The 71,299-nt window shown below is 46.5% G+C and overlaps 3 protein-coding genes across 7 annotated transcripts in view; 2 read left to right on the forward strand and 1 right to left on the reverse strand.

Moving 5' to 3' along the window:
* Nucleotides 1–5,149, forward strand: part of efna2b (ephrin-A2b) — a 114,960-nt gene extending 109,811 nt beyond the window's left edge. The window contains exons 3-4 of the mRNA XM_030050311.1: nt 957–1,022; nt 4,498–5,149. Coding sequence (XP_029906171.1) covers nt 957–1,022; nt 4,498–4,628 — 197 coding nt within the window. The 3' untranslated portion in view covers nt 4,629–5,149. The remainder of the gene's footprint in view (nt 1–956; nt 1,023–4,497) is intronic.
* An 18,381-nt stretch (nt 5,150–23,530) lies between these two features.
* Nucleotides 23,531–56,493, reverse strand: ptbp1b (polypyrimidine tract binding protein 1b). Of its 4 annotated transcripts, none has more exons than XM_030050288.1 (15): nt 56,386–56,465; nt 47,546–47,579; nt 39,530–39,590; nt 38,425–38,597; nt 37,578–37,724; nt 34,015–34,149; nt 33,131–33,241; nt 32,515–32,692; nt 31,943–32,020; nt 31,196–31,320; nt 29,277–29,310; nt 27,835–27,927; nt 26,285–26,501; nt 26,126–26,203; nt 23,531–25,988 (listed from the first exon to the last, which is right to left on the reverse strand). In XM_030050288.1, exons 1-15 carry the CDS (start codon nt 56,391–56,393, stop codon nt 25,856–25,858), a joined length of 1,605 nt encoding a protein of 534 aa, XP_029906148.1. In that variant the 5' UTR covers nt 56,394–56,465; the 3' UTR covers nt 23,531–25,855. The 4 variants fall into 4 exon arrangements, with proteins under 4 accessions (XP_029906148.1, XP_029906145.1, XP_029906146.1 ...); XM_030050285.1 differs by having other exon boundaries at nt 31,196–31,338; nt 56,386–56,463; XM_030050286.1 differs by having other exon boundaries at nt 31,196–31,338; nt 47,546–47,576; nt 56,386–56,408.
* Nucleotides 56,494–60,832: 4,339 nt separating this feature from the next.
* On the forward strand, nt 60,833–70,186 carry elavl1b (ELAV like RNA binding protein 1b). 2 transcript variants are annotated; one of them, XM_030049516.1, is made up of 8 exons: nt 60,833–60,954; nt 62,410–62,479; nt 63,879–63,977; nt 64,226–64,397; nt 65,161–65,264; nt 67,226–67,379; nt 68,843–69,068; nt 69,384–70,186. In XM_030049516.1, the coding sequence occupies exons 2-8, from the start codon at nt 62,444–62,446 to the stop codon at nt 69,700–69,702; spliced, it is 1,110 nt and encodes a 369-aa protein (XP_029905376.1). In that variant the 5' UTR covers nt 60,833–60,954; nt 62,410–62,443; the 3' UTR covers nt 69,703–70,186. The 2 variants fall into 2 exon arrangements, with proteins under 2 accessions (XP_029905376.1, XP_029905377.1); XM_030049517.1 differs by having other exon boundaries at nt 63,879–63,953.
* Nucleotides 70,187–71,299: the final 1,113 nt, after the last annotated feature.

Consider the following 71,299-nt stretch of genomic DNA (forward strand, 5'->3'; position numbering starts at 1 on the left):
AGCCCAGGGCTGGGGGAACTGACCGGCCCCCTGCTAATGGTCAACAACCCACAAAAACTGACCCTGCATAAAGCAGACAAGAGAACTTTTTACACGAACTGTGTGAAAAGCATCCACAAGGTCGGACTGAGCAACAGGCCCTCCACTGTGTGGACACAGAGACTGGGACAAAATGGACTGAAACCACAGTGGAGGGTTCTTTACAAGCAACCCCTGGAAAAACGGACTGGTGACCTCCAGTGGAGAATTTTACATGGTGCTGTTGCCACAAACGCTTTTATCTCTGTTCTTAATCCTGCTGTTTTTAGTAAATGTCCTTTTTGCGATCTCCGTGAGACTGTTTTCCACATGTTCACAGAATGCAACAGACTCACAGAGATCTTTTCGGTTTTAACATTGGTTTTTAATCTTTTTAATGTACCTTTTACTGAGAAGGTTTTTATCATGGGAGCTGGCTACAACAAAACAAACAAAAACAAATGGCAGCTCCTAAATTTTATTTCAGGTGAAGCAAAAATGGCGATTTACTTGAGCAGAAGAAACAGGATTGAAAACAGAGAAGGGCAGAATGCAAAAAAGATGTGGCAAGCAAAACTAAGAGCCAGACTCGGACTGGAGTTCAGGTTTTATAAACAGATGGGGGATTTGGAGGGTTTTAAAAAAGTATGGTGTTTTAAAGATATTATTTGCTCTGTTGAAGAAGAAGACTTGCTCCTTGCACATTTTTTATGAAGTACTTTTATTTTTATCTGAGTGATTTTGCACAGAAGCACTTTATTTATATATGAAGACAGCCTTGAAATGAAAAAGATGTAAATAAAGTCTTTTGTAAAAATCAAAAAAAATCTCTCTCTCTCTCTCTCTCTCTTTCTCTCTCTCTCTCTCTCTCTCTCTCTCTCTCTCTCTCTCTCTCTCTCTCTCTCTCTCTCTCTCTCTCTCTCTCTCTCTCTCTGCAGCATCTCCACATCCTAACCTGGCTGGGAAACCCTGTCTGAAGCTCAAGGTCTACGTCAAGCCCACCAGTGAGTCTCACACACACACACACACACACACACACACACACACACACTCACACACACACAGCATGACCTCTGACCTCTTGGTAACTCGGTGCAGCTGAATAAACCCCGAGGCAGCTGGACGTCCCAGCTGAGACTGATAGCTTAGCTTAGCTGCTGCAGCGTGACCTCTGACCTCTGACCTCTGACCTCTGGGTTTGAAATCAACAGTCAGATTCATGTTTGCTCTCGCTCGCTCCGCCTCCTTTCCCCCAACTCTTTGATTTCAAATATCAGCAATCCTCCTCCAGAATGGCTGACAGGTACGGAGCTCAGGTGTCCAAAACTCTGCCCCCCCCCCCCCACCTCCATGCTGAGGACTATAACTGCAGGTCAGTGTTGTGTCCAGCGGGGGCAGCACTGAGCTAAACAGCCTGCAGGTCAGTGTTGTGTCCAGCGGGGGCAGCACTGAGCTAAACAGCCTGCAGGTCAGTGTTGTGTCCAGCGGGGGCAGCACTGAGCTAAACAGCCTGCAGGTCAGTGTTGTGTCCAGCGGGGGCAGCACTGAGCTAAACAGCCTGCAGGTCAGTGTTGTGTCCAGCGGGGGCAGCACTGAGCTAAACAGCCTGCAGGTCAGTGTTGTGTCCAGCGGGGGCAGCACTGAGCTAAACAGCCTGCAGGTCAGTGTTGTGTCCAGCGGGGGCAGCACTGAGCTCAACAGAGCAGAATCTGTGTGGGTCAGTGGGGCTCAATGCTCTAAACTGATCAGTCCATTTGATCCAGATATTGATCAGTAACTGGACTGTTCCTGTCCATATTTCTGCTGCAGACAGGATTATAAACTGAGATTATAATCCATGGCTGTAAAATGCTATGAGTGTGAGCAGATTAGCACTGGCATTGAGGCTCTGTGCTGCTGACTGGCTGCAGAACCACAGGAGAACCAATCATCTGCTTCCTAAATGTTCCACATTTCCTTCCTCTGAGCTCAGAGAAATGTGGAGCTTCTGAAGCAGCGGAGGAGCAGATTATCATCTACAGAGCCGACACTCTGCTCAGCCTCTGCAGCGCCCCCTGTAGGCGGACACACAGTGCTCTGTGCGTGTGTGTGTGTGCTCTGTGTGTGTGTGTGTGTGTGTGTGTGTGTGTGTGTGTGCATGCGTGCGTGCGTGCGTGTGCGTGTCCTTGTGCAGACCCTCTGAGGTGAGTCTGGCTCGCTGCTGTTTGTCCGGAGCCTCAGAGAGCGGGAGGCGTCAGAGAGCGGGAGGCGTCAGAGAGGGAGGCGTCAGAGAGGGAGGCGACAGAGAGCGGGAGGCGTCAGAGAGCGGGAGGCGTCAGAGAGGGAGGCGTCAGAGAGGGAGGCGACAGAGAGCGGGAGGCGTCAGAGGGAGGCGTCGGAGAGCGGGAGGCGTCAGGCTGAGCTGCAGCGCCGTGTCAACATCTGCCCTGCTCTCGTTTCCCTCGTATCCCAGCAGGCCTTGCTGCTCCGTGGCTGTCCGTCTGTAATGTGCCAGAACCGAACAAACACGTTCAGTGTGAGCGTTTCCCACGGCGGCCCGAGTCCCTCCGCACGGCGCCGCCGGCAGGAAGGCTGCACTCTCAACAGGCCCGCCGCAGAGGGGGCGGGGCTTAAAGGACGACATCCTCCTTATATTCAGTGTTGATGCTGACAGTCACATGATTAGAGATGTTTTTAAACCAGAGTCAGGCTCATTCACTCCAACAGGAACGCTGCACCCGTTTACTCTGAATGGGGGCAAACCAACAGGGCGTGCCCCAGAGTGACCCGGCAGGGCGTGCCCCGGAGTGACAAGTGACCCGGCGGGGCGTGCTCCAGAGTGACCCGGCAGGGCGTGCCCCGGAGTAACAAGTGACCCGGCAGGGCGTGCCCTGGAGTGACAAGTGACCCGGCAGGGCGTGCCCCGGAGTAACAAGTGACCCGGCGGGGCGTGCCCCAGAGTGACCCGGCGGGGCGTGCCCCAGAGTGACAAGTGACCCGGCGGGGTGTGCCCCAGAGTGACCCAGGGGGTGTGCCCCGGAGTGACCCGGCAGGGCGTGCCCTGGAGTGACAAGTGACCCGGCAGGGCGTGCCCCGGAGTAACAAGTGACCCGGCGGGGCGTGCCCCAGAGTAACCCGGCGGGGCGTGCCCCAGAGTGACAAGTGACCCGGCGGGGTGTGCCCCAGAGTGACCCAGGGGGTGTGCCCCGGAGTGACCCGGCAGGGAGTGCCCCAGAGTGACCCGGGGGGTGTGCCCCGGAGTGACCCGGCAGGGCGTGCCCCAGAGTGACAAGTGACCCGGCAGGGCGTGCCCCAGAGTGACCCGGCGGGGCGTGCCCCAGAGTGACAAGTGACCCGGCGGGGGGGCGTGCCGCAGAGTGACCCGGTAAAAAACGGAGCAGCTGTTGAGCAAGAAGTTGATCCAGCTTTGCTGGAACGTAACCGAGCAGGCAGACAGAGGATAGCCAGGCTGTGCAGACACACACACACACACACACACACACACACACACACACACACACACACACACACACACACACACACACACACACACACACAACACTGCAGCAAAGGGCCCTGTTCACTCCCATAGTCCATATTCACACACGGCCATTTTCCTGTGACATCACATCATAACCATAACTACACTGTACTGACACTGTGGAGCTGCACCTGAACGCAGCGCCGCTGATCAGCTGCTTCACCTCCTTCACCTCCTTCACCTCCTCACACCTGAGCAGCTTCTCTGCAGCTCCAACAGAGACATGGAGGGAAGGAGCAAGACATTCACAAAAAAAAAAAAAAAAAAAAAAAAGAAAAGAAAAGAAAATAGTGAAAAGTTACCAAAAAAAGAAAATAACGAAAAAAAGTTGAAAATCAGCCAAAAATTATTAGAAATATTTATTTAAAATTGATTTCACATCATATGACCTTAAAAAAGAAAAAGAATTTTGTTTAGAGAATGAAATAAAGGCCTGTCTCTCTCTCTGTCTCTCTGCCTGTCTCTCTGCCTGTCTCTCTCCCTGTCTCTCTCTCTGCCTGTCTGTCTCCCTGCCTGTCTCTCTGCCTGTCTCTCTGTCTGTCTCTCTCCCTGTCTCTCTGCCTGTCTGTCTCCCTGTCTGTCTCCCTGCCTGTCTCTCTGCCTGTCTCTCTGTCTGTCTCTCTCCCTGTCTCTCTGTCTGTCTCTCTCTCTGTCTCTCTCTCTGCCTGTCTGTCTGCCTGTCTCTCTCCCTGTCTCTCTGCCTGTCTCTCTCCCTGTCTCTCTCTCTGTCTCTCTCTCTGCCTGTCTGTCTGCCTGTCTCTCTCCCTGTCTCTCTGCCTGTCTCTCTCCCTGTCTCTCTCTCTCCCTGTCTCTCTGCCTGTCTCTCTCTCTGCTGTCTCTCTCCCTGTCTCTCTGCCTGTCTCTCTCTCTGTCTCTCTCTCTGCCTGTCTCTCTGTCTCTCTCTCTGCCTGTCTCTCTGCCTGTCTCTCTGCCTGCCTGTCTGCCTGTCTGTCTCTCAGATGACTCGGTGTATGAGTCTCCTGAACCCTTCCTGACAGACGACAGCACCGGAGGCTGCAGCTGTCTCCTGCCCTGCTGCGTCTCCCTGCTGTCGGCCATGCTGCTCGCCCTCCTGCTCGCCTCCTCATAGCACCTCCTCCTCCTCCTCCTCCTCCTCCTCCTCCTGGCCGTCTGTCCTTTTCCTCCTCTTCTTTTTCCTCCTTGTCCCTGTCCTCCTCCCGCTGTCCCATCAGGCTGAACTGAGGTCCGTCCGTCCCTCCTGTCCTGACCTTTGACCTCTGTCCACGCCCGTCGCCCGACCCGACGCCGCCTCCTCTCCACGCCTCCTGGCTGGGACTCTCCTCGCCGGCCGCAGGAAACTCCACAAACCAAACGGAGCAGGAGGCGACTTCCTGTGGCGGCGTCGCATCGGCGGCGCACGACTTCCTGCTGTCAGCCGAGACGAAGACGCCAGCAGCCGCCGGCGACGCCCACCCAGCGGCACCACTGCTCGCTCTCTCTCTCTCTCTCTCTCTCTCTCTCTCTCTCTCTGTCTGTCTCTCGCCCAGTTCCCCACACCTCCACCACTTTAGCGGTAGCACTCTAGATCCACAGACGAGGGCCTTTCATTTCTGTAAATTGCCAAAGACTCTTGTTAAATTTTTCTATGGTGTTGTGGGGGTGGACGCTGGGCGTGGGGGGCGTGGGGGGGGGGGGGGGGGGGGGGGGGGGGGGGGGGGGTGTCTGACATCAGCTCGGGGTCTCTGAAGCTCCGCCCACCTGTGTCGCGGGGAGGGACCAGCTGACAGGGACAAACTGATGTGGATGTTTTTTAAAGAGTTGAATCTTTTTGTCATACCGAAAAGAAAGAAAAGAAAAAAAAAAAAAAAAAACCAACGAATGTTGTGCGCAAAACAAAACGAACCAATCAAAAATGGCCTTTTTTTCCACTGGTGCTGAATTTCTTAGTGACTGTGAGCTGCTGTGGTTTCCGGGGAAACGGGGACGTGGTGCGGTCGACAGGATGAAATGTGTCATCTCGCTTTCTTTTCCTTCTCTCTCTCTCTCTCTCTCTCTCTCCTCTCATCCCTCCGTCTCTGCTGTGGGGGGCGTGTCCGTGGGTCTGGACCAGCAGAGCAGGGCATGCTGGGAAATGAAGTATATGCACTGTGATGGAGGAGCGGGCCTGGGACTGGATGCGTAGCACTTGGACTCCCGAGGGAGCAGGACTGCAGTCGACTTCGACTCTTTGAGCGAAAATTCAAGTTTTTCTCTTTTCCTTTCTGCCATGTTTCTGTTTTTTACGTTTCAAAAAAGCGCAGAAGAATATTCATATGTGATATGAATTGATGATGGGAGCGGCGGCGGTCTGGACGAGTCAGATGTTGTTGTTGTTGTTGCTGTTGTTGTTGTTTTCTCCTGCTTGTATCACGATGCATTCTGGTCCTTGTAGTCCTGTATGTTTTGTTTGGGTTGATGACGGCGTGGGGGGGTTCAGCTCATCTCCTTCAGTTGATTTCCATGTGGACAGAATCGCTGTTGGCTTCGTGAGAAATGTTTGTTTGGCAGAAAGAAAGCTGCTGGGTGAAAAACAGGAAAAAATACAAATGGATGTTTTTGTGGTGCGTCTGCAGGAAGCCGCCGTGTCATCAGCCCCGCCGCCCGCTCGCGGAGCGTCCCGCTCGCGGAGCGTCCCGCTCAGCGAGCTGTGGCCCAACATGCCCAACACGACCTGGTTTTCTAGACTAAAAAATGTCTGCTTATATTCTTTGAAAATCAAAAAAAAAATCTGTTTTTTGTATATTTTCTTATTGGATGCTTATAAAACCTGTTAAATAAAGAATGCATTTTCTGCGATTGGCCACAGAGCCGGGGTGATGTCACCGTGTCAGAGGTCAGAGGTCAGCAGGCCTCGTCAGGACTCCTCCCTGCGCTGCATGAGCGGGAAAACCGCGAGACGACTTCAAATACGAGACGTTTGATTTCAGACGAAGAAAATGTAAGAAATGTATGAATCAGTGTTTGATAATTTCACCACAAATAAAAACTTCCACGAAAAATGACTGAGTGACTCTGACTGACTCCACCCACTGCCCCCACCCACTGCCCCCACTGCCCCCACCCACTGCCCCCACTGCCCCCACCCACTCCACCCACTGCCCCCACCCACTGCCCCACCCACTGCACCCACTGCACCCACCCACTCCACCCACTGCCCCCACCCACTGCCCCCACCCACTGCACCCACTGCCCCCACCCACTGCCCCCACTGCACCCACTGCCCCCACCCACTGCCCCCACCCACTCCACCCACTGCCCCCACTGCACCCACTGCCCCCACCCACTGCCCCCACCCACTGCCCCCACTGCCCCCACCCACTGCACCCACCCACTGCCCCCACCCACTGCCCCCACTGCCCCCACTGCACCCACTGCCCCCACCCACTGCAGCAGCTGCTCCCAGGTCACCTGCCTCCTGCAGCTGGTCCTCTGCAGCTGCACCTGTGAGCTGCAGAGCAGCAGGTGTGACGGTGCGTTCACGTGCTGGTGGGGACGTCCGACATGTGGCACCTCCGAGGAGCTGACAGACAGACAGTCTGAGAATGATTTGTTTAATAAAAAAAATACTGGTAATGATTTGAATGAACACACACACACACACACACACACACACACACACAGACAGACATACGCACATACATACACACACACTTGGGATTATCTCATCCCACTGGCAGATTATTTTGTCTCACTGGAAGAAAAAGCAGATTTGAACGCTGAAGGACTGTGTGGCTGTTGAAGGTTTTCTCTGTCAGCTGAAGAAGGAGACCTGGTTTTTAATGTCATCATGTGAGTCTGACGAGCATCCATGTGAACGTTTCTAGTAGCATTATTTTTCGCAGCAGCACATGAATGCACCACACATTCCTGTTTTCCTGCCAAAGGAGAGAAAAGGAGAGAAAAGGAGAAGCCTCAGAGAATAAATGTTATTAAGTTATAAAGATGAAATCAGAGGAAGACACACATGAATATGAGCTAACCGCTCTGATCAAACTCTGCCAAATGGGAAAAACACACAATCCCTCCAGATATTTTTGGAATACACAGCATCGAACTCCTTCCTACATTTATTGCTTTGAACTAAACACACACACACACACACACCATGTTCAATTAATTAAAACAAAGACTGAGATTCTTTTGAAATATACTTTTATTTTGTCATTTATCTTCAGTAAATAATTAAGGGGCTTCATCTTGGCATTAAGGACTTTGTTATATAGAAGGAAACTCTATATAAAATGTTTGATTTCCCTGTCAGCTCCTGTTTCCGGGGCCTTGAGGCGGTGCAGGCTGCTGCAGGGACGACGGGATAAAACACTCAAATGTTGTTTTCTCACTTTCTCTCTGATTTTCTCTCCACCAATCCTCGGTCATCGCTCGCTCTCTGCTGAGGTGAAGACAGAAGGTCTGAACGTCCCCGTCCAGCGCCGGCATTGGTTTTGGTACTCTGGTGCTCATAGCTGTCAAGAAAAGGTGTTAGTGGGTACGTTTACATGCACACCATGTTCTGGTTCGGGTCAATATTCCGGCTAAGGTAACTGCGCCGCGGCAACTGGAATATTCCGTTTACATGTTACTTGGCATGTTCCTGTGTTTCGGTGTATTCCACTCTCTGACGTAATGCAACACTCAGCCACTGGAGGCAGCAGCACGCGTTTAGGCGTCTGGTCTGCCGGAAAAACAGACGAAGAAGTCTTCTTCTTTTTCTTCTGTCACTAGTTTTATGTTTTCTCCCATCGATATCCTCCATGATATTTAAGTCTTTCATTAGCTGAAGGTGCCCCAATATTCCGGTTGGAACAGGAATATTCCAGGGGGCTTATTCTGAATTCTCTCCAACCGGAATATGACCTTAATCTGGTTCGGTGCGTGTTTACATGACATGTGCGCAACTGGAATATTGCAAATATTCAGGTTAAAACAGGAATAAGGTGTGCATGTAAACGTGCTCATTGTTTATATGAAGTTTTCAAATGTTTAGGTGCCGATCTTGAACACTGACAGACTCAAAAAGGTGAGATTATCGTGTTAAAATAATCACTCATACTTACTCTTACACTTCATGGTTTCTTTCAAAAACATGAGGGAAAGGGTGTAAATTAGCCAAAAAAAAAAAAAAAAAAAAAAACTTGAACATTTAAGGAAAAACATTTAACAGAAATGTAAGAGAAAATTTGCAAAAAATAAATAAATAAATTACCTGAAAATTTGCGAACAATCCATGAATAAATAAATGCATGAATTAAAAAAAAAACTGTATTTGTGAAGAATAAAACCAGCAGAGATGCAGATCAGACCCTCAGTCATTTCTATACGTTCTCAAATCAATGAGCTGTAGTGACAGTAAAGCTCATCGTGCTTGGGAACGTTCTCCTGGGAACCTGCGCTGTGAAGAACCCGCTCAGAGAGGTTCTACCCAGCCGTGCTCACTTTGCCCTTCTCTGTTCTCTGCTGGATGTTGCATCAGAAGAGGAAAGACAGAAGCGAGAAGGCGACAGTGTAACGCGTTGGAACAGAACCTGCATGATGTTCCAAACCCGCAGCTTCCCGGGGGTTTTCCATGTTGGTTCTGTTCATCACCTCCTCCTGATCTGTGCCGTAAAGCAATGCAGCAGGTTTCCTGAACAACGGAAAATGTTTACTGTAATTCTGCTTGTCAATAAAACAATAAACAGAAAAATAGAAATAGAATGCCTTTATTGTCACTATACACATGTACAATGAGATTAAGAGCAGCTCCTTTCAGTGCAACCATGTAATAAAGAACAAAATAAAAAGATAGATTTCAATATAAATAAATGTAAGTAACATAAGACAAAATAAGTAAAATAAGTTATATATACAGTATGAAGGCTATTCATGATTTATCACGTTCTAAAGGCAACACAGACTCAAATGTAAAGCTCCATCCCAGAGATCCTGAATGTTTGTCCCGTTCACATTTTCCCTGGAGGAGGAGGAGGAGGAGGAGGAGGAGGAGGAGGAGGAGGAGGAGGAGGAGGAGGAGGAGGGAGCGTTTCAGTGTGAAAAAGTCCTGAAAAGCCAACAGTGCTGCTGCTTTTAGGAAAACTCATGTGGAGGACTTTATTGGGCTGATGGAAAACTGGAGTGAAGAAAGTGTGAAGGCTCTGAAAGTTCATGTTCATATCGTCGTGGAATGAATGGAGGAAAGGGAGGAGGAGTGATGTGGCAGCTCTGAAAGCCCACTGCTCGCTCTGGGAGGAGAGCAGAGGAACGTGAAGGAGAACCTGCAGAGGAGCTGAGACGGAGCTTTAAAATATTCTGCAGAACACACTGGGTTCTTTTTTCTGATTTGTCAGCATTTTATTGAAACAGGTTCTCCGCACCAAACTACAGCTGAAGCTCCTTCCTCTCCTTTCTCGCCTTGTTCCCCCGGCGGCTGAAGGTGGTCCAGACAGACGCCGCTGGGAACAGGACGGTGCAGGTTCTGCCAAACAAAGTTGTTTTTGTCTGATGTCACGACCCGTCTGGATCTCCTGCTGGGATCTGCAGCTCCACAGGAACCTGGAGCGTGATGCTGCTCTGTCCAAGTCAAATAAACCCGAGAGACGACTATCGACCCTCAGCCAGAACAGCAGCTCTGAGGTCTGCTTCCACTGCTGCTGACAGACATCCACCACACACACACACACACACACACACACACACACAGACACACACACACACACACACACACACACGCACACACACACATGCACACACACACACAGACACACACAAACACACACTCCGCCGGTTTCAAACCATGTAGCCGTCTCTGCCCTCACGCTTCCACGCCTCCTTCACGTCGTCTTGGATGTTCAGCAGTAAATCCACTAGAGGGCAGCGCTGAGTCCAAAGTTTCTGACAACAACAAACATGTCAACGCTTCAGGAGGTTGTGATGATGGAGCTGCTGCAAAGAGGCAGAAGAGGAGGCGATGCTGTAGACGGCGGTCTGTGAGGTCATTAAACGCATCACCGCAGGAGGACGGCGGTCTGTGAGGTCATTAAACGCATCACCGCAGGAGGACGGCGGTCTGTGAGGTCATTAAACACATCACCGCAGGAGGACGGCGGTCTGTGAGGTCATTAAACGCATCACCACAGGAGGACGGCGGTCTGTGAGGTCATTAAACGCATCACCGCAGGAGGACGGCGGTCTGTGAGGTCATTAAACACATCACCGCAGGAGGACAGCGGTCTGTGAGGTCATTAAACACATCACCAAATAAACAAATAGATCAGGACAGAAGTCTCCGTCTGTATCCAGATTTAACACTGATGACAGATGAGCCTTTAAAATGACATTAGATCCAGGCAGGTACGCTGGTCTCTTGTGATTGGTCAGGGAAAATCAAATCCCCTCTCTCATGAAAATCAGCGGTAAATTTGCAAGAAAAAAACTCTGTATGTAATTTTAACCTGCTGGTCTGAGTCCAGAACCCCAACCTCCTCCTCAGCATCTGGACTCTGAAGAGACGTTGCTGTGACTTGGGCCGATTCAGAAGAAAACAATCTGCTGATTCTGGGCTCAGATCAGCAGGATCTCCTTGTTCCTGTAGAATCTGCTGAGGGGATCAGCTGCAGGCCTGAGACACGGCCAGCAGGGGGCAGCACAGGTGGAGCCGCGCACAGAGAGGAGAAGAGAAACTAGTTTTTTTCTAAATTTGTGAGTTTTTTCTTGTAAATTTGCGACTGTAATCCCCAGGCTCCATCGTTTCCCCTGCAGAGCTCCTGTCAGCAGAAAGCCTCCATGTGCTCCGCCGCCGCGTGGTGCCTTCAGGTCCTCTAACTGAGAGCAGATGTGCTGGAAACCTGATCCGACGTCTGGACCAGGAGACACACACACACCGAGCACACACACACACACACACACACACACCTCGTCTGTCCTGTTGTTTTTCCTCCCAGAGGCTGGTGAAGATGCAGCCTCGACGTTAAGCTGCTGAGTCTGTTTAGCATTATTTTTCATTCTTATGTTTCTTTCAGTTCGTATCTGTGAGGACGGGGGGGCGGCGCAGGAGGAGGGTCTTTGAAGGGTCTCTGTGTGTGTGTGTGTGTGTGTGTGTGTGTGCCCTGCCCGCTGCCTGGATTTTGTTTTGCTGAGCTCGGGACTCTTCTGGGCGTTGGCCTTTGGGCGATGGATGTCCAGCTCCCAGCCAATCACAGTGCAGCGAGGTGTCAGATCTGTATCGCCACGTCCAATAGGAAGCTACGAAAATCTACAAGCTACAAAAAAGAACCGTCTACACAAACAGCTCTTTAAAGGTTCTTTGTGGAACCAAAAATGGCTCTATGTGGCGTCACTCCAAAGAACCATTTTTGGTTCCAGTCAGCGCCTTTATTTTTCTGAGTGTATTATTCTTTTGGATTAATTCAAGAGTCTTACTTTTAAATTAATTTTTTAAAAGAAAATTGCCCAAAAAGAATCTGATCCGAAAAAGGAAAAACAAACAGAACTGAGGTGACTTTTGTTCAGAGGGTGAAGTGAAACCCACGTCGACCCGCTGCAGCGTGACGTTTTGTCCCGGGACAGAAAACCATCCAGGGAGAGTATTAAAGGCAGAGTTCACCCATTTAGAAAAATATGATATTATAAGGACAGTAAGATTAAGAGTAAACTTTATGACACTGTGTGTGTGTGTGTGTGTGTGTGTGTGTGTGTGTGTGTGTGTGTGCTGAGCATCATGGAGGCTGGAGCGTGACGATCTGAGGCGGCTGGTTTTCTCTTCTTCCTGATGGGAGGAGTTCATATTCAGGAGAAATAACAAAGAAACAGACGTGATGTTTCAAGTCGTCCTGCGGCCCCCCCGCCCAACCCGCTGACCCCCCGCAGGCCCCCGAGCCACCCGCTGACCCCCCGCAGGCCCCCGAGCCACCAGCTGATTTACACTGAAACACAACCTGGGGGGGTCGTCAGGGTTCCCTGTGGCTTTTAAAGAACCACACTGTCTTTTTTTTTATTCTGATTCTCCTGGTTTTCTTTAAACCAATCAGAGCCAGAGTTGTTGTGGTTCCATACAGAACCAGCAGAACCAGCAGAACCAGCAGAACCAGCAGCTGGATCGATGCGGTCTGAGAGCTGGAAACTGACTGGATGAAACTGAACAGGTAGAGCCGGCGTGGGCCTTCGGTTCACAGCAAAAAAAATAGTATTTCCAGGTGGTTCACGTTGGCATGGCAACAGCTGTCAGAGGTCAGAGCTGCAGGGGTCAGAGGTCAGAGTTAGGGTGTCAGAGCTGCAGGGGTCAGAGTGTGGCGGTGGCAGAGCGTTGAGGTGCTGTGAGGCTGCAGGCCGCCGGCCTCCTGCAGGCTGATGGGCTCGGCCTCCTGCTGGGCTCATCACGTTCCCCGCCAGGCCGGGCCACACACACACACACACACACACACACACACACACACACACACACACACACACACACACACACACACAGGTTTTAAAAAGCAGTGTGAAAACGTTTGTTTTCATCCTCAGAGGACTTTTATTTTGAAGAGCAGGTCAGGTATCTTTTCTTCCACACTTGGTGAACTGTTGGTTCTGTTTCCCCTCGTAACAAAAACTCACTTTATTTGTTTGTGTTTTTAATTTGTTGGAGCAATTTTCTTGTATTTTTTGACAAAAATTTGGGGTCATTTTTGGCTTCACTTCCTGCCGATCCAGTCCAACTTTATTGTGAAAGCCTGAAGGCTCTGAGCTGCTGACTCCCTGCAGGGTGTGTCTGTGGTTCTGAACCTGTGGCTCTGATCCATATCGTTTCTCAGCTCCTCTCTCTGGACTTTCTCTGGCAGCGCGGCTCCTTTAGCCAATCAGAAGAGAGAATCAGCCCCTCTGCACTGATTGGCTGACTGTTTTCTGAGTGACATGTGGTCGGGCCAATCACAAGCAAGTAACTGAAACCTACGCTGCTCAGCGGTAAACGAGAATTATCATCTTAAATAGATCTATATGATGTATGTATCCCGCTGAGCGTGATGTCATAGACCCGTGTACAGCCGACGGCATCGAAACGCTGCACGCAGGACTCACCTGAGCCAGGCAGCACCTGTCCTCACCTGTCCTCACCTGTCCTCACCTGTCCTCACCTGAGCCAGGCAGCACCTGTCCTCACCTGTCCTCACCTGTCCTCACCTGTCCTCACCTGAGCCAGGGACCACCTGTCCTCACCTGTCCTCACCTGTCCTCACCTGTCCTCACCTGAGCCAGGGAGCACCTGTCCTCACCTGTCCTCACCTGTCCTCACCTGTCCTCACCTGTCCTCACCTGAGCCAGGCAGCACCTGTCCTCACCTGTCCTCACCTGTCCTCACCTGTCCTCACCTGAGCCAGGCAGCACCTGTCCTCACCTGTCCTCACCTGTCCTCACCTGAGCCAGGGACCACCTGTCCTCACCTGAGCCAGGCAGCACCTGTCCTCACCTGTCCTCACCTGTCCTCACCTGTCCTCACCTGTCCTCACCTGAGCCAGGGACCACCTGTCCTCACCTGAGCCAGGCAGCACCTGTCCTCACCTGTCCTCACCTGTCCTCACCTGTCCTCACCTGGAGCTGAGCTCCTGCCGGCTGGCCACAGGAAGCAGACTGTTGGACTAACATTCTGAGAAAAAGCTCAGAATTTCTGAGACTAAAGTGTCAAATTCATGAAGAAAAAACACAAATTTATGAGAAAATAACTTGAAAACTGTGAGATTATAAAGTCACACATTTATGAGAAAAAAACTCACACTGCACACACACACTTCTGAGTGTGTGTGTGTGCGTGCGTGCGTGCGTGCGTGCGTGCGTGCGTGCGTGTGTGCGTGTGTGTGAAGTGGAGGGGGACTTGATAGGTAACAAGCTATTTCACCTGAAGCAGCTCCACATAATGCCTTAATGGATTCATTCATTACTGGCCATTAGAACGACACAATGAACACACACACACACACACACACACACACACACACACACACACACACACACACAGGCCAGCATTGATCCTAGAAAGTGAAGGCAGTGGACTGTGGCATTATGGGAGAGCAGAGGGTCTGTAACTGCTGCCTGATCAATAAACTCTATTGAACATGAACAGCTGATCAGAGGCCCTTCATGTCAGCAGCTGATCCATCAAACTGATCAGAGAACTGAACCAACAACATTCAGGAAAAACTCTGCCACAGGCCCCGCCCACCACACGACCCGCCCACCACAGGCCCCGCCCACCACAGGCCCCGCCCACCATGTTTGAATCCATCATAAAAACATTTTTATAACTTTTTGAAATATTTCTTTGAAAATGTTCAGGTGATCTTTGCTCATTTCCTCTTGTTGTTTCGAGGTCATTTTTGTGGCCACGTCTCAGGTGATTGTAATTCTTTGTTTTTTTTATAGTTTTTTGTTTTTTCATGTATTCCAGTGTTTTGTCACATCAGGTCACATGACCAGCCACATCGCCCCCCCGACGCTCATCAATTGTAAATGTGGAGCCGCGAAAACATCCAGAACACACACCGATGTCACGAGCCGCATCACCTCACACACACTGCAACACGCCTGTGACCGGGGCAACCGTGTGTGTGTGTGTGTGTGTCTGTGTGTGTCTGTGTGTGTGTGTGTGTGTGAGAGAGAGAGAGAGACAGACAGACGTTCATCAGACACATTACTTCCACTTGAAAACTGTCTGTGAACTCTGGGTGACCCTCCATCATAACATATACATGAACACACACGCATGAACACACACACACACACACACACACACACACACAGCCGCGTGCTGTGTGTGTTACAAATACTGAAATATTTCTCTGTGGATGTGGAGTTCAGGAGCGTCCATGTGGATCTGAAAACCCCGTCTTGGAAGTTTAAAAACCAAAGCAGAGGTCAGAGGTCAGAGGTCAGAGGTCAGAGGAGTTCATCAGTGGAGGATCTTGGTCCACCTTCAGCGGTGTGAGGTCAGATCCTCTGTGTGAGTCACAGCTTCTGAGCTGCTGGGAGGCTTTTTCACTGTGACAGAGCCAGGCTAACGACTCCCATAGACTTCAAGTCTTTATGCTAAGCTAACAGGAAATGCTACCCACAGTAGCTGAAGATGGAGTCCAACATCTGGTCTCAGTCTGGGGACGAGGGGAAAGGAGGATTTGACCCAAAATGTTGGAGTGTCCCTTTAAGCAGCGTCTGCTCGTTTCACCAACATGCAGCAAAACAGATTAAAGAGCTGATTCACCAGAAACGTCCCGCAGGTCAGCTGACTCAGTTCAGCCCCGCCTCTACAGCGCCCCCTGCAGGTGGAGCAGGTCCCTGATCCGGACAGACAGACAGACAGACAGACACACAGACAGACAGACAGGTGTGCTCTCAGGTGTGGCCCCCTGTCCCCTCGGACTCCGTCCATGTTTCTGTCCTGTCGGCTGGAGGAAGGACCTCTGAGCTCCACAGCAAGAAAAATGAATCCAATTCTCCCAGCCCGCCTCCCTGAGGCCCCTGGAGTAATTACAGCCCTGCACACACACACACACACACACACACACTCAGTACACACTACTGGTCATTCTGTGGGACAAATGTAATAAAAGCTGCTGTGTGCTGAGGGAGGCGGCGGTCGATAAGCCCGCTGCGCCTCACAGAACACATTTCACTGCAACACGGCTGCAGAGACCAACACACACACACACACACACACACACACACACACACACACACACACATGCAAACAAAGGGATCTATGAAGAAGTTTTCTGCATGTGCTCTGGCAGATAAACTCTGAAACTTATTTTCAGGATGAGACTTCAGCAGCTGATGTTTCCCACAATGCCTTTCAACAACCATCAGCTGGGAGAGAGGGAGAGAGAGAGAGAGAGAGAGAGAGAGAGAGAGAGAGAGAGAGAGAGAGAGAGAGAGAGAGAGAGAGAGAGAGACAACCAGCAAACAAATTCCTTCCCTCCAGAACGTGGTGTCAAACAGGGATGTGGTCTGTCTCCTACTCTTTTCAACATTTACATAAATGAATTGGCTAAAAACCTAGAACACTCTACGTCCCCTGGTATCACCCTAGAAAACACTGAAATCAAGTGTTTGTTATACGCTGATGATGTAGTTCTGCTGTCCCCTACTAAAGAAGGCCTGCAGCAACACCTGGATCTCCTGCACAGTTTCTGTCACACCTGGGCTCTGACTGTCAACCTGGACAAAACCAAAATACTGATTTTCCAGAAGAGGTCTGGGAATCACAGCCTTAAACATGAATTCTACCTGGACAAAGTCAAATTGGAGCATACAAAAAACTACACATATTTAGGTCTCAATATTAGCTCATCAGGTAGTTTTCAAATGGCTGTGAATGAGCTGAGAGACAAAGCGAGAAGGGCATTTTATGCAATTAAACGAAACATCAAGACAGATATTCCAATTCAAACATGGCTAAAAATGTTTAAATCAGTAATAGAACCCATTGCTCTATATGGCAGTGAAATATGGGGCCCGCTCAGTAAACATTTAAAATTTACTGACTGAGAAAACCACCCAATCGAGAAATTCCACGTAGAATTCTGTAAAAACATATCACACCTGAGGAGACACATCCCAAACAGAACTGAGTCAGTACCCCCTACAAATTACAATCTAAAAAAGAGCCATCAAATTCTACAACCACCTAAAAACAAGCGACCCCCCAGAGTCTCCATCACGAAGCGTTAAAATGCCAAGAGATAAACTTAGAGAAAAGCCCCCTCAGTCAGCTCGTCCTGACCCTCAGCCCCCCGACCTCGACACCAGACCCTCAGGACAGACCCCAAACCATCCGGCCCGACCAGATTATCAGCAGACAGAAAGAGAGATCCATCCCCACTGGGCAGACAGACACAGCACACAGCAGAATGGCTTGTTATTGAGCCTTAAACAGAGCAGACTCAGTGCAGAACACCTGAGCTGTGTGTCTGAGCACAGACTCACAAAGACTGAGCAGATCCAGACTGAGGGACCCAGTCTGGACCTGGAGACACACCTGGACTCCCAGGGAGGACAGACTGTGCTCTGTTCACAGGGACAGGTAGAGACCGAGCAGCACTTCCTACTCCTCTGTGACAAATACACACTGATTAGACAAATGTTCTTCCCCAAATTTAAACCCAATGTAAAGAATGTGAGACGTCCCAGATGGAGACAAACTAAAATCTGTTTGAGGTGAGAAAGCAAAGTGAGGCTGAGGCCTCCTGCCACAGAAACAGCTCACAGGAGGAGACCAGCTCTCCAAACTGGAAATATGGAATGAGAATGATGAGTTATGATCTAAATGGTTCTGTTGTGCCTCCGTGTTCCTGTGGCCTGGTGACTGAAAAATGTTTAAGTTGTTAAGTCGTTTATATCTGTATTGTTATTGTGTACATTGTATCATTAGTCACTTATCCATTTGTTTATTTTTATTAATTTTATTGTCATTATCACTGTTATTTGCTTTGGCAATATAAGCACTGCCTTGTCATGTCAATAAAGCTGTTTAAACTGAGAGAGAGAGAGAGAGAGAGAGAGAGAGAGAGAGAGAGAGAGAGAGAGAGAGAGAGAGAGAGAGAGAGAGAGAGAGAGAGAGAGAGAGAGAATGAGTCCAAACTAACCCTGGATGATGAACCTGTTTCCCTGAAAGGTTCAGCAATATGGGGTTGGGAAAAAATTGATCCACTTAGATATCATAATCCTTTAAAAAAAAAAAAATAAATAAATAAATATTATGTTTTAATTACTTAATCAATTTGTTATCAGCATGTGTTTCCAGCGTTATCCCGTGACCTCTGACCTCCAGCTGTGTGAATGAAAATGGGTTCTCTCCCCTTTGCAGACACGCCCACCTTCTGCTAATCCCATGCAGTTTGGGCCCCAAAGCCTGCAGTCCACATGTGTTCTTGTGGCCTGTTGTAAAATGGTGTGTGTGTGCAGACTGGGGCCTAAACAGTCTTGGAGCTGCATCAGTTGCTTTGACTGGAAAGCTGAGACTCTTGTGGATTCAATGAGCCACATTTGATTCCTGTGTGATGATGTTGGCCCCCATAGCAGCCATTTCACTGCAGGCAGAGACTTTTGTCACACTGGACGTGGCTGGAGAAAATGACCTCTAGTGACCTCTAGGAGAATCACAGCCTCATCAAACTTTACAGACACAAACTAGAGGAGGATCCAGAAACAAAATTGCAATAAATCGTAATATGGAATCACAGTATATACTGAATCAGCAGCAGGTATCATGACAGTATCAAATCAAGAGACAAACACATCGTCTCCCCTCCTGAGGCCCCGGGCCCCGGACTCGATCTGGGCTCTGATATGAAAAGATATTTTGATTTATGCGCATTATGGAACGGTCCAGGTGTCATAACCTGTCCAACCAAAAAAAAAAAAAAAAAAAAAAAAAAAGTCAAAAAATCTGCTCCACAGAAAAGAATGGAGGTGGAAAATTCGTTTAATTGAATGTTTGTAAAATAATAATAATAACAATAACAATAAATAAATAAATGAACGTGTGGATTTGCTGACAAACATGTCAATCATGATTTGTTGGAGTTTTTTTTTTTTTTTTTTTTTTTTTTATTGGTTGTGTTTGCGGGGGGGCGGGGCTTGTCGCTGCCAGCGCGGTTTGGACTGAGAGGGAAATGCCGGTGGAGCCGAAAAGTGAAAAACTGGACGAACAGAAGGAGGAGCGGGCCGGGAGAACCGGCAGCAACCGCATACAGCGAGCGACGCGACCGCGGCCGCCGCTAGCTTCGCGTCGTTAGCCCGGGGAGGAGGAGCCAGTCAGACCGGGGCCACCTGTCTCTCCTCCAGCTTCAGGTGACCTCCTCGGGGGTTCGTGCCGCTCGGATCCTGCGCTCCGGGGGAAAGGGGCGGCGTTGTGCGGGCGGACCGGGTGGCCGGAACAGAAGCAGACATCCCGGCATCAGAGCGACTCCTGCAGGTTTCCTCTGCCAGGAGGAGCCGAGTCCTCAGGTGAGGAGCGGCACCTCCCGGCCGGCTCAGGGCCTCAGACTCAGAGAAGCAGTGGTTTCTGACTGTAGGTTTATTATTATGTTTTTCTCCGTGTTCCAGGTTCCTTCTGCCTCCTGAGCGGTGTGGAGATGGTGAGCGTCCAAGTTTTTGCTCCATTTAAAACACAACTGATACACAGGCCAGTTCTCTAAAAAACAAACAAACAGACAGAAACACAGAACTTTAAAAATGCATGAAACATCACACAACATGTGACCTGACCCAGAGCAATGACCTAATTTAGACCAAATGTCAGAAGCTTCTGATTTGGACAGTCAGTGCTGAGCAGAGGGAGCAGCAGCAGACATGACAGTGGAGTCAGACAACAATAACAACCTGAGTCAGTCAGGAACTTCTAGTGACGTGATCTGACAGGTAAACTGCCCGTATGATCACATTACAGCACATTACAGTTTGCAAAATACTGGAATTACCCTTTAATCTCACCAGAGTTTGTAAAGAGTTCTTTTTTTTTAATTTCCTCCAAAAACACTGAAAAAAGTGATCAGCAAATTAGAAAAAAAATATTAGAACATTAGATAAAAAATACCCCAAAATTATGGTAAAATTAGCAACAACAAAAAAAAAATTACTTGAAAAAAACAACTAAATGTCCCCTCAAATTGTCTAAAAATTATAAGAAAATCACCCCTAATATATATATACACTACTCACAAAAAGTTAGGGATATTCGGCTTTTGGGTGAAATTTCAGGATGAACCTAAAATGCATTATGACCTTTCCAGGTGAACTTAATGTGACCTTCTGTAAACTTTTGAATGCACATGTCCAACTGTTCAGTGTTTCAGTACTTTTTGCACAAGTTGCTGTTCTCTAACAAGGAGCTTAACGGCAAAATTCACAACAAGTGTTTGATCCATGAATCGACCAATAAATTTCCTGGTTCAATTAGAATTGGTATTTAAACAGTCCTCCTCATCATGCTGTCACATTTTGACATCATGAGACCAAGACGACACCTAACAATTGATCAGCAGCACCTCGCCATTGCGAGGCTTCAAACAGGATGTTCTCAGACGGAAGTGGCCACTGAGCTTAGAGTGTCACAGAGTGTCATCAGCAGGTTGCAACAGAGATACAGAGAGACTGGAAGAGTCACAGAAAGGCATAGAAGTGGACGTCCTTTGGCCACATCCTACACTGATGACTGCTTCATTGTGAACAGTGCCCTGTGGAACCGGATGATGAATGCCACTCAACTCCAGGCACGTTTAAGGGAGGTGAGAGGCACCCAAGTGTCACGTCAGACCATTCGAAACCGTTTACATCAGCATGGTCTGCGTGCTAGACGACCTGCAAGGGTACCTGACCACACCACCAGGCACAGGTGTCATCGTCTTGCATGGGCCAGGGAGCATTTACACTGGACAAGGGACCAGTGGGCCTCAGTGCTGTTCTCTGATGAAAGCCGATTCATGTTGAGCAGAAATGATGGCCGCCAGCGATGTTGGAGACGTCAAGGAGAGCACTATGCATCAGCCACTGTTGTCACCAGATGAGCCTTTGGTGGTGGTGGTGTTACTGTGTGGGCAGGTGTGTCTAGTCAGTACAGAACTGCCCTACACTTTGTGAATGGTACAGTGACAAGCCCATACTACCTGAATAACATCATTAATCCAGTCATTGTGCCCCTGCATGAACAACACAGGCCTAATTTCATCTTCATGGACGACAATGCTCCAGCTCATCGAGGTCGCATCATTAGGGAACGGCTGCTGGAGACTGGGGTACCTCAAATGGAGTGGCCTGCACTTTCTCAGACCTGAATCCCATAGAAAACCTATGGGATCAGCTGAGTCGCCGTGTAGAGGCTCGGAGCGCTGTACCCCAGAACCTCAATGTCCTGAGGGCCGCCCTTCAAGAAGAGTGGGATGCCATGCCTCAGCAGACAATAAGTCGACTTGTGAACAGCATGAGACGTCGCTGTCAAGCTGTAATTGATGCTCAAGGGCACATGACAAGTTATTGACACTGACATTTTTTGTTGTGGTGTATCCACCACTGTTGTTGGCTTTTGTTTCAAGAAATTGTTTGAGATGAGGAAATCACCAGTGCATGCTTCTACTTAAATGCCCTACTTTCATGATATAATGTCATATATATATATATATATGTGTGTGTGTGTGTGTGTGTGTGTGTGTTTCTTTAGTTAGCTGATTGGTTCTTGCCATAATATGAATTTTAACAGTTGTCCAATAGGGCTGTTGGCTGTGTAGTAACCTGACTTCTGCACAACACAACTGATGGTCCCAACCCCATTGATAAAGCAAGAAATTCCACTAATTAACTCTGATAAGGCACACCTGTGAAGTGAAAACCATTTCAGGTGACTACCTCTTGAAGCTCATGGAGAGAATGCCAAGAGTGTGCAAAGCAGTAATCAGAGCAAAGGGTGGCTATTTTGAAGAAACTAGAATATAAAGCATGTTTTCAGTTATTTCACCTTTTTTTGTTAAGTACATAACTCCACATGTGTTCATTCATAGTTTTGATTCCTTCAGTGAGAATCTACAATGTAAATAGTCATGAAAATAAAGAAAATGCATTGAATGAGAAGGTGTGTCCAAACTTTTGGCCTGTACTGTACATATATATATATATATATATATATATGTGTGTGTGTGTGTGTGTGTGTGTATATATGTATATATATATATACATATATACATATACATGTATGTATATATATATACATACAAAATCAAAACTGGTGTGTTTGATTAGAGGAAGAAAGGCGGCTGCAGATGTGTGCAAATTATAGGAAAAATTATAGGAAATTATGGAAAATTGTGAGAAAATTTGCAAAAAATAAATATAATTTTATGATAACCCTAACCCTAAAAATCAAAATTAGACCAAAACAATAAAACGATAGTTGTAAGTATTAAAATGAGATGTTGAAAAGGTGAGATCAGTGATGCTGTTAGGCTGCGTTTTGATATTTAACACAAACCGAAATCAGGCCTGAAGCGTCGGGTGTGTGCTGGGGGGTGAGGAGGGTGAGGAGGCTCTTCAGCGCAGCTCAGGACCTGCAGACTGTGGCATTAGCTTTGGGTGTGCTGCCCCCTGGTGGTGAGCATGGGCGTGTCAGCACTGTGCTGCTGCAGAGCGACACGAACACGAACATGAGCAGCGCTGAGTGATGCTGTTCACATATAAACTCTCTGACTGTTTCCACGTCCGGAGGGCTGCCTGTTTTTTTCTCTGTGGGATTATTTCCTGTCTCTTGCCTTGCGGATCCATGAGCCGCATCACGAGCAGGTGTTGTTTGTTTGGTAATGACAGTGTCTTATGACCATCACTTTATTCATTACACCTGTGTAACACGCCGGGGCTCATGGGATGCCTTGTTGTCAAGTGCTATGCTATGTTTTTCTTTTCCATTACTTTTTTTAGTTATTAGTATGACACACAGTTTGTGTCATCTGCTGCCTGGAGAACGTCATTTTCAAGGCCCTTGTAGGTTTTTAGGCCGCTGTCCCTCGCATTTCCCCTATTCATCCCGAAGGAAATTCTGTATCTTTTATTACATTTATTATTAGTAGTAATTATTTGCCAACTCTTACTACAAGGCTATTTAATTTATTTTTAGCGAATTGTTTTTGACAGTCAGTCGAATCATTGATTGAATCAATCAGTTGAATTTGTTCAGATCTGAAAGTTGAAGTATGACATCAAAACACATTTCACTGGAGTTCATTGAAGAAAAAGTGATGGGCAGATTTTTAAAAAATACCACATCTTATGGGAAGACTGTCATAAAAAAATCTACCAAAACTGTAATTACCAAAAAAAGATCAGAAAAACAAATTCAAAACAAGAAACAAAAAGGCAAAGTGTGTGTGTGTGTGTGTGTGTGTGTTAGAGTATTAAAGAGTATGTGTGAAGGTCGGCTCAGCGGCAAAGTGTCTCTGCAGTCACATGTGAGAGGAAACAGAGATGAGAAGTGGAGTGTGTCTGGAGGAAGAAGAGGCGGCTGCAGACGTTTGTAATAAAGTGATTTAATTTGTTTTGTGACACAAACAGTGTAAGGCTCAGACTGTCCCACTTTAATCAAAATATACACGTTTCATCAGATATAAAACCAACACTACCTCTCTGGAACTAACTGGTATAAAACAATTATGTACAGTTTATCCTTCACCCCCACCCTCACTTCCACCTCGTTAAGAAGAACAGTACGACACACACTCCAGCTTCCTGTGTGTTCATCACGCATTCATGTCGCCTGGGAAAAACAGTCAGAAGACCGTGGCGTGCGCGTGTTTGAACCGAGTCGCTCTGCAAACTTTGGTTGATCCTGATTCTTTTCATGTTTTTCCGTCGCCCGCAAACCTCACCTCCAGATGGCGGTAAAGAGCCGCCATCACGGAGGAAAATCCTTCATTTTCTGCTGTAAAAACGAGTAATGGTATTGTAAGTTTTGTAATTGTTTCATCCCTGTTGAGGGCGAAATCTGAGATGTGAAACTGGAAACTTGTATTTCCCGTGGCTCCCAGAGGACATGAATGCAGCAGTACTGTTCATCTGATACTCAGCAGCTTGTTCAGTGGAAACGGCGAGCGCGCGGCCGCCGCGTGGAAAGTGAAGCTGGACTGTAACAGAGCCGGAATGTCGACATGAAACGTTAAGACGAACAGAAACAAACCAGCGGCTCCCGGTTTCACGTTTCTCAACTTTTCATTTCAGAATAAAAAGGAATTAAATGCCTGATCTGAGTTGAAGGCACTCCACACGTCTGCTTCTGCGACAGAGGCCGACGGCGCGCCGCCGCGCGACCCGCAGGGGGCGCGCCACCGCGTCCGACCCGCCGGGGGCGCGCCGCCGCGTCCGACCCGCCGGGGGCGCGCCGCCGCGTCCGACCCGCCGGGGGCGCGTCACCGCGTCCGACCCGCCGGGGGCGCGCCGCCGCGTCTGGCCCGCCGGGGGCGCGCCGCTGCGTCCGACCCGCCGGGCGGCGCGCCGCCGCGTCCGACCCGCCGGGGGCGCGCCGAATCCAGTGAAGCGGTCGAGAAGTTAAAAATGTCCCCACAGGAAAACACCAGCAAATCTTTTCTCGTCTTTTAGTCCTTTAACCAGGAACCTGAGGCAGGCGGATTTGTTTGCATCTACAAGGCCTTTTTGGTTTTAGCTGTAGTGGATCACAAACTCATAAATAGACCAATCAGAGAGGCACTGCAAGAGACAAGACAAGCTAATCATGATTCACAAATCCAATCAGAACACGACAGAAACAGAGGCCACAAAAAAAGATCAGGAATGATTAAAATATTGCTACAATATTTGATTTGAATAAAAAGTGATTGCATACATGGAAATATAGAAATCAAAAGGAATGGAAAAAGAATTTCATCTAAAAATCAAAATAAAACAAGACTAAGGACCCAGCAAACCCGCTAAAGAGAATCAGTTCACATGTTCCACACTACAGTAACCAGCAGTACATGTACAAAACACTACAACAAAGTACTGAAACACCAGGAAAATACACAGAAAATATGGATATATCTGGAATACATCTCATTAACAGTAAACCTTTATCAGCTGTAAACCTGCTCGTTGCCAAATCACACAGAGGCATGGTGGAGTTTTCTGTTTTCTGGTTTTTTTTTTTCTCATGTAAAACTTAAAGTGGATCCGACTCCAGGAAATAAGGCACAGGGATCATCTGACGTGACGCGGCCCGGCTGGTCAGCTGACAGGCGCATGGCTCGCCCATCACTTCCTGCCCCGCCCAGCAAACCAGCTGACTCGCACAAAAGACTGACAGAGAGGTGAGCCTGAACCTCCAGATGAAGGTTCCTGACAGACGGCTGACAGGAAGGGGGGGTTCACGCTCGGCTGCGTTCACACCACAAGCGCCGCTGGACCCAAGCTGACTTTCTGAACATGCTACACACACGGGATCTTCTTCTTCCTCAGGACAGGAGCGGTGGGGCTGTGCGGCGCCACATACAGGAAGTGACATCACATCGCAGTTCATGTGGTTTCTCTCAGTCCACAGATCTGACCTCACACCACAACAGCAACAGTCTCAGACCGCCGCCGGACTCCACAATGTGCTGTGATGACATCATCATCATCATCATCATCATCATCATCATCATCAGCTGTCGGGGAACGGGGCAGAAGTCCGTCCAGACTGTCAGTCACTTTGCAAACGGGAAAGAGGACAGGGAAGGCAGGGAAAAGAAAACTGGGATCCAGCAGGAAGGCCTGTGATGTGAACGGAGCCGAGGAGGAGGAGGAGGAGGAGGAGGAGGAAGAGGAGGAAGAGGAGGAGGAGTCAGGGAAGGAGGCGGGAGCTCAGATGGAGGACTTGGAGAAGGAGACCCGCAGGTGGTGGTTCTCTCCCAGGTCGTGGTTGTGGAATTCGATGAGCGACTCGATGGCCTCCTCCACCGAGCCCATCTGGATCAGAGCCATCTTATGGTCCTTCCTGCAGGAGCCACACACACACACACACACACACACACACACACACACTGAGAACCAGCAACACTGACGGGGCGGAGCTTCAGACAAAAGGGGGGCGTTGGGAGTGAGGGGGCGGGGCTTTAGAAGTGAGTGACTTACTGGAAGAACTTGAAGGCCTTGACCATGGCTCCTGAGCTGCCAAACAGCATCTTCAGGTCATCCTCCACCACAGACGGGCTGCAGAGCAAACAGAGTGTCAGCACAGCTTCAGACTCCGCCCACACACACACACACACACACACACACACACACACTCACGGGATGTTGGAGAGGTGCAGGGTGGCAGAGGGGGGGAAGATGTTGGAGTAGTTTTTGGAGCCGGGCTTCTTGAAGCGGTGCAGTGGCGAGCTGCTGTAGTCTTTGGTCAGGCCCTGGTCCTCGTGGCCTTCGCGGGGCAGCTGCACGCTGGTGTGTTTGGACAGCGTGATGCGGAGCGGCTTCCCGTGCAGCCGCTGGCCGTTCAGGTGACTCATGGCTGCAAAGACACACAACGTTCAGTCAGACAGGAAGTGACCTGCTCAGAGGCACAGCCCACGCTCAGGCAGGCGACGGGTGTTTCTGACCTGCGTCCACACCACCTCTTCTTATTAGCAGACGATTAAAACAACCTGCATGCCAGCTGAAACAACTGCAAGCAGAACAGCAGTCAAATGCAGAATGAAAGCTCCATCCCACTGATCCTCAGTGTTTGGACTGTTTTACACCGTTTTTTACATTTTCAACCTCAACAAACCGATTATCAACTACAGATTTCACAGCACAGAGTCACCATGTGAGTTATAATGTTCTGCTTCTGAGGCCAACAAAGTCCTCCACATTCAGAAACCACACAGCTGATAATCGGCTGTGGAAAGCAAAATGTTTCCTCGGGGACTATTTTCCCTGGCGGAGGAGGAGGAGGAGGAGGAGGGAGCGTTTCAGTGTGAAAAAGTCCTGAAAAGCCAACAGAGCTGCTGCTTTTAGGAAAACTCATGTGGAGGACTTTATTGGGCTGATGGAAAACTGGAGTGAAGAAAGTGTGAAGGCTCTGAAAGTTCATGTTCATATCGTAGTGGAATGAATGGAGGAAAGGGAGGAGGAGTGATGTGGCAGCTCTGAAAGCCCACTGCTCGCTCTGGGAGGAGAGCAGAGGAACGTGAAGGAGAGGAACCTCTGAGTCTGTGCTGCTCTGGCCTTTCCTGTCTCTTCCTGTTTTTTTCAGTAACAGCAGAGCTGAAGCAACATGGCGGCCTGTCCTCGCCCGATTGGTCAGATCAGCCTCCTGGGCAGGAGCCCTCGAGGTCAGAGGTCATGTGAGGACAGCGTGGACTATCAGGTTTATTCAGATGACGCCTGACCTTCACCACGTGGACAAGTCTTTCCCAGAACTGAGTCCACACAGTCCTCATCCCTCAGCATCAGTTTCAGTAAGGCTGCTTTCAGGGTCTGACCTCTGACCCCCGGGGCTCCTGCTCAGGAGGCTGATCTGACCAATCAGGAGAGAGAGCAGGCTGCCCGTCCTGCCTCAGCAGTAAACTCTCAGTATTTTATTCTCTGGACACATGATGAATTCACAGTTTGAGTGACTTTCACTGAGTAAAGTGAGCATGGCCACCTGGCTGTGAGTTCATATGAAGGCCTTTGTTCTGCAGATTAGCCCTTTAAGCCTAAACTCCTGCAAGGTGCAGCTGCTCATTCTGAATCAACTGCCTGTGTGTGTCACCCCAGCAGAACGCCACACAGACGTTTTGAGGAGGCGAGGGCGACAGTGTTGAGTCTCAGGTGAACAGTGATGGTAGAGGGCTGGTCCTCAGGTGTGCAGGTGTTACCTAGCTGGGCCTGCGTGCTGTCCGACATCTGGACCAGAGCGTTCTCCTTCTTGTTGAACAGGATCTTCACTCTCATCACGTCGCCGTAAACACCTTAACACAGCCGGAAACACAGGGTTAAAGTCAGCGCGCATGCCGGGACACTCAGCATGTTAATCAGAAGGCGTACGAGCATAAATGAACTAGAAACAAATGAATAGAATCAGGTTGCATCCAGTAAAGCTGAGTGGAAGCTTTCATTTGGCTCCAGCTAACCAGGCGGTGCGACTGTGGCCTGCCAAGCCACTGACCCTTCATGTTACGGTGCAGGACAACGGGGACGGGACTGCACTGAATATTTGGAAAACTTTAAAGAAAAAGGGGGGATTACTTTAATAGATTAACACAGAAAGTCTGTGGAAAAGTGCCGAATGTACAAACTAGGAGGTGAAGGAGAAACAGCGAGGTGGAATGCTAATGAATTTGTGAATTAAATTTAGAAGGGAAGAATTCCTGAATGGTTATACACAGGAAATGCAAGTGAGGAAATTAAGGGTAAGGGTCAGAGGAAATTAAAATGGCAGATTCCACCGTGTAGGAGCTATGAATTATGGGAATGTTGACTAAAATAATAAATCAAAAAACAAAACAAGAGCAGCTGATTCAGCGCTGAGGACATGCAAACTGAAGGAAACCCAGCATGCAACTCAAACTGGACTCAGACTGGACTGAACACATAAAGACACAATAAATGCAGCACCTCCCAGTTTCCATGCAGATCAAACCGGATCGATCCGGACGCCGAGACGAGTCGCGTCCACAGAAAAACACATGAGCACAGCCGTTTCCAGCAAGCCGCTTCATGTTTTAGACGCATTTTGTCATATTGAATAAAAACTGATGGAAACAGCAAATGTCAAGTAAAATCTTAAAATGTGACTAAAAGTTTCTATACTTTTATTAATCCAAATGAATGAAATAAGATTTTTTTTTGGATGGAGTGTTTTCTCCAGTGTTTGGTTGCAGAAACAACACTGTGGAGGAAAAGAACAACCGTGACAAAAAATGTTTTGTTTGAAAGCAGGGCAGCTCAATTATGGCAATTTTTTTTTTTTTTTTTTTTTTTTAAAAATCAAGCCAGGTATCAGCTCAAACATGTTTGATTTTGTCCATTTCTCCCAGCGCTGATGTGACTGGGAAAGGGGTGTTTGAAAAGCTGCAAGTATAATTGATAATTTGACAGGAGGCCGATGTGAACGTGCAGCGAGGCGCCGTGCTGCGCTGCAGCTCAAACTGTTGAGGAAATGCTGCAAATATTGTGCTGATGAACTCAAATCAGCACGCAAAACCTGACAAAACCAGCAGACACTCAGTTCATATAAACCAAACCAAAAGAAAATAAAATAAAATAAAAAAACAGAACAAGTATGATAATTAAAAATAAGATGCTAGTGACAACATACCGAAGAGAATAAAGAGGCAGTGGGGCGTAACTCTCTTTATAAGACAGCAGAGAAGGCAGCGGAGGGACAGGACAGGTAAAGGTGGGAGGGCAGGACAGGTGGAGGGTCCGAGGCGTTTCCATGGCAACAAATTAAAAAAAAAAATAAAATAAAAAAGACAGGTGAGGGATCAATCAGAAGGTTAATTACCTTTGGAGAGGTGAGGTCAGATAATGTCAAAGTGTATATAATCAGATGGCTGCACATGTCAGGTGTGTGTGTGTGTGTTGCAGTGTGCAGGTGCACGGGGAGGGGGGGGGCGCAACTCAATCAGGACAGAGGTCAATGTGAGGGGATTAAAACTCAACAGAAGAAGGGGGTGGGGGGGGGGGGGGGTGACAGTGGAGACATTTAACTTGAGAGGAAGAGACAGGAAGTGGAACTCAGGAAACTCTGACTCTGAGTGGATTAACATGTTTTCAACTAAAAAGCACCTAAGAGGTTCGGCTGTGATAACGGTCCCTGAAACAGCAGATCAACAGTTATTAGTTCCTCCTGGATTTGATATGTTTTCTAGCATCATGACCGAATTATCTCTGACATGCAACTCCAAACATCAAAAGCTGAGTTCACATTTTAAAGGCAGAACGAGCAGGACCTACAAAAACCAAACTACTGCTCTCCATCGTCAGAGGTGTGTGTGTGTGTGTGTGTGTGTGTGTGTGTGTGAACATTAAAATTAAAACGTGTATGAACTGCAGACTCAGTGTCTGACATAATTCAGAACTGAAGCAAACTTTATTTCTATTGTGTTTGTTCCAGTCACACGAATACTGGTAGAACTGCAGATAATGATTATTTTCATGATTAATTTCATTGCTGATATTCATCATGCAGTTTATGAATTGAAATAAATGAATAAATAATGTCTGATCAGTCCAAAGTGACATCATCAAAGGTTCTCCTGACCAGCAGCCAAACAAATCCCAAGTATTAATTTGATCAAAATGACCTGAGGAGAGGAAGAGCTGACATCTGACTGTTCCTCAAGTTAAAATTCACTCATCAAAACCATATTTGCTCTATTTTCTGCCAATCAACCACTTGACTGAAGAGAGGGATTATTCCAGAAATCAGACTGGATGTTATGTAAATGATGTTAAAGTGCTGCTGCTCTGTGGGAGATTATGTCATCAGACCAGCGAGCCAATCAGCAGCCAGCGGCTCATTAATAATGAATGAATGTCTCCATGCATCCACCTGAGTGACATTATGTCTTCACTGTTTTTGTCATTTAATGGAATTTTCCATCATTTTGGGTAAAACCCTCCTTTCCCCTCGTCCCCAGACTGAGACCAGATGTTGGACTCCATCTTCCTGTGGGTAGCATTTCCTGTTAGCTTAGCATAAAGACTTGAAGTCTATGGGAGCTGTTAGCGTGGCTCTCTCAAAGTGACAAAATAAACCAGCAGCTCTGAAGCTGTGACTCACACAGAGGATCAGTGGATCTGACACACACAGCTTGGAGTTGTTTTTTTACTTGGTTGGTTTGAGGCGAGGTCAGATGGTGGCGCTGTAACCTCTCAACACATTTCTCAGTCTCAGAGGAACATCCACCACTAATGAACTTCTCCTCAAACCTCTCTGCTTTGTTTTTTGTTGTTATTCCAAAATGTGTATTTCAGATCCACATAAACACTCAAAGATGGAAAAGGGGATTTTTGCCCAAAATGCTGGAATATTCCTTAAAATGTCACAGTTGTGTGTAGAGACAACAGCTGATCAGGTAAAACTGCCAACCACAGATGAAAACGTGCTGTTCAGTGGATGAGCGGTGGGCTCGGTGTGTCTGCTCCCTGTGACCTCTGACCTCTGACCTGACCTGAGGGGCGGCTGTGTGGCAGTGATGAAGCCGAGGTCACAGTGTGAGGGCTCCTCACCTCGGGGTTGAGGTTGCTGACCAGCAGGACACAGTGTCCGGCGGGGAGGGGGTGGAATCCGAGCCTGGCGGCCCCGGGCAGAGACAGGGAGGCCAAGGCCCCGGGGAGAGCCGGGACCGTCAGCCCTGGACAGGGGGAGGACACTGGGAGAGGTGAGAGGAGTGAACAACACAGCGACACAGCAGGAAACCCAGTGAGCTGCACTAAAGCTCAACAGCGTTTTGCTCCAAGTCAAGAAAAGAAGATTCTGTGCACAGCGCTCCGGCCCTCAGACTCAAACACTGAGACTGACGAGCCTCCAAGTGTTGAGGCGGCGTGCAGAGACCTGCTTTTCCTGCCTGTTGGGACGCTTCTTCCTGCACACCTGTCTACAGGAAGCTGCAGGTGAGCATGAGCCTTCATACCCAGGTTTTCAAATTTAAAGTCACATTGAAATGAAAAATGACTTCAGGGCTCCAGATAAAACAAACAGAGGATTATGATAATAAAAAAAACATGTCAGGTCATTTCATCCCGGCGTGAGGCCAGATCTACTTTCCAAATCAAACAGGAAAAGAACAAGGAAAGAGACGTTCAATTTCTTAAAATAAATGAATAAGTAAATAAAAAGGGAGCCAGGTGTGGTTGTTTCTATAGTAATGATGCTCCTGTGTGTCGGTGCTGCTTTCTGTGCTAAAAGTGGGCTTTGATTTTGGGAGCTGTTTTGCTCCGGAGGCTGCAGTGAGCGGGTCGGTGTGATGGACTGACCTGCCTGCTGGATGGTGAAGGGCGGCGGGAAGGCGTGAGTCGCCCCGGCGTACGGCGACGCAGAGATGATCCCTGGAGCTGAGAGAGGACAGCGAGGTGAGACACACACACACATAATGAATTAATATTCATTATCCTGGACTCAGTCTGTACCCCAAAAACTGTCCCATTTCATGAAAAAATGTCTTAATGATGTGAAGCACTGCTCTATTTGCAGCATGTTTTGAAAACTGGAATAAAAAGCAGCTTCTCTGTTCACATGTGGAAAATTATCATGGAATACACTTAATCAACAAGCATTAATTACATTAAACGAATCTGAAATCAAAATAGGAGTCAGCCTGTGTTCAAGGCGGTGAGGAGGCCACGCCTCCAGGAGGCAGTGACTCGTGATGCTGCATCTGTGGAGAGGCTCCGCCTTCGCCGCTGCACCAGAAGCATCAAGCCGACACGTCCAAACCAGCCGCTGACTGTGATGCCGAGTGATGAGCTCCAGCTCATAGAGGAGCTTTGACCCTAACAAGCACGAGGTGAATGACAGCAGGTGTGTGTGTGTGTGTGTGTTGTCGTACTGAAGGCGGCGGTCATGGCCGGGTGCTCCATGGCGGGCTGGCTGTCCCCGGTGGGCAGGTCGGGCCGGGTGTAGTCGCGACTCTTGTCGTTGTTGTACTTGACATTGAGGCTGGTCAGTTTGGAGAAGCTGATGCGCAGAGTGCAGCAGGCGTTGTAGATATTCTGACCGTCCAGAGACTGAAACACACACACACACACACACACACACACACACATTACTGCTGTTCCTGGGCGTGGCTGCTGGGGAGACGTGTGTTCATGTGCAGAATGACCTGTGGGACACTTTAAGTGACAGCTCAGACTCGGGGGGGATCTGCTGCTCCAACTATAATAATAACATTAATAAATGTAATTTAATTTGTCCATTCCCCAGAATGGACTGAACCAAACCACTAAGTCTGCTCCATGAACTCTGTGTGAGGTGCTGCCTTCATGTTGGCAGCTCTCCTGCTGAAGTTCTGCTTCTCACCACAGGGTGGAGCTCCTGCACCAAACCTGCTGCAGGTGTTACACTCGCATGGGGAAAAATCTGAAGTGTCACTTTCAAACCCAAAGAGGGTTTTTGTTGTGCAGAGTTGAAGCGAACAGGAAACCCAGAACAGGCAGAATCCTCACCAGTTTAGAGTGCTGGGCGGTCAGTCCGTCTGGGTACTGAAGAAGAGCCTGGAACTGGTTGTTCTTGGTGAAGGTGATGATCCTCAGCACCGTACCAAACTTGGAGAAGATCTGCAGACCAAAAGGGGTTCTGCTTAGAACCACGGGTTCTCACAGAGGGTTCCTCAGCAAGAGGAGGAACACTTTCATTCCACTCAAATACCTGAGCCGTTATTTTATCTTGTTGTTTTCTAATCTTATGGTCATCTTATGACAAGATTTTTTCCCTTTTGTATACACACACACACACACATATATATATATATATATGTGTGTGTGTGTGTGTGTGTGTGTGTATTTTTTTCCCTCACTTATCTTCCAGTATTTTCTCCTTTTACAAAGTGTTTGGGTAATGGTAATTTAATGGTAAATATCTATCTATCTATCTGATATATATATATATATATATATATATATATATATCTATCTGATATATATATAGAGAGAGAGAGAGAGAGAGAGAGAGAGCGAGAGCTATTTTTTTCCTTTGCTCTGGTTGTGTCCTCAGAGATGAGGAGCAGCGCTCACACTCTGAACTCTCCCTGCTGCTGACCAATCAGAGAGCCCAGACTCACACAGCTCACAGTCTAAACACTTTTCAAATATTTTATGTATTTCTGATTTTTTGCCTTTTTTAAAAATATTTGTTTTATATTTAATTTCTTCATTTTTTTCTTACTTTTGTCTACTTTTTTAACAAGACAAAGCTCAGCTTTGCTTCTTTGTAGGCCAAAGTATTAAAATAATTTTGAAAGAAATAAAAAGAATTTCTGTTTGTGATTGTGTGAAGCAGGTTGGAGGCTCAGTGGGGTTTGGCTGTGCCTGGTGGGCGGAGCCACTGTCACCTGGTGCAGGACGTCCAGGGTGACGGGGTAGAAGAGGTTCTCCACCACCACCCGCAGCACGGGGCTCGGAGCCACGGCGGCGTCCAGACCCGTCGCCTGGGACGCACTGACGGCCTGCAGGGCGGCCTGGGCCCGCTGAGAGGGAGAGAGAGAGAGAGAGAGAGAGAGAGAGAGAGAGAGAGAGAGAGACAGAGACAGAGAGAGAGAAGAGAGAGAGATGAGAGAGAGAGAGGACAGAGACAGAGATGAGAGAAGACGACGGGTGGGGGCAGAGAGACAGTTAATAACACTCGACTGTATCAGCAGGTTCATGTCATTTAGTTTAATTGTCAACATGATACCCTACTAACCCCTACTGTGTTCTTTGTTTTCTTTTTGAAAATGTTGACGCTGTTATCGTTTGTTGTTATTGTTTATGTTGTGCCAATAACTTAATTATTTTATTTTTATAAGTAATTTGCTTTAGCAGTATAAGCACTGTCTTGTCATGCCAATAAAGCTCTTAGAATTGAAAAAAAATTGAGAGGGAGAGAGACAGGGAAACAGAATTTACAATTGCAATTACTTGAAAATTTAATTTTAACATAAGTATTATCACCATGATTATTGTTATTATTATTGTCATTATCCTGATTATTATTATTATTATTATTAGCAGTAGTAGTAGCAGTAGTAGTAGCAGCAGTAGTAGTAGCAGCAGTGGTAGTAGCGGTAGTAGCAGTAGTAGTAGTAGTAGCAGTAGTAGTAGTATTACCACAAGAAAACCAGAGGAATAATTATTAAAGTGATATATTGAAACATGATGCTGGATTGTGTTTAAATGCATGAATTCTGTCATCAAACGTCACAGAAATGCCAAAGCTTTGAGATATTAGCATGCAACGTTTACAATTTCACCTGTTGGTGGCGCTAGAGGGTCAGTAAGCCAGGTTTCATCCTCTGGCCAACATGAATGTTGTCACCAAATTACAATCCTTACAACCCCCCTACTTTATTATCTGTCAATACTTATCAAATTATCAGTCATGCCGTGCTGCGGCAGCTTAGGCTTAGGGTTGGGGTTAGGGCTGTTCCTGCCCACGGCCGCAGGTCAGGCCGCGCCGCCTGACGCCGCGCTGCCTGACGCCACCATGTTCACATCTTAGTCCATCACATTCACTCCTTCATCTCTTCCTGTCACAATCAGCCTCAGTCCTGTTGTCATGGCTGCGCCTCATCAACAAAAAAACATTTAATCAATCCTGAGTGTTAAATGAGCATCGGCCCGCCCCTTCTCTACAAGCAGTGGGGCAGCGGGGAGGAGGGCGGGGCCACCAATACTAGCAGCCAATCAGCAGCCAGCAGCTCATTAATAATGACTGAACGTCTGGGAAACAGCTGGATGGGTTCTGGGTAGAACAGGTTTCTGAGATGTGCTGAATATTTCATCTGGAAGGTTCTCCCAGAATCCTCGGCTGCTGTCAGCCTGTGTGCACATGAACTGCGGCTGCTCCGCCCTGATTGGACGGACGCCACACGCAGCGATGGCCTCCACTGGTTGCTGATAGCATGCTGTTGCCATGGAAACAGTGTTTGTAGGCAGGCAGAGCTGCTGCTCTTTAACCCCTTCAGTCCCTGAAAGGCTGAACCACAACCTCAGCTCAGATTAATTTAATAATAACTTAATTTAAATTTTAAATATATATCTGACAGTTGTTGAACTTTCTTCACCAGTTCCCCTAATTTTCCTGTAATGTTTCATTAATCAGGGCGGCACGGTGGTGCAGTGGTTAGCACTGTCGCCTCACAGTGAGAAGGTCCTGGGTTCGATTCCCACCCAAGGTCCTTTCTGTGTGGAGGTTGCATGTTCTCCCCGTGTCTGCGTGGGTTTCCTCCGGGCACTCCGGTTTCCTCCCACCGTCCAAAGACATGCAGGTCAGGTGAATTGGAGAAGCTAAATTGCCCCTAGGTGTGACTGTGTGTGTGAATGTCAGTGTTTGTCTGTCTGCCCTGCGATGGACTGGCGACCTGTCCAAGCGCTGGGATAGGCTCCAGCACCCCCCGCGACCCTAGTGAGGATAAGCGGTTTAGAAGATGAATGAATGAATGAATGTTTCATTAATCATCCGGTCCTTAATTATCTTTTTTTGCTAATTTTCCAATTTTTTAAAAAACAATTTCTTTTGTTACTTTTCTGATCAGACACCATCATCACTTATTTGAACTTGAAAAATTATTTTTTTAAAATAAAAAATTATTAGTTTACCTTTTTTTTTAACTTATTTTATATTTTGCTATTTTTCTGGTTTATTATTTTTACTTATAATGATTATGATGATTCTTATTTTTAATGATAATTGAAATAAAGCCAGTGACTGTGGTTTCAAAGGGTTCAACATCTTCAACATGACGATTAACTCATTATCAAAATAGTTGGCCATTCATCTAATAGCTGGCCACAGAAAAATTATTTGACTAATTGTTGCAGTTCTAAAAACTATATTGTTTATTGTAAGTGTTTTAAAGGCTGCATTACAGTGAAGGGAGGCAGCTTTCTGCACAGGCTGTTGTATCGTATAAACACAGTTTATCAAAAATCTCATTCTGTAAATATTGTGTCAAAGCACCAACAGTCGTCTCTACAATACTGACGGAGGCATTCAGTCAAAATGTCACGGTGTTTGATTCAGGCCTGGTGTGAAGGGCTGACAAAGCCTGACGCATCAGAACTGTTTTGAAAATTTAAAACATTTTTTTTTTTTAATGGAAAATTTTAAGCAAGACCACAATAAGATTAAGACTTAGATATTTTATGGTGCACTTGATGTTGTTCATGGTTTGGTTCTTCATGCAGTGGAAAAGGAAACAAAAAGCAGAACCTGAACTTCATGGGTTCTGCTCAAACATGAAAAATGTCATTTTTCCTCTGCTCAGGTCAAGATGACTCAGTGTGAGGCGGATGGCACTTAGGACGGTGCAAACAGGAAGTACCAAGGCCGAGCCAACGGCACGCTGCTGACAGCCGTGTGGAAACCAGCCCAAACTGAGCAGGACAGCAGCTCCACCCGGTTCAGCTCAGACCTCAGAACCATGAAACAAACACACCTCAGGCCTCACCAGCCGTCTCTCCGCTGTGGAGCCGCTGCAGCGAGGGCTACCTTCAGCCAGACGCTGCTCATGACCTCAGCCTCCAGAACAAAACCACCTCCTGTTCCCACTGTGGTGCCGCTCGGCCTGCAGGCTGGTCCCATCCCTGCAGCCAGCAGGAAGCAGGAAGCAGCCAGCAGGAAGCAGGAAGCAGGAAGCGAGGGGTTAAAGTCTGCAGACCAACTAACTCAGACCTACAGACCACAGGATTTTTCAGCTTTGGTCACCACTTTGTGTGTTGTGTGCTGTAACTGCCTCGCACTGACACCTCAGGTTTTTCAGTTTGTTCAGTTTTTGGTGGGCCTGTCCCGCTGTGTGTTGGACCATGGAGCCCCAGCGGGAGCCTCGGCAGCACGGGACGCCCCGTCTGGAGCCGCAGAGCAGAGACGCTGCTGAGTTTTATTTCTACTAACAGATATTGAGGAAGTGTGTGTTACCACTTGGTTGGGGGAGTTGTCGGTCTTCAGCTCCTTGTGGTTGGAAAACTGGATGTAGATGGGATGGTTGCGGATGACGGGGGTCATGGTGGAGTAGTAGCCCACCATGGTCTGGGCTGCGTCTTCTGAGTTCATCTCGATGAAGGCCTGAGGAAGACACAGCAGAGGGTTGCAGAAGATCAGGTTCTCAGCTGGGAACTGCTTTAAAAGGGACAGTCAACTAAAATCTGTAATTTCTCATTAAAATGTTCTAGTGTCATCACTTGGTGTAGAGTCATCCTGAAACTGAGAGCATGTCAAGTCTTTTCTACCAGCTGATTTTCAAAGCAGTGTTTTTCCTGTTGGAGCAGGTGAGGGCTCAGGCTGCGTTCACCTCACATGGGAAGGAAGGCAGAAGCTGGAAATGCGACTTTAAGTGTTTACAGTTGGTGAAGAGTACAGTAAGCTAACGTTAGTCACTCAGGTCCATATCATTTTTTATTTTTTATTTTATTTGTTTGTACCGCAGTACATGAAAATATGCCAGATTGTAGCCCAAGGACTAATTTCCACCTGGAGTCCTCTAGGCAGGCTGGTGTTACATTACAGGAAAATGTTAAAACAGAGAGCAATACAATACATTTCAAGTAAATATTAAAACAGCACAGACACATACAGCATTACAGTACATTACAGATATATGTTAAAACATAGAGCAGTACAGTAACAGCATGCAGTTAAGGTGTTTGGTTGGCTCTGAGCCACACCTCCAGGAGCCACACCTCCAGGAGGCTCCTGAAGGTGGTCAGAGTGGGACGTTCCTTTATGGGTGAGGGTCGTGTGTTCCAAATTGGATGCTGGGTCTCACCTGGTTCTTGGCTTTGAGCATCAGCAGGTTGGTGACGGCTCCGAAGGGCAGGCCGAGCGAGATGACCTCGGCCTCGTTGATGTCGTTGGGAAGCTTGCGGACGTGGATGACCCTGGACGGCACCCCGGGGCCTCTTATGTCACCTTTGAACTTCTTGCTGTCGTTGCCATTGGCTGCAGAGGAGAGGAAACGCTGGTTATAGAGCACTGCGGGATGCTGGGAGATAAAGGTTGACATAAGAAGCAGCGGGTGATATGTCAGTTTGTAGGAAAGTAAATATTGTATGACTGCAACATTTCTGACAGAGCGGTCAGTCCATCCCGTTTGGCTGCAATAAAAATGACTGAAGTGACATGAACAGAATGAAAACTTGATCTTATTAGATGAAACAGATGCTGACAGTTTTCCTCTGGAGGCAGAATTTGCAGTTGAGAAAAGGTGATAAATCATAACACACGTTATCACAACACTCAGCATATCACAAAATGTCGTGTCATGTTGTGACTTGTTTGTGGGCAGGCAGCGACCAGGACGGCCCCTTGCTGCAGTCGCTCCCTCGCACTTTTTCGTGAATTTCTTTTTCTGTGTTGTTTGTTTTACATCAGCTGTGTAGCTAGTTCAGTCTGTAGCTGTACTCTTCTGTAACCATGCGGTTTGGAGGAGTTTCGACCACTTTTCTGAGTGTTTATTAATGCACATAACCTAAATACCTTTTAAAAATTTGTAAAGGCACATATTTTTATATTTTGGTCTTCTTTCCATCGTCTTATAATTTAATTCTTCTCTTGAGAATTGAGCAACTGTAACTGATCCAATTCCCCCTCTAAAGAAACACAGAATTCAGAAAAATCAAAACATGGAAAACACAGAACGTGGAAACAATTAGAAACAGAAACAGAGAAGGGGCCTTCAAATTCATCAAAACCAACAGAAATCTGAAATATCTGTTGAGATACATCTTTATTGTATTTGTTTGCTGATTGCTTTCTGATTTGAAATATTTCAGTTTAATTTGTTTCTGATGAACTTCTTCACAGACCGCTGTGTGTGTGTGTGTGTGTGTGTGTGTGTGTGTGTGTGTGTGTGTGTGTGTGTGCGCGCTGACCTGCAGTGCTCATGATATACGGGCCGTTGGAGACGCAGGACAGAAGCTCGTCAGATCCTCTCTGCAAAACAAAAAAATATATAAAAATGATCAAACACTGTTACCTGCATGGACAAACAGGGGGCAGTGCTGGTGTGTGTGTGCGTGTGTGTGTGTGTGTTTCGTTTTAGTATGTTATCGGGTTCATACAGCAGGTGTCTACGAAAAGGACCGTTTGGGCTACAGTTCAGTTGTTTAAGGTTAAGATAGACAGTATGCAGTGAATGCAATGACCTGAGAAATACTGTGTGCGTGTGTGTGTGCGTGCGCACTAAAACACTGTAACATGACCACAGTCGATATGAGAAAGCTGAACCCTAAACTGTTTTTCATCTTATGTGAGTCCACAGCAAACCAGCCAGCAGAGGAAAAGCAGGACAATAGGCAGGAAGTGAGTCTGTCAGCAGCCGCTGCTCTGATGTGACCACAGGAAGCCTGACGTGGGCACAGCAGGCTGCAACTACCCATCTGCTGGGTGAACCGGCCTAAACAGGCTGCAACTACCCATCTGCTGGGTGAACCGGCCTAAACAGGCTGCAACTACCCATCTGCTGGGTGAACCGGCCCGAAACAGGCTGCAACTACCCATCTGCTGGGTGAACCGGCCCGAAACAGGCTGCAACTACCCATCTGCTGGGTGAACCGGCCCGAAACAGGCTGCAACTACCCATCTGCTGGGTGAACCGGCCTAAACAGGCTGCAACTACCCATCTGCTGGGTGAACCAGGTTGGAAGAGGCTGAAACAGGATCTACCTGCCAGGTAAAACAGACTGAAACAGGCTGAATCTGCTGGTAGAAACAGCCTCTAACAGACAGAGTGACTGATATGGGTTTGCTGATATGACTTTTAATAAAACGGCTCTTATTTGTGCCAGTCGGCGTCGTCTTCCTGACAGAACAGCGGCCGTGTGTTTTGTGTTAATATTCCCGGGAGCAGCACAGCCTGCTGTAAACAAGCTGCTTCACCTGCAGTCAAATCTCATTTTACTTGGACGGATGATCTGGTAGCAAGACTAACCAGCAGGCCACATGGTGCTGCTGCGGCTGACCGAGGCCCCGCCCCTCCGTGTGACATCACTGCACTTGTGTGACGGTTCTGCTCGGACTCAGCTGTTTCTCAGAGTAAATTCTGTAAACACACTGTCCATGACCAGTTCCTCCCAGTTTGTTCCAGTTTACAGCCTTCAACATGTCAGAGTTGTGACATCACTGCTCTTCTCACATTATTTTACTCTCCTCCTGTTTTCTATGCTGTTTGGAAGTAAATTAATTTTATTTTTTTAAATGTTTTACTTAACCCTCTGGAAAAAAAAAAAACAAAACTTTTTTTAGGGTTCACAATGAGGTCTATTTTAGGAAAAACTACATTTTCCAACAAAACACAACTGCATCATCACAGGTCAAAGTAGATTCTGTTATTTATATTTTATATTTTTATTTTTCTTATATTTTTGAAAACAAATCAAGGGCTTGCTGTTTTGTGCTTGGCTGCGATGTTTCTGGTGCTGCTGCCGTTGCTGTGCTGGTTCCCATGTTACTAAGCGCTCGCTGCTGCTCGCTGCTATTTAAAGGATCCATGTCGCAGTTCAGCCCAACAGCCACTTCCTACATCTGCTTTTCATTGAGATCCACAGCCGAGGAATTCAGCCCAGCTGCCTGCTGGGGGGAGCGGCTGCTTCCTGCTCCATCGACACCCGGCCCTGCCGCCGCCACCGCCGCCGCCGCCGCCACCGCCGTGATCAATAACCCGAGAGATAACCATTTCCAACTAACTAGGGTTTCCTTCAGGATTTAAAATATAAATGACATTGTACATACATCTGCTTCATTCAGTCAGGTCTGACCTGAACTGGAGGTTTCCAAACCAGCGGCCCCCGGCCCTGCAGGGGTCCCTGAACCTGCACGCAGGACCGCTGCACAGACAGTGAAAACACAGGCTGTTGCCAGGGGCAGCCGTGAATGTCAGTGCATCACCACGGCAACCTGAGCTCCAGGTGAGCAAACAGGTGAGCAGGTGTAGCCCCTCCCATCAGTCCACACTCAGCCAACAAAGACTTTATTCTTCTTCCAACGCTCTGTGCACCGTGATCACTTCACAAAACGACATCATCATCAAACCATCATCATGAAACTGAACTTTAGCAGCGCTGTCAGTTTTACCTGTGAGTCTGAGGAGGATCTGCTGGGTTTGACTCTGAAGGGCAAAACAAACGCAGCCACAGGACGTTCAGGTGAAGCGACCTGCTTGTGTTTGGGTTAGAGCAGGAGGGGCGGAGCTACACTCACAGCGTCTTTCAGTCTGATAGATCAGTTAGTCCAACACACACACACACACACACACACACACACACACACACACACCATAACCAGCCCCGCAGAGCTGTGAGGCTGTTTGAATCTGCCTGGAAACTGATGAAACTCACTCCAGAGCATGCTGAGATCTGGCCTCACAGGCATCGAGTTTGGAGCTCTTCCAAAATCCCCGTTAAACATCATGCAATAAGGAAGCACAAGTAACATGAGGGATGATGGGAAAGGGAGGTTTTTCCTTTCTCTAGCAAGAGAAACAAAGAAACTCATAAGAAAAGAGAAATAAACATTTGCAGCAGAGACATCTGTTATCATCATGGGACTCTGATATCAGATGACAACATGCTCTGCTCGTCTCACTCGCCCTGAAAAAAACCTGCTGACATGAGAGGGGGAATCACGGAACTGAAAAACTAACAAAACCAGAACTGGGTTGTAAAAGGTTTGTTTGTTTGTTTGTTTGTTTTACAGGTCAGAAACATGATGTGACCGAGCACTGTGGACCTCTCTGAGACTCCAGAATGCATCCATGTACAGTCTGCTGTGGGTTTGTTATTCTGCTGGCTGCAGGGCCCAGGGTGAGCGTCCCGTGGTGTTTTTCAGTCAGACAAAGAGGCACAAAAAACACTGGAGGACTAAATGGTGAGCGCACAGCGACGGTGTAGGAACATGTCAGTCGTCGGCAGGGCCTGACCGAGCTCGAGCTTAGCCTCAGCGGCAGATCCTCTGACACACTCATAAATTATTGAGCAGAAACTGGAGCCCGGGTCTCCAATAACCACTCCCTGCACCCAGTCCTTTATCTGCTCTGCTGGCTAGCATCTGCTGGCTAGCAGCAACCCCCCCTCCTCCACCTCGGCCTTGGAGCCAGGAGGAAACAAAAGACATCAGGTCTGCAGGTCAGCTGGACGCTGATAAACACGATCTGCCTCGGTAACACCAGTTTTCTGCTCCATTTTGATCCTTCACTGAGAACCAGGACAGGTTTTACATTTTCTTTTACTCCCTTTACTCCCACAAAGAAAAGAAACCATTCGAGCCTCCTGAATAACCATCACCACTGTCACTGACAAACCTTCATTTACTGAGGGACGGCCTGAGCAGGCTCCGCCCCCCCGGGCAGCTGCTGGTCACAGGACAGCCAGGTGTGTGGGCCGCCAGGTGTGTGTGGGCAGCCTGAGGCGGTCAACAGTTTATCACGTCACTAACTCAGCTGGGTTTTTTTAATATTACCATGGTTACATGTTCGCTAAACTTGTGCTGATCTAGGTGTGTAAAACACTGTTTTAACACACACCTGCAGGCCAATCAGACAGAAGTACCCACTCAGACCACAGTGTAGAACTAATTAACAGTCAGTTTAATCAATAATCAATTAAGTCTTAAATAAAAGGAGAGATCTGCTGTTTTGTGCTTTGAGTTTCCAGAGGTTGAAGGTGCTATTGCTGAGCATGCTGCTTTTCTGTCTACTGGCCACTCTAAGTACCACACACACACACACACACACACACACACACACACACACACCAGGAGCAGTTGGGGATTCAGTGTCTTGCTCAAAGAAACTTCAGCAGCGACAGCGTGTCTTGTAGGGTGGAGACTTGCTGGTCTGTGTTTGAGAGGCCGCTCTCTCCAAACAGGAAGGAAGCGAGACGCAGGAATAAGGCCGAGCTTCAACGTGGTTTTAGCTCAACTTCTTCCTATTCCACTGCTGCTCAACCTGAAAAACCTGTCCTGAGCACAGGTGGTGACACACCTGAAGCACCAGGCCAGCCGGGGGGAGGGGCATTACCTCACCCACTCATAATCAACCAGGACGTCTAACAGACATTTTTAGATTTTCTCAATATCAGAATATCTAATAATACCTTATAATCATTTAAATATGGTTTGAACATATGTTTTTGCACATGTTTAGCCCAGTTAGGCTGTACTGGAAAGCAGGTGATGAACACATTAGCAAGAAATGATCTGAAAACTGGCAAGAAATTAGAAGTTACAAGAAAATTACCAAGAAAAAAGAGAAAAGGAAATAAAGCAGATCTTTTCAATAGGATGAAGTAAAATGTTTCACAATAAAAGCTCACAGGCTCCTGGGTTTGTAAGGAGGAAGTGAACCAACTTGAGCAGCGTCATGTTGAGCCCAGGGCTCAGTGGAAAAAGACGAACTGTCCCTTTAACGTCGGCTCATCTGAGCGCACTGGTTTCAGATGACAGGAAACACAAGAGGTAATTAGAGGAGGGCGGGGGGGAGGGGTGAATACCATCCTCCCAGTAAACTAGTCCCAGTTCCTGTGGAGAAAACCAGGCAGCTATCAGCAGCACGCACACACACACACACACACACACACAGACACACACACACAGACAGACACACACACCTCACATGACTGTGGAGGAGTGAGGCTGAGGAATGCTGAGGGCGGCTGGTAAACGACCACGGATCAGGAGTCCAAACAGGCTGCTGCCTGAACCAGGGCATCACCCCCCTGCAGCCACACACACACACACACACACACACACACACACACACAGGATATCCATACTCTGAACAAGGCCTTTTTTGACAGTACAAACACATCGCCAGCCCAAATCTGTCTTTTGTCACATCCAGATCGTTTCCACATCCAAACCACACCTGGATCAGATTTGTACAGACGTTCAAATCACATTTCAAACTGTCTGTCACGTCACGGCCACGTCAAATCCACATCATGGCAGCTGAGCGACGCCGGCGTTGTTACCGTTGTTACCAGACCATCTGATCTGATCACTTGCTAATAACAGACAGTCTGTCCCAAAGATGTGACCTGTCCAGGTGTCCTGTCCTGTCCTGTCCAGGTGGTCTGTCTAGACCAGGTGTCCTGTCCGAGTCTGAGTCCGTGTCTGGATTCAGATGAGCCAGGTTGCGGTTCACACCTGTGACAGGTTGTGTTCTACATGTAAGAGTCACTACATCACCGTGGTTCATGTCTGCTGCTGTGCCTGCGCTCCAAACCAAACTCCACTGACAGCCTCACAGTGAAGCTCCCAGCTGGTCAACAGGCTGCACAGCGATTCTGCACCATAAGGAGCCTCACATCAGTCTTTTAAGGGTTAGCTTTTATCCACAAGAAATTTGATCCAGCATCACTGATATAAATTCATATTTTTAATCATTATGAATATAATCATTATAATAGGTAATAACATCATTATTATTTAATTACAATTATTATAATATATAATATTCTCATTATATAATAATTATTATACTGTGTCTGGGAAATCCCAGATCACCTTAAGCATGTCATCAGTAGCTCCACTCTGCCCAGCACATTTCATAGAAACATGTTGAGGAAAACGGACAGCACCTGATGCACAGAGCGAACAAACCACAACACGACACAGAGCCACGTCCAGACGACAGGAGCTGCAGCCTGGGGTCAGGTTCAAATGTGACTGAGGAGCGTCAGAGGAGCGTCAGAGGAGCGTCAGAGGAGCATCAGAGGAGCGTCAGAGGTCTTTCATGGAGACCATTCTCCAGGATTTGTCAAGGACACGCTCAGTGACCTGTGTGCACATCAGCTGCTGCTCTCAGCTCAGAAAGTGGCCAAACAGCTCAACTCACTGACTGATGGGAAAAATATATCACACTTTGTTGTACAACATGTTTATGTGTATAAAAAACCATTAACACAAACAACACACAAACAACACGTAAATGTGCTGACAACATGCAAGCGTGTTGTTTACACATAAACATATTTACGCACAAACCTGAATGTGTGACAGCAACCCAATTTGATCATTTTCCAGGATCTCACTAATATTTCCAGGACATTTAGTCACTTTTCCCACGTCCCAGGTGTTCTGTGTGGCTGGAAACCTGCTCTGTAAAATTCCAGGTTTTCCAGGACAGGTATTGAGGTGCTCTGGCCTACAGATCCTGTCCTCCAGACAGGAGAAAACATGGTTTGTTTGGTGCAGACAACAGCAAAATATCAAATCAATTTTAAAACTTTTTCAGCAAAAATGAAAATTATGATGCAAAATCTATGATTAGATTGTGGTCAAAATAACAGCAATATGACTGTTGTCCCACATCGTTCAGCTACAGCCCTCTCTAACCAAATCTCACACAACTGAAACTAAAACTAGGGTTTAGCGCAGCATATCGGGTGTGACCGTGTACATATATAGGTTTAGAAAAACTCCTAAACCAAATACCAACCACCATTTTTCCACAATCAATGCACAAAAGTCCTGCATCTGTCTGTCATGTGATACAGAAGCCTGCAGCCTTTGCCACAAATGAGGAAAGAAAACTACTGAAACGTCTTTGAAGTGAAATTAGATCATGTCTGACAAGTTCCTTACCACTGCTGAATATGCCCCTGCGAGCCCAGGTATTTAGCACTAAGGGATACACGCTGCCCAGTGAACATTTAGAGGAGGGCGGAAAAACTAACTGAAATTGCAATGTGGCCCAACGCAATATTCAAATCCCAAGAGCAGCATTTTTTAAAATAAAAAAAGGTAAAAAGTGACAAAACAGTGCCGTGAATAAAGTTTTATGGTACTACAGAGACACTCTAGCATACAAACTGTATTTTCCAGATGTAAGAAAACATGTTTGTTTGAGACAAATCAGCAGAAATCACATTATTTTAAAGATTTGCAGATGAAAATTATGATGCAAAAACAATCATTTGCGACTAACACTGTGAATCACTTCACAACATCTGCAATACTGATCACAGTATTTTTTTACGGTGTCGTTGAGGTTTTTCTGCACATTCACACCCCGCACCAGAACTTCAGATGGATTTACACACTTTTTTGTCTGTTTTCTACAGGCACTGTTTTCATTCCAGCACGAGGAAGCCTGCCTGCTTCTTTCTGCGCTGAGTGTTGGGTGACGTGTTGATAAGAGCGCATGTCTGATCACAGGTAACTCCTCACCACGTGTGATCTGCCAGCAGCCGAGCAGCACAGGCAGTTTATGCTCACGCCGGCCTAAATAAGGGCCGGCTGACATTTATTTACAGCTGACTGAGGACCTGAGTGGGCGAATGCCTCGCGCACACGTCGCAATGATTTAGGTTTATAAAAACACAGGTGAGCTTTTCATGAATGTGTGTGTTTTCAGCGTTGAGCTCTCAGAGGCTCCAGGTGAATGCACATCTGATCTGCCCTGACAAAATCTGGCACCTTGGCACACAAACTGGTTCCTGCTGGTATTGTGCTCCGCGCCGCAGGGCAGGACATGCTGCAGCTGAAAGGCGGCTCGCCACCGCCGTCACAAACGTCTGTTCATGCCTTCGCTCTCAGGAAACAACACCTGACATTCCTGTTGAATTTGGATCATCTGCACAGAGACGGACGGCCTCTCCGCTCACAATAATGTCGGATCGAGAGCGGGCGTGGAGCGAGCAGACACCAGGTGAATATTTAAATATCATCCAATACTGTCTCGGCAACATTTGGCAGATTTGAATGAGACTAAGGTTTTGGCGTTGTGGAAAGGGAGTGTTTCCTGAGAAGACGTCAGCACAGACAAACAACCGAGTCACAGAGACAAAGCAGCAGAATGAGTCCCAGATGTCAGTGCTAACTCTGCGCACAGCAAACCAGCAGCTCGTCTGCATGAGGGTGAGGAGAGAAGGAAAAGGAGAGGTGCCTACCTTTGTACCAACTGTAATATCGTGGTGGACACTGCTGTGAAGAAAAGACAGCCATGTTAGAAGCAGCAGGGGTGGAAACTCACACAGCAAATCAAAAAGGGTTAAAGAGGCCAAGCCCAGGGAACCCCAGCAGGAAGTGTGACGGACTCACGGCTACAGGCCTGACCAGCACTGAGCGCACACACACACACACACACACACACACACGCACACGCACACACACACAGGATTTCTAATGTGCCATTCACTGTCAATTCAACAAGTCCTACAGCTCCCAGAATGCTTTTCAACAGCCCCCACAGAAGGGGTGTGAACAGAGACGGGAGGGAAGTGAAACGCTCCACTCTCTGGCTGCTTCTGTCAGCATGTCTGGAAAAAACAGGACGTCTCGGCACTGAAACTTCACTGGATTTAATGGATTTATTTCATCAGAGATGAGTCTGATTATTCTGATCAACAGATCTGAAATCTGTGTGTTGTCCGCGGCGCTGCGGCATGTTAAACTCAGACTGTTGTCCTGTAGATGTTTTAGTGAAGGTTTACTTCTGGCTCCGTATGAAAGGGATGGATTGTCTTGTCATTAATAACAATGCAACACATGTACAGAACACGCTGGCTGCCTGAGTTTATATGAAGTTCTGCCTACACGATGAAGAGCTGACATCACAGCTAAGGGCAGCAGCTAGCCTGCCAGGTTTGGCCAAAAATTTACAAATGATATTTGGGTTGGGATCGGGTTCAGTGACACAGGTGTTATTTTAGTGAGAAATGATGGACCAACATCCGGTATAGTGCTGGAGTTTACGTGACGGCACTGAAGGCAACACAGTTTATTTCAGGTGGTGTGTAACTTAGCGATGGAGAACTCCGACACAAAAAAGGATGCCTGTCAGGGTCGGCTCGGGCTTTATCGTTTTAGGTTCAGGCAAAAACATGTGGCCCGGTCTGCCCTCTAATCACAGCTGACTGCCATGAAACTGTTGCTTTCAATTCAAGGAAATTAATTTTTGCTCCATCTCACACACTGTTAGCGAGAACAGGGACACGTCTGCAGGAATCCCTAAAAACTTGATATTTCACCCGAGGATGCGGCTCATGTTCTCGTCAGCTCGCATCAGGCTGTTCTGTCGCTTTTTGGATAAGACAGCAAAAACACAACATGAAAAGTTGTTTCTTAGCCTCATCTTTGCCTTAATCACAAGATCACACCTACAGCAGATCTTATGCAGGGTTTTCCCTGCTTTATAATTTCTTAGGCGCACCGCCTAGACGTTTTCACCGACCGCCGAGATCAAATGAACGAGGAAAGGGGGAAAAACGCACATCGACATATTCAATCTGCGGCTCCTTTAGGAATCTGTTGTTGATGCTAGCTTGGATTGTCCGGAGGGAGTTAGGCGGGCACTGGGCCGTACGTCATGAAATACTGACAACAGAATTAACCAATCACTGCAGCGAATAGTTTCTGCGTGAACGCTGAGAGGACGGCTTTCAGCCGCAACACGTCCGCTGTAGGCCAGGCGGTGGGGGAATGTTTGAATCCCCTAGCGCGAAAAACACAAGCGCTCGCAAATCCCAGTGATCCATTGGCCATTTGGGTGACTTGTGTGAAGCTGATTAGCCAAATAAAACAGAATCTATTTTTAACGCGGAATTTGGCGTAACAGCTGCACCGGCACGGCACGAGCCAAAGGGCAGAGAAACTCTCCAGCTACTGCAGCACACTGACAGATTGTGTAACAAAGTGAAGAGGTGCCACTCCGCGCTCTATTTTCACTGGCTAACAGCAGCACACTGGCTTAGCTTGTCTATTCAGAGAAGAGGTATCACTTCAGTTTTTTTTTTTTTTTTATTAACAATCTGTGATTAAAAAATAAGCCGCCCGCCCTTTGTTATTGGGGGTGGGGGTGGGGGTAGGGGGTGGGGGGGGCTTATTTGTTATGTCATTACAACTTGGCGATCACTGATTTACAAAAATACAGATTTTTTTGCTCCTTTTGCTGCTGGCACTAGACTCCCTGCAGATCTCCAAATGACTTCCACCTGACCGCCGGCAGATTCTCAACCTGACCATCATAATGTCAGAACAACTCAAATATACTGACATTTACAGACTAAACTGTGTCCATCAACAAAAATCTACTCAGATGTGTGGGGGTTCTGTACTCTAGGAATTAGAGGTAAACATTAATATGTTCTGTATGCATCGGCGTGCGCTGCCACATCCTGCAAAACCACACCCATCTGGGTGCAACACCACATTTTTAGGAATTCCCATGCTTCCAATCACTGCCACGCCTGCTTCATGAAAATCCTGCCTGTCTCCTCAGCAGTGCATTGTGGTCTATGGCTGCTGCAGCAGTGCACTGTGGTCTATGGCTGCTGCAGCAGTGCACTGTGGTCTATGGCTGCTGCAGCAGTGCATTGTGGTCCATGGCTGCTGCAGCAGTGCATTGTGGTCCATGGCTGCTGCAGTGCATGCTGGTTGCAGCAGGGAGGCTGCAGCTCTGAGCTCTGGATGGAGGCTCTCCGGCCCTCAGCTGTTAAACTATAAATCAATCACAGCTGAATGATGCCTGCAGGAGGACGACAGCTGTGTTTCAGTCTGCCGCCTCCTCCACAACATTTCCACTTCCTGTCTGATGTAAAACCTCAGCGGCAGCAGCCAATCAAATCCCACCGTGTCCAGTGGAACCAGATTACTGGCCCACAGACAGCACAGCTCAGCCAGTCCCATACCCAAACATTTACACACAGGTACCCGACTGGACCTGGACTCTGATATGAAAAGATAGTTTGTTCTGTGTTCACTGGATTTCTGTCAACAAACATAGGAGAAAGGTGATAGGCAATATTAGTAAGAAAAAAAGTGCAAAGTAATTACAATAAAATCATGAAACAAGTATCAGAAAATTAGCAGTGAAACCGCCTGAAGATGAGCAAACAGGAAAGCTGTAATAAACAGCATCTGAATGCAGCGCCCGACGCCTTTCACAGGCAATTAAACTATTCTTCATTTAAACGCCTCAAGGAGCCGACAGTTAGCTCAAGGGAAAGCACTGAACACCGGCGCTCTGAGGCTTCCTGACCAAACGTGATGCAAACATCTTTAAATGTCTGTCATCAATCTGTGTGGCTGCAGGGAGTCCAGAGGCTTTTCACACAAATGTCAGTATCTATCTGCTGAACGGGAGGATCTTCCAGGTCCTCCGCCTGTCAGAGGTTCAGCAGCTCAGGGCTTCCTGTCATTCTGCAGGTTTGTCCAGGACTCGCTCAGTGAGCGGCTCCCAGCCTTCAAATCAAAGGACCAAGAGGCCAAACGGCTCAGAGTTGGGTCAGTGCCGGCTCAAACCACACGGCGTTGGTGTGCTGTACAACATGTCATTTACATAACAAAAAAAACACAAACACAAACATGCTAGTATGTCCACAACATGCAGCGTAAACGATGTGATGTTTACACACAAACATGTTGTTTACACACAAACGGCGTGCTGACCGAAGCGGGGCCTGTGTGTGATGCTGAGCTGGTGGAAAGCAGCTGAGGAAACATGTGACCTCAGCCCAACATCCTCATTCTCCAGGATCTCACTGGTACTTCCAGGTGTTCTGTGGCTGGAAACCTGCGTGTGGTGTGTGGAGGCTAACGGTGCCGCACCTCATCCAGACACACCGCCACCACTTTGAAGCTGTTTACCATCTTCATGCGACACAGCAGCAAACAAACAAAACCGGAGTTCACACAGCAGGCCACCAAATATTAGCGATGGATTCCATGGCGGCTATGGCGACCAGAAACCGCTCTGTGTCGACACCGTGACCGTCACCGCAGAAACTGATTGTCGCTAAGCAACGATGGCACTGTGTTGTTCCACAATCCAGTGAGAATAAACACCTCGGGTTCATGTGAAAAAATATCCCCTGAAAGAGCTGGAGATGAACTGCTTTGTGCTTCTGAGGAGGAATTAATTCTCAGGGAGTTTTTCCTCCAGTCTGATGTGAGCAGGTTCAGCAGGTTAGATTGACTCTGCACGGCAAAACATTTCACAACAACGCAGATTCAGTTCTGGTCGCCTCAGCCACCCCCAAAACTGTCGCTGCATAAAGTTAAACAGTGTGGAGGACACAGTGCAGAGTGTGTGATGTTAGTGTGTGTGTGTGTGTATTACCAGCCTGGCAAAAACCTGTTCCAACCACGTATTGGCGATCAACCAATAGTGATCTACACAAGGGCAATACCAATTATTAGTATTCCAGGACACCAATAACTGATATTTAGGGCCAATACTGATTTATGATGAATTTGAAAACTGCAAGAAAAATTTCCAGTGTTACAAACCTTGCTTTGAATTAACAAATTTTTACATTTAAGTTACTAAAAACAAGCAAAACATTTATAATAAAGCTGCCAGAAAATTTGAAAAACCTGAAAATTCAGAACAGGATGCTGGATCAGATTTCTTGTGTTTAAATGTTTGTGAAAAGGCGGGTCAGTCGGTTTCTGTCTCTGTCAAACTAAATTAAACACAAATCCACTGAAAAGGGAAACGTGGCCCCGCCCACTCACTTTTGTCCCACTGTCTTTAAGAGCGAGAGGTGGAGTCTGACTGGTTTGCAAATCTGCAGTCATGTCAATCTAAATTACAAGACCAATAAATTGCAAATATTCTGAATATCTGGCCCCATCAGCCGGAACTGATGATTGGTCGGTCCCTCCCACATACAGCATGTCACTTCATGAGCCGTCCCGTACAGGTGAGCACGCCCATACCCGGTCAGGAGCAGACATGACGGCGTTTACCTGCTGCGGTCGCAACGCGACAGAACACAGTTTTCCCACTTTGGTCCTGATCTCTAACCTTTAAAAACACATTTGGGGCGACTCAACCTTAAATCACTGATTAAAAAATGTCAATATCCCACTTAGATCCATGTGCTTCTTTTTCAACATAATTAAGTCATTAAATAATTCAGTGATTTTGGAGGCGTGTGTATCATGTAACACTGAGGCTCAGCTGCAGCGGCCTGGGCTTGAATCTGGGCCAGACCCGTTTCTGCACGTCGTCCCCTCGTTGCACTCTCTCTCAGATGTGCCCAAAAAATAATATTAAAAAAAAAAAAAAACAATAATAAATATCTGACATCTTTTTACTGAAGCTGAATATTGTTATGTCATTATCTAGCTATGAACATGCAAGATATTAATATCTCAAAAGCCAATGATATAGACAATATCAAATTTATGGTTAGGGGTTAGCCTGAACACTCATTGGGCTGCTCTGATCAATAAAATACTTTGTGAAATCACTACATTTTCTATATCTTACCTTATCTCTACATTACCTTGTTTTCTGAAGAATGCTAAATTTTCAATATTGCTTAGCGACGTGCAATATTTAACGTCTATAATAATATCTAAATTGGTGTTTTAACAATGTACGAAATGACAAACCCAAGTGTGGTATTCATTTTGCAAAAAACAATCAAAACACATCTTGAGTCCACACACATTCACCGCATAAGATCAAGCCAAGCAGGACAGAGGACGCGCTGAGAACACGTGCAGCAAGCTAAGCTGGTGCAGCTGCCTGCATGGCTCAAGTTAAAAATGAGCAAACAAACACGAACACCACGAGCCTCGGAGTCGCCCTCGTTAGATTTAATGCTCAACGTGGATCATCCTCACTCACACGGAGGCTGTTTGGCTTCAAAAAGACATACATTGCTCAAAAGACGCTAATCTGCAGACGATGCCGGAAAGCTGCTGCTGTTAAAGATGGCTTGTTTCACCGTCTGCGAACTAACCAGAGCACAGAATTTGAAGAATATGGAAAGCCTCAGGAGTCAGCGGTCCACCACCAGGAACCAGCTGAGGTACCAGCAAAACAAAAACACTCAGCAAAGTTTGCCACAGTCATTCTGCACAAGAGCGCCTCCTGATAAGAAGGCCAGCACCTGGCAAGAGAGAACAGACTGTCAGCAGTCACACTGCAGAGGATGTGGAGGCGGTTCACACGGCTGAGAGAGGCGTTTCAAGCGGCTTCGACCACCTCGGACAGCCCGCCTGGCCAGAGATGCTTCAGTCACACAGCTCTGCCTGAACTGTCGGGTTCATATCGCCAAACTCTGGAGTGTAAACTGCACACGGTTTCATATTTTGCCACCACAACGGATTTGATAATATCATTAAGCATCTAATCTACTATTAACAAGAGCGGGCCAGTACAAGACGTACAAACACATTTTTTAAAACACATTTTTGAGGGAAGCAAGATATTGTCAATTACCGTAATCAGCAAAATTCACACAAATATTGAGACATTAGTTTCTATCAATATCGCACAGCCCTACTGTTGCTATACTTGAAATTTCTAATAAGTGTGAACCCACAGTCATAATGTGTATTGTATCGATATCCAGATAATTGGCAGAAATAAAGGAATGAAATTTTGTCCATATCGTGCAGCCCTACTTTTTACTTTAAAGTGTGTTTGAGTACCAAGAAAAGCCTGATACAAATAAAAAATGTATTATTAATTACTGTTAAATGGCATAATTTCACTGTTAGCATTGCTAACAACATCTGTTCTGTTCTAGAAACCAGCTCAGTTGTGAGTCTATTAAGTATTTCACATTCTACTCCTGCCCCCGCCTCCATCCTCACGGCTGCCGTTTGGACAAACGTATGGCTCGCATGACAAGAAATTTGTGAGGGGGGAAAAAAAAATCAGTATTTTGGGACATATTTTGATAACGGTACATTTTTTAATGATTTATTTAAGTGTTTCAGATGCCGTTCTTATTGTTGCCACAAGGAGGCGCCAAGTCATCTGCCTTCAACCGGATAAACATCCTTGTTCTTTCAAATAACGTTTTCTCATTTCCAGGTGAAATCACAGGCGGCTGCTCTCGACCTGTCCATAACAACGTCCACAGTCAGGTGTGTGATGTCATCAGCTGGGCGGGGCAGCAGAGTCAGTTTCCTGCACCTGACATGCAGGTCAGCAGGTGTCAGTCCGTCTCCTTTTACAAAAACAAGCTGTCTTGCTTTTCAAAATGCAGCCACAACGCATCACACACCGCCGCCCGACAGCTGGACAGGCTGTGTGATGGTGAGGCTCATCGGCCAATCACAGCTAAGCACATCGATGGTTACCATGGAAAAACAGTTCAAAAACCAATTCACAGTTAACCTCAGAGAGGTTTTTTATAACAGGCGCCACCAATTCCAAGTCTTTCAAATCAGCTAAACCTTGATAACGTCTGATCTGAACACACTGCAGACATGAGGTTTGTACGGCTGGACTCCTTACTTAGCCTTCTTTCAGATGTTTCATTTCATATTGTATTTGTATTAAAGATTAGACTAATTATGAGGGTAAACACCTTATGAAGATATTCTGAGCAGGAGGCCAAAGCCCTGCTGCATGAAGAGCAATGATCACAGCAACAAACTGACTGGCTGTTTCCAGGGGAGCGGCACAGACAGTCAGGAAAACCGAGAACAGGATCCCTGACTCAATGATAATACCATTAATGATAACGCAACGGCCCATTGCTTCCTGTAGGGAAATCATTCCCACCCTGAACCAAACCCACGGTGCCACCAGCCTGAACAACAACACGTCAGTTTATGGTTTACAACCAAGAGACGGCAGGTCGGCACCTCTCTCCTCAGCAAATCTAAACCTTACAATGAAAATCAAGGACAACTTTGCACTATACAGCTACAAGAAAATAACATGTGGTCTTATGAAAAGCAGCTGAATCTGTACGATCGGCTTGTGGTGTCTCACCTGTAAAATAATACATGATAGTGTTTTCTATGTAACTGTATGCAGCTGTGGAGCTCTGGGCCATAATTCAGCTTTTGTCCTGTATCAGTCACTCCAAGTTATCATTTCCAGCTGAGGTTAAAGAGTGCTAAATTTGTTCTTGCTTTTTAATCGCAATCACTACCTCCTAAACATTTGAACTACACTTCTTTTATGTCCAGATAACAGACTATATCACAATAGTTATACATTAAAGCTTACATTTCCTGTTGCAGTAGTGATACCTGCCACCACGACTAAATGGATGCAGAGAAAACAAAGAATTACAATATTTAAAAAAAAAAAAAAAAAAAAAACCCTGAGACTAAAGACGTGTAAGTCATCTGAGCCCCTCCGAAGGCCACGACAAGCAGCACACAGCCCGGCTCTCCTGCTGTTACAGCCACACCTGGGCTCCGTGGGACAACTTTTGCTTTCGATCTATCTTAAAAAAAAAAAAAAAAAAAAAAAAAAAAAAAAACCTGGCAGAACACCTTACACCTGGGATCAGCTGGGCTCCCGTCCCGCACACACACACACACACACACACACACACACACACACTCAGCGTCCATGTTCAGTAAACTGTGATCCTTTGGGATCGATCTGCTGCTACTTCCGCCACAATAACACGGAGATGGGCGGTGGGCAGCTAGCGAACAACTCCACATCAACTGATTTTAAGCTGCTTGCTAGTCTGTCGAATCCACCCAGACCTGAGTCCACATGAATCATTCACAGTCTCAAACCGTTTTTCGTGTGTTTCCATTTTGTTTTTCTGCACCGAGACGCGAAGCCACGTTAAACTGACAGAGTTTAGCATGAAGCTAACGCGGCGATGCTAACTGCGCTCGGCTCCGCGTTCATCACCCAAACAACAACTTTACCAACAGCTAGCGGAGCGGCTGCTCTCTACACACACTCAGGTCGGTAAAACGTCACCGTTATCGATCACAGACACAGAGAAATTCGTTGGAAACCGCATTAAATTCAACTGTGAATGTAACCCGCTGGGTTTTAACTCACCCGTCCATTGCACAACACGGAACTACGGAGCAACAGGTTCCCGCAGCCCGGAGGAGAACCCAGCCGTCGCTGTTATAACCTGACAAAATGGCGGCCGGCTGAAAGGCGCTCCCTGATTGGACCAGAAACACAAGAAGTGGGCGTTCCAGATGAGAGCCGGGCGCTGAGTGGCTGAGCCAGTCCCGTGCGCGCGACAACAAAGACCCTGGATTCCTGAGGCGAGGCTGCGTCAAAGATCGTCTACAGAAAAGAAGCATCACTCTGTGGCGAAAAGTCTCGCGGCTTCCCGTCCTTAAAAGTGGGCGTTGTCTCGGCCCGCAGCGCACGCTGCCAGGCCTTTTAATTCATTCATTTATTTTTAAAATTAGACGCTAATCACTTTGAATGTTGTTGTCATTTACATAGATGTTAATATTTGATATCTTTAGGCAGTCATTCAAGCTTTACCTGTACAGCACATTTCACTCAGTCAAATGCCAGTCATTGTGCTTCCTGTTTTTTTTTTTTTTTTTTAATTTAATCTATCTTCATGAACAAAGAGGATAACAACGTCACTTACAAATAGTTAAGATAATAAAACATAACGCAGTGCAAACGAGAGAAATACAGCAAGAACGAAACAAATCTGATAAAAAAATATAATAAAAAAATGAATTTAAAAAATAAACAGATAAATAAAACACGACTGTATAACAATAAAATCACTTCAAAACTGTCACTGTAAATGTAGCAACCAAATATAATGTTTCTATAGAAAAGAGTAAAATCTGAGGGAATGCTGTTAACTACAAAGGAGAGCATCTTCCCGGTAAAGATGCAGGGACACAGCAGGCCAGGGGGCTTCAGACTATTTCATGCCTCATGTCCTTCACATGCAGGGGCGGATCTGCCAGGGTGGCCTGGGCTGGCAGCTGCCACCTTTACAACAGGCCCTGCCACCCCAGTTTGGGCGATCTGATAGAAAAAAAAATGCACTTTGTGATGTTTGATTATTAGCAAAAGTCATGTTTTCTATCTATCTATCTATCTATCTATCTATCTAACTATCTATCTCTAGATCCGCCCCTGTTACTATGAAAACAAAATAGATGATAGCTTTTATGAGTGGTGCTGGAGCGCTGGTGGCCTCAAAGTGCTGAAAGTGGCGTGATAAACGGCTGAGGCCGAGGACCGCGGGGACTCGCAGCAGAAAATGCTTCATAACATTTTGTTTTCCTAAGACGAGGTGCGGGGTGGGTCCAGACTGAGCTGCCGATGGGTCTGAATGCAGCCCGAGGTGCGTGCTTTGAGGTTAGGGTTAGGGTTGTCCTTCTAGTGGTATGTTGTATGTATGTACTGCAGGGGGTACGTGAGCTGTATGAAGTGGTGGTCGGGGTCGTAGCACCAGCAAGAACTTCAATCAGCTTCAATCAGCCCACTCCTGGAAAAAGCTAACCAGATTATCTAAGTGCATGTAAGCACAGCGCTTGATTACGTCTCCATGGTGACCAAAAACCAGCATCTTGCTGTATTTTCTGCTCGAGAGGCATCCCATTTGACAGCTAGGGGGATGGCGACCTGCACATCCCCGCTCACAATGTTCACGTTTCCATGGCAACCAGGCACCGGATCTCTGTGAGTGAGCAGGTTCTGGCAGGGAATCAGGTGACATGTTTACTTGTGTTACTTCACTCTGATTACTGAAAAAAAAACTACACACACACTCCAGTGATCGACCCCACCCCCGACCCTCCCCGGGCTGTTGACGGGGACGCCGCCAGTCACTGACCAGTTAGCTGATTGGCCACTGGCCAGACTATAAGGAAGACACTTGAGGACATTTCTGTGGGCTCGAACCGCTTCCCACGAGTCTCTGGCTTTACTTTTCACTCCTTGAACAACAAACGGTCAGTTGGTTAATCAAAAATATAATCAGTTAGCCTAATTAATCCAAAAGTGAAAATGATTGGTTGCAGTCTTGGTTTGAAGCAGCAGGACGGTTTAAGCCAAGAACACTGTCAAATACTTCCCTGTGTACGTATGAATAATTTCTTCACATTTTGACTTCATATGTGATTTTATTTCTGTGTTACGTTGTCTGAATGAGTTTCAAAAACTCATCATGATCTGTGTGTCTGACAGGCTCCAGCCTCGTCCAGGTTAGGCTGTTATGTTCTCAGGTTTTACAAAGACAGTGCGTATCCTGTGGGGAAGTCGGGAGCCAATACAGAATATCTCTGAATCTGTTGGGTGGATCGCAATGAAATTTGGTGACATTGTGAATCTCCTTTTCCATCTTCCCAGATGTTGAATAACATCTTCACCTCTGGACGTCCAGGGGTTCAGTTCCTATGGGTAGCATTTCCTGTTAGCTTAGCATGAAAACTTGAAGTCTATGGGAATTGTTAGCCTGGCTCTGTCAAAGCTCTGAAACGTCTGATTCACACAGCGGATCATGTGGAGCGGAAATACACAGCTTGGAATTAAAAAAAAAAAAAAAAAAAAAGTTCATTAGTGGTGGATCTTCCGGTGTGAGGATCACTGAGACAGACGGAGGGATCAGTGTGTTCAGAGGTTACAGCGCCACCATCTGACCTCTCCTCACACTCCAGTTTTAAAAAACAATTTTAACACATGTATTTCAAATCTACATGATCCACTGTGTCAATAAGACAGCGTCTGTCCCGTCTCTGTGCAGTAAAGCAGAGACACCAGAGTGGACCAGCCTATGTAATAACAGGTTAAAAGCACTGTCACTAGTGAGAGTGGTTAGAGGATATAAACTAGTAATAACAGTAGTAATGGTTGCAATAGTAACAGTAAAAGCAGAAATGGTGGGAAACAGACGTGATAAACCTGTTGGGCAGGACGGGGATCAGACCTGCGAGCCGGCGGTGACGGGACGCCCAGCAGCTGCCGGCCTCTAGCCCATCAATAATTCATCAGCGGTCCCATCGCAGGAAATTACTCTGTGTGTTGGAAGGTAATACAGCTGCTGTCTGATAAATTATTGACATCAGACTGCTACGAATACACACACACACACACACACACACACAGCAGTAGTGTCTATGGCACAACTGAGACAGAAATCTATGTTACGATAAAAAGATAATATGATATAAAACGATAAAATATTAGATAGATATATACACACACACACACATATACACATACAGTGCTGTGAAAAAGTATTTGCCCCCTTCCTGATGTCTTATTTTTTTTTTGCATATTTGTCACACTTAAATGTTTCAGATCATCAAACAAATTTTGATATTAGACAAAGATAACCCGAGTAAATATAAAACACAGTTTTTAAATGATGATTTCATTTATTAAGGAAAAAAAGCTATCAAAACCTACCTGGCCCTATGTGAAAAAGTAAGTAATGAAAAAGGAAGCCAGAACATCTAAAGAGCTGCAGGCCTCACTTGCCTCAGTGAAGGTCAGTGTCCATGATTCAACAATAAGAACGAGACTGGGCAAAAATGGCATCCATTCAGACAAAGGTTGAACTTTTTGGAAGGTGTGTGTCCCGTTACATCTGGCATGAAACTAACACAGCATTTCATGAAAAGAACATCATACCAACAGTCAAACATGGTGGTGGTAGTGTGATGGTCTGGGGCTGCTTGGCTGCTTCAGGACCTGGACGACTTGCCATAATTGATGGAACCATGAATTCTGCTCTCTACCAGAAAATCCATCCATCAGTTCATGATCTCAAACTCAAGCACACTTGGGTCATGCAGCAGGACAATGATCCAAAACACACCAGCAAGTCCACCTCTGAATGGCTGAAGAAAAACAAAATGAAGGTTTTGGAGTGGCCTCGTCAAAATCCAGACTTAAATCCAATTGAGATGCTGTGGCATGACCTTATCGCTCTGCCACCTGCTGGTACTAACAAAGACATATATTACTCATATTTAAAAATCCCAGGTTTTTTGGCAGATGAAACTTCTATATGAATATTATTTTGGCTAAATATTACATTCATAAAATGATTTGGCTTAAAAATGTTCCTCCTTTTATATTTTTAAAGATTCAGTCTTTAATACATATTTGCCTGCTACTGAAATTTTAAAACTATTAGATTACTTAGACATTTCAAATTTTCTCCAATTAGCTAGCAGACAGTTTCTTTCTTTCTTTCTTTTCCATACATTTTATTTCTTGTTGGTTGTAATTTACTTTGATATTATTTTTATACTGACGTGTATTTCCTAATGAAACATGGAAGCGCATGTCTACTTCGCGGACTTGACTTGGATTTTATCCCTGCGTTCCAAATCGCATACTTATACTTTTTACTTTTAGTATGTACTGCAGCTGCCCTTACAAAGTATGTAGTTTAGTATGTATTGGGACATACTAATTCTTTTTCCCCTACTAAATAGTATGGTAGTATGGGTATTGGAACGCAGGGCATCAAATGAAGAAGAAAAAGGAAGTGGCCGTTTTCACACGGCCACCAACCATGTAACCACAGAAGAAGAAACCCGGAAGTAAAAAAATTGCCGCCAAAGGTGCAGTGAGTTAGTTTCCTTTGTTTTGATCAGAGGCTCGAGGCCGTGATCACCTGTACAGGTAAGGTGTGTGTTTCTGTGTTGTGTTCAGGGTCAGTTCTGTGATGCTGCTGCTCACCTGGCGGACCGTCTCATTCACCTGAAACGGACCGAATAACCGCACCCGCCTGTTAGCTAACGTTAGCTTAGCGCGCTAGCTAGGCTAGCTCCAACCGCGCGGCCTCCCAGCGAAGCTGCGCGGCTAGGCTAACCATAGATGCTAACGTTAGCAACAAAGGAGGCTAACGTTAGCCTCCTTTGTTGCTAACCATGCGCTGCGCTCCGGCCTCCAGCTGCAGCTAGCAGTTCTTAACGTGGTTTAATCCGGCTCGCATCGTGTAGGTGGGTCACTCGGCTAACCGTGTGAGCATCGCCGTTATTTCAGCTTCGCATTTCCAGAAAAGTCTCCGTGTCGTTTCGGCCGATTCCCGTTTTCTCACCGCAAACGGCCGCGGCTCAGCAGCCGCCGCTATGCGGGCCGATGCGGCCATGAAGCCGCTCCCCGCTCCGCTGGAGCCTCGGCCTGGCCTGAGCCGTGGCTCCGCTCGGAGCAGCTCCGGAGTGAACACGGCGTCAGAGAGCAGGAGGGTCAGAGCCTCATGATGGAAGCACATGAAGCCGGCGCCATGTTCACTCCTGCTCCAGGAGGCTGTGTAGCCACCGGCTGCTCCACAGATTTGGTGCTAAATGAAACCATGTTTGACCGCTGGAGAATGAATAAAAACAAATAGTCAGAAATCCCCCAAACCACCACATCAGGACACCTAGACCCAGAGGAACACCACAGAACATTCAGGCTTTGATTTGATGTTAAAACGTTTGCAGTTTTCTGTTAGCATTGTGTTTTCCCTGTGACTGGATGTTGAGCGTTGTGCTGTGGAAATGTGCCTCAAACTGGCCCTCACTGTCACTAGAGGTCATTTTATCCACTGATGTCCAGTTTGACTAAATGCTCTGACTGCAATGAAATAGCATTTTGTGAAGCCATAACCAGCAAATGTCTGATATTGTAACTTGATAAGTCTCTATATGATAACTGATAATCCTTATTATAGGGTTGCAAATTTTGTGGATTTTTCTTAACCGGTAGTTGTGTATCTTAATAACCAATAATCAATGAATCATCAAGATCCAAAACTCCAATCTTTTTCTGGGTTGAAGGGCTATTTAGGTCATCAACAAAGGGTGGTTGTTATTGATTATTGCAATGTATTGTTGCAAAGTTAATGAATGCATTATGTATAAGTATGCACATCAATCCTACCATAAAATTTCAGCCATACACACAGAAATAAACTGAGCATATGTAAAAAGTGTACCCGTAAACACCATATATACACGGGTTTGCTGCACTGTTGAATTATTGTAAAGTCCTGGAGGTATAAATTATTACACAGTTAAATTGTTAAATTGATTGATAATTAACATTGACTAGTCAGTACAAGTGTGTTCATCATGTGACTGTCCTCTGCCACAGGAAGGCTGTGTGTGTGAATCCTCTGGCTGTGTCCATGGCTGTGAGACGAGGCCACATCAGGTACCTCAAGGTGAGTGGCTTCTCATCTCACACATGGAGCTCAAGGAACATGTGTGCTACAGGACGCTGTATAATTTAGACTTCATACATTCTGATTTGTTTATCAAATCAGGTTCTTAATGAATCCTGATTCTGAATGCAAAAAATTGAGTCGAAAGCAAAACCAGTTGTGGTGCGGTCACCTTTCTGAAATAAACTACACAAACACATAAACACAGTCAGATGATAGGACTGCACCATATGGATATCATCTCATTCCTTGATATTTCTGCCAGATATCTCAGTAGTGACACGATAAACGATATGACTGGCTCCACACTTAAAATTCAAGTGCAACAACAGGGAAAGATGAGCATCCTTCAAAAGCAGCATAACAACACCAGCTGGATGGAAAAAAGGCAGTGACCTCACAAAGTATTTTATTGATCAGAGCAGAGCGATCAGTGTCTCAGCCTAGCCCAACCCTACCTTTGATATCGTCCATATCATTTCCTTTTGAGATATTAAAATCACACATGTTCATATCTAGATCACATATGATAACCACATATCATTCAGTGCCATTACGTGCTGTCATATGGAATCCCAGTCCTGTTTTTGCAGCCATAAAAATACAGAGCCATAATTGATCATATTTGGTTTTAAGAGCCTGAGCAGCAGCAGTGCACAGAGCAGGTTCTGTCCCGTCCTGAGTAAAGGAGATTTTCAGTCCTCAAAGTCCTCCTCTGATGGTCATTTCCTCTCTTGCTGAAAGGAAGTTCTCTGTCACTATTTTTTGCAGTTTTACAATTTGCTGTATCAGTGGTGCCTTTTTTATGTGAACTGCAGCCACACATGCCTAAACGCACCATGCAGCGTTAGCCTGCGTGAAAAACCAGACTCTTCATTAAAGTTTGACTGCAGCTCAGGTTCTAACGAGGCTGCAGCTGTTGTGCTGTGAACAGACGCAGCACAGAGCACTTCTCAAAACAGCAAAAAGAACCACTTTAGTTTTTTTTTTTTTTTTTTTAAATAATTCACGTATGATAAGACCCAAAATGAACTCTGTAGGCAGACTTGATTATAATAACCAAATAATTTAAACTGCGTTTGTATAGGAATGACTCAGGCCCAAGCTTTTTGATCCATCTAAGTAGTTCCCACTGTGTTTAAAACTCCAGGAGATCCGCTGTTTATTGCACCAGAAGTGCAATGAAATCAGTAGATCTAAAAATTAATAAGTAATCAAGTCAAATACTCATGATCGCAATATTGACTAAAATAATTGCACTTCCATTGTTGTCCTTATTGCACAGCCCTAGTGTGATGTCATCATGCATGTATTTGAAGAGGGTTTGTGTGTGTGTGTGTGTGTGTGTGTGTGTGTGTGTGTGTGTGTGTGTGTGTGTGTGTGTGTGTGTGTCTTTTAGGTGTGTGAGGTCCAGACGTCCCAGGCGGATGGTAGGGAGGCTCAGCATGGACCCAAAGGAGCCGCTGGCATCAAGGTGATGGAGGCTGCGGCATTGGAGGTGGAGTTTTTGTGCTCGTTAACTTCAAGACACCACAAGTTACACATTCTGCATAACATTTGACTCCGCCCCTTCCTGTCCCTGTGTTGCATTTTAAATGATTTCTTGATCATGTGTTGCATCGATGCCTGACAGTTTCCTTTAAAGATCAGAGCTTCAGAGCTGCTGGAGGCGAACGACTGCCAGAGACCTCCTTTAAGGTCCGGCCACTCTGACAGAACTTGAAATCTTGATTTTCTGTGTTGCAGTCGGAGGTTTACGACAACGGCTACGACGAAATGTTGGACGACATGGGCGACGCCAGAACCAACCTGATCGTGAACTACCTGCCGCAGAACATGAGCCAGGAGGAGCTGCGCAGTCTGTTCAGCAGCATCGGGGACGTGGAGTCGGCCAAACTCATCCGGGACAAAGTGGCAGGTACTGAGTCCGCTCACACACACACACACACACACACACACACTCACACACTCTCACAATACACACATACTCACACTCACAACACACACACACACACAACACTTTGCTTTTATCATCCTGTCAGCCTTTTTTCCTATTCACTTGATTTTTTTTATTTTGACTTTTTTAAAGTAACTTTCTGCAGTTTTCTGACCTGTGATGTCACTGCAGCACTTTTATATTTTCTGGATCTTTATCACTGATGTGTACACTGCAGTCATTTTGGTTTTTTGCTCATTAATGTTGATTTATTTGGATTTTTTTTTTTTTTTCGTAATTAATGCAGACTCAGTGAGAAGTTTTTTATTTTTTTTATTTTTAATATGCTGATGTTCATTCTGTGAAATATCTGATTGTTTTTCCTTTTCTTTATTGTTGATGTAACCCTTAATCTTTTTTTCCAGTTGTCATTTAGTGTAATTGCTAATTTTTTTAAGAATGATATTTAGTGTTAATTGATATCTGAATTTATCTGAATTTGAAGTTTTTTATAGTCATGGAGAACATTGTTAAATGCTGTTTTCACCTGATATTGTGTATTTTATTTTGTTTTTCAGGCTGTATTTCTTGTAAAGCTGTAAAGTTGAAGCGCGTGTGCACACTTGTGTATTTTGTTTTTCTGATGCCTGCATGTTAAATGAGATGTGTCGACGGGTGCTGGCGTCCAGGCTGAACCTGGACACTTTTGTTATTTTATTTTGTTGTTTTCTATGTGTTTCTCTAGGCCACAGTTTAGGTTACGGCTTTGTTAACTTTGTTAACCCTAATGATGCAGAGAGGGCTATCAGTACCCTCAATGGCCTGAGGCTACAGTCTAAAACTATCAAGGTAATGTGCAAAAAGGTGCTTTTTTATTTTCTAACTCAACTCATAGATGTACTGTGTTTATTTACCTCAAGGATGAAGGTACTTCAACATGCCTATTTCAAATAATCCTGTAATGTTCTGTTGTTTTTATGAGTTCCTCTGTGACTCGAGGACGTAATTCTGATCCGCTGGGTGACGGATGGCTAATGGCTCATTCATGCTCAGACGGAGCCTTCTGTCTGTGTCTGCCTTCATTTGCTCCGTATTTGTGCAGATCATCAGGAAGCTTCCGGATACGAACCCAGCAGAGTTAGAGAGACCGATCTGTGAGCGAGACACAAAGAGGAGGTTTTAAAAAATGATAATATTGCAGGATAATAACCCAAACCCTGTAGTGATGCGTTTAATGACCTCACAGACCACCGTCCTCCTGCGGTGACGCGTTTAATGACCTCACAGACCACCGTCGTCTCCAACGCCGCCTCTTAGCTGCTGTCAGAAGTGTTTTCCTCCGTAAAGGAGCATGAATGAGCCTGCACTCTCCTCTCACCCGGCCGTATTTGTTTTCATGTGTCCTGGGATTTTGTTGTTTGCTTTGCTTTTGGGGACATGTATCGGTCAGGGCTGGGACGACAAGACGTTTTGAAAAATCAATATACCGGGATAAAATTATTGAATAATTTTCATTGCTTTTGCAGTACGGTCAGGTTAAAAGATCACCTGTGTTCAGCCGGAAAGACAGGTTTTATTTTCGCCACAGGGAGGCGCCAAAGCACCCGTTTTGAACATAGATGAACTTCCTGGGCCTTAAAAAATTTTTTTTTCTATAAGTGAAGTTTTTAACCTTGCGCCGCCACACGGCCCACAGTCTGATCTGTGATGGCGTCGGCCCGGCGGCACTCGCTGTCGCCGTGCGGCTGATCAGCAGCTCGATGTCTCCTCGATACGCTCATTTTCTTAACAGAACGCAGACACACATCAGACCGCTGCCCGGCCCCAGCACACACTTAGTTTTATTTTCATTTTTTAAAAAATGGTATTTATTTTTGCAACATTAACAGGTAAAAAGTACGACGGGAGCATTTTGAAAACCAGCGGTGTTCAGATTTATTTAAGTTTATTTAAAGTCCCTGTTCACAGTCTGAAAGGATGTACAGAAAAAATACATTTGGATAATTATTGTTAGGTGGTCCCAGCCCTAGTACCGGTATCATAATGTAATTAATTTCGTTGGCTAAAATCAAACGGGAATCAGAAAATGAAAAGGCTGACGTCACTCGACCAGTCTGTTTGTCGACCGGTTGAGTGAAGCTCCTCCTATTATTTATTTCAGTTTATTTTATTTCTTTATCATTTGTTTTAACCTATCAAATTATCTGTCAAAGCTTTAAAAAATTGGAAAATGGCCGTAAATTTTCAGTTACCAGACTCCCTGAGGCTAGCCGCTCTGCTTCCTAACTCCCAGCCACGTGACGTGACTCTGTTTTCCTGTCACTCTGTTCTCTACATTTGCTTTGATTTTTTTTTTTTTTTTTTTTTTTTTTTTGGTTTTCAAAAACTGCCCATTTTTTCAGATGCTGTTTTTATTTTTTTAATTATTCCTTTATTTTTAAATTTTATTTTTTTAGTCATTAATTTTTTTTGTATTTTTTTTTTTAGTCATTATTATTATGTCTTTTGTATTTTTAACTGTGTGAATCCCTGGATATTGAATGATTATTTCTAAGACTTCTTATTTAATATCCACAGAAATATGTTGACTTTTAAATTTTTTTTATTGTTTTTTTTTTTTATTGTTTATTGTCTTTTTTGATATTTTTTATTTTTTACTTTTTTTTTTTTTTTTTTTTTTAAGAGTGGATGTCAGTGGAGCCTGTCTGTGTATGTGCGTGTGCGTGTGTGTGTTGGTGTGGGGAGTGTGTGGGGGTTTCGTGCGGCTCCTGGCTGTGGGTTGAGCTCTCTGACTGCCTGCCTCCCTCCAGGTGTCGTACGCCCGGCCGAGCTCCGACGCCATCAAAGACGCTAATCTGTACATCAGCGGGCTGCCCAAGACCGTCACCCAGCAGGACCTGGAGGAAATGTTCACTCGCTACGGACGAATCATCAACTCCAGAGTCCTGGTCGACCAAGCCTCCGGTACCACACACACACACTTGCACACACTCTTCTAAAGCCTCTAGGCATGTACATACCAGTAACTGAAGCGAAGCGATTCTTCTGCTCGTGACAGTGTTCACAAAGGCTTTACGGTTAAAAAGGAGCATTTTCTGCTTTAGTATTATTGTTGAGTTCAGTGTTCACCCCCACCGGGACGGAACAGTTCCAAAAAGTCTGAACCCGTCCCGGCAGAGCTGTAGGGCTGCAGTCAACCAAAAAAATCCTGGTCGACTGAAGTCCTGAAATTTCGACCAAAAGTCGACTAATCGGGGGGCAGGAATACAAAAAAAAACAAAAAACAAAGTTACTATTTTTAGATTAATTAACTGGGCAGGAGCCTACCTGGTAGCCTTGTCCGCCAAAATGAATTATAAATAAACATAAACAGGCAGTATTTGCAGTATATTAAATTGTTTTTGACCTAATTATTTTGCACTGAGTGACACACTGGAGTCGCTCGGCTCTGACACGCTGCATCACGTGCACCTACGCAATATCACAGCCTGTGATTTCTGAAAATAGTACTATGTCAAGCTGCCGTCGTCGTGGGTGTGTGCGCCTGCAGTTATAAAACGATTATTAGACTAAAATTTTGAAATATGCCAATTCTGATATATTTATACTCCAAACCAACAGCAACCTCACACAGACATGTTAGCTTACCGTTTTAGGTGATATGCCATGTTGGTCGTTGAGCTGTGATACGCAAACTGTTGTTTGCAAAGTTTGCATTCGACTTTTTTTCCATCTATTTTGGTAAAATGCTGCCACACTGACGACGTCTTTGACATGGTAGAGGACTAAATGTTCATTAAACGTTCTTAATTAAGCAAATATTCAGAAAACCAGGCCTCATTTTTTCTTCCATTCAGAACATACAGGCCCACCTGTCTGTCTCCAGCGGGTTGGGCTAATCCAAAACTGTGAAATCAAGGGGGGTGTTCTGAAGACAGACTGTTACCTGTGAAACAGGCTGTTCTGAAAACACCCCCATCAGCACTTAGTGCTTTACTCCTGATCAAATTAACACGGCAAATAATCGACCAATCAGATGTTGGTCGACCAAGAACGTATCGACCAATAAATCGACCAGTCGACTAACAGACTGCAGCCCTACTGAACTGACCTTACCTTAGCGTACCCAGCTGCCTTTGCTCTAGAGCTCCCTGTGTGTCCCTGCTCGTTCTGTGGACAGAGCAAGCAGACAAGCCCGAAAATGATTCGGGTAGAAATACGCATCTATTTTCTTAAAGCCTGCGGCTCTACCCGGTGTTTGAGGAGCCAAGGTAGTTCTGATAAACTGAAAAAGCAAATGCCCATAAGTTAAGAGCAAATTTAAAGTCGACAGTTGCCAGCATGAACAAATAATCGATTGATGGTGCACATCGCTGCACCGCCTCGAACCTGTCCGCTTAACAGCTCGTCCCTCACTGTCTGCTCAGGCCTGTCGAGGGGCGTGGCCTTCATCCGCTTCGACAAGAGGTCCGAGGCCGAGGACGCCATCAAGTACCTGAACGGACACAAGCCGCCCGGCTCCGCTGAGCCAATCACAGTCAAGTTTGCCGCCAACCCAAATCAGGCCAAGAACTCCCAGCTGCTGTCCCAGCTGTACCACAGCCAGTCTCGGCGCTTCGGAGGACCCGTCCACCACCAGGCCCAGAGGTTCAGGTAAACACTCCGCTTTCAGATGATAAGGGGGCCGTCCCTGTAGCTCACCTGCCGGAGCACGCAGCACCTGCACAGCGCTGAGTCCAGCTCTTGTCTCTGTGGTGATGATCCTGTGTGTTGGTTTCTGAGCTAAAAGTGTGATTGTTATCGTGGGAGCTGTTGTGCTGTGAAGCGCGTGGCGAGCTGTGGATTAGCAGCCAGTTGAAGTCGTGGATGTGCCTCCATGTTTGCTGCAGTGACACGTCTTAACATCGTTCACTGCTAAAACCTTCTTCAGAGAGCCTTCTCCCCACTCCTGCTTCCTGTCTCCTGCAGGTTCTCTCCCATGGCGGTGGACCACATGGGAGGGATGGGCGGAGCCCCGGGCAACTCGTCGGCCGGTTGGTGTATCTTCATCTACAACCTGGGCCAGGACGCCGACGAAGGCTTCCTGTGGCAGATGTTCGGGCCGTTCGGCGCCGTCGCTAACGTCAAGGTGATCCGCGACTTCAACACCAACAAGTGCAAAGGCTTCGGCTTCGTCACCATGACCAACTACGAGGAAGCCGCCATGGCCATCACCAGCCTCAACGGCTACCGGCTAGGAGACAAGGTCCTGCAGGTCTCCTTCAAGACCAGCAAAGGACACAAGTAGAGAGGATGAGGGGGAGGAAGAGGGGTTTCACTTTGTTACTGTGATTTTATTTTTGTATATTTTCTCTTGAGTTTTTCTCTTTTGTTCCCAGCAGGCAGGAACAGTTGGTGTTAAATGTAGATGTTGATGTTGACGTTGTTTCGCCTGGTTTCTCTCATACTCTATTCCATCATTTCATTCCTCCAGTTGTCACTGCTCAGCTGATGTTTTTAAGTTGTGTTCCATGGTGGTGTGGTGAGTTAGAGTTTGAGTTGCAGCGCCGCCATGTCGCCACTAGGGGTCAGAATTGTTCAGTAACAAGGCAGCCAGTATTTACAGTTCTGCCAGATATCGTTCATGTACCGTCTCACAGGAAGCTGCACAAACATGTACTGAGAGAAATAAAAGCCTCAGACTGAAAATAAAATAAAACTCAGAAACACAACAGGGTTTCAGCCTCCATTTATGAAGCAGCGATCCCAGCGGCAGCAAAGAGCTTTACAAGGCACTTACAACAAAAACAACAACCTAAAAGTGACATACAGATGCAAGTTGAGTTTGGTTTTTCAGTTTCACAGGAAAATGGTTCATTTCAAGTGTGAAAATAAATGAGAAGTCAAGAAGCAACAACCTGGAGAAGGAGTTTCTCCACTGGAACTCTCAGGTTTTTCCCAATTATGTTTTCATTTTCATTTATTAAAGTTTTTTTGGAGGACACACACAAGGTAACAGCCACAGTTATGTAGCAGTTGTTTGGGTTACTGAGTACATTTTAATGTCACGTTTAATTTGACATTACCGGCAATTCTGAGACAAAACACTGTTCAAATCTTCAGTTATGCTGATCTGTTTCCATGGAGACGCCGCTCATCTGGAATCAGCCAATCCCCTGCAGATGGGGGCGGGCCATACCAACCAGATTCTGCATTAGAGCCGAGTTTCACAGAACCAAATTGTCTGATGCCGTTTGCATTTTTGTGGGAGAAAAAAAACAAGAAGAGTTAAATCCTGTGAGGTGGAGTGGGCGTGGCCCCCGAAGGACCCGCCCCCGTCCCGTTCCCTCACTTTGCTTTTTGTCGTCCATGTTGTTGCCTGTGATGTTGCTGGAGGACCTGAGGCTGGTGCTGACTCACTGGAGGTCTGTACTACACCTATAAAAACACAGTGCACGTTTATTTAGACCACTTCTTCTTGTTTGACTCAGTGGGCGTGGCCTGCAGCCGGCCCCGCCCATCATCTGAGACCAGAGCAGGTGCACTCGGCTTCTGTCAGATTCCTGTTTTTGGGTCTTTACAAGTTTCTGTTTCTGCTGCACGTTAAAGCAGCGAGAGGCCGAGCACAGCTCAGGTGTGTCACACCTGTGAGGAGCGACCTGTCGAGGCAGTGCAGCTGAAAAATGTTGAAAATAAAAAGCAGCAACTTCATATCGGAGTCAGTTCATTTTTTTTAATTTAAAGACTGAGACCAGATGTTGGACAGCATCTCCTCCTCTGGACGTCCAGGGGTTCAGTTCCTATGGGTAGCATTTCCTGTTAGCTTAGCATAAAGACTTGAAGTCAATGGGAGTTGTTAAGTCAAACTAGTCCCTCAGACCGAACCACTGCCATGATTAAAAAAG

The sequence above is a fragment of the Myripristis murdjan genome, chromosome 4 (genome assembly GCF_902150065.1).
Source record: "Myripristis murdjan chromosome 4, fMyrMur1.1, whole genome shotgun sequence".
In the NCBI taxonomy this organism is placed as follows: Eukaryota; Metazoa; Chordata; class Actinopteri; order Holocentriformes; family Holocentridae; genus Myripristis; species Myripristis murdjan.

Excerpts from the sequence above, each read along its gene's own strand:
- ptbp1b (XM_030050285.1), bottom strand. Across the intron at positions 31,339-31,942 it reads CTTCACCATCCAGCAGGCAG|TGTCCTCCCCCTGTCCAGGG; the intron begins GTCAGTCCATCA and ends CACCTCTCCCAG. Across the intron at positions 25,989-26,125 it reads AAGGCCTTCAAGTTCTTCCA|GAAGGACCATAAGATGGCTC; the intron begins GTAAGTCACTCA and ends TGGCTCCTGCAG.
- elavl1b (XM_030049516.1), top strand. The coding sequence starts at position 62,444 with ATGGCTGTGAGACGAGGCCACATCAGGTACCTCAAG. Across the intron at positions 62,480-63,878 it reads GCCACATCAGGTACCTCAAG|GTGTGTGAGGTCCAGACGTC; the intron begins GTGAGTGGCTTC and ends TGTGTCTTTTAG. Across the intron at positions 69,069-69,383 it reads CACCAGGCCCAGAGGTTCAG|GTTCTCTCCCATGGCGGTGG; the intron begins GTAAACACTCCG and ends TGTCTCCTGCAG.